The sequence below is a fragment of the Saimiri boliviensis genome, chromosome 4 (assembly GCF_048565385.1).
Source record: "Saimiri boliviensis isolate mSaiBol1 chromosome 4, mSaiBol1.pri, whole genome shotgun sequence".
Lineage (NCBI taxonomy): Eukaryota > Metazoa > Chordata > Mammalia > Primates > Cebidae > Saimiri > Saimiri boliviensis.
Window position 1 is genome coordinate 52,810,730 of NC_133452.1, and position 50,645 is coordinate 52,861,374.

Sequence of the window (50,645 nt, forward strand, 5' to 3'; positions counted from 1 at the left end):
TGAGGAAAGAACCTGGTATCCTCTACCTTCAGTGTATAGCTGGGAGCTTGATACCTAGTAACATTATAAACCCATTATTGATACTAAAATAGAGTGCTACTCAGCAGGCACTACAGGGAGCTTGTAGACTACTGTTTACCCCAGGAACTGCCCTATGAACTCACTCAGATTAAGTCTTACTGACCTTAAAGCCCACTTTTCACTTGCTAGGAGAAAAAAGTGAGCTCTAAGGTCATTAAGACTTGGAAGAAGCAAAATATCGGAACTGGGAGGAATGCAAAATGACTACGTCTCCCAGAATGCACTGCACAGAGACCGGCGTGGAGCGGCGCATGCTGGGATTCCTTTTCTTCCTTGGGACTAAGGAAGTGTATTTTGAATGAGGTATTGAGGGCCAAGGTGTTGGAAATTCCTAATTATTTCCTTGGTTAACTGAATCTCTGCGTATTGGGAGGGCCTGTCTTCAGTCTTCAGGCTGGGAGAGATATTGGACGCCGCGCACGCACTCCTCTGGCAGCTAGGACCAAAGGGGAAGCCCAGCGGAGCAGTGTGGCAGCTGCTGGCCTCCGGGCCGGTAAGAATTGATGGTCCCCTCCTTCATTCCCCAGGCCCAAAGCTTTGACCTATTTAGTGCCTGTTAGTTTCGTGTCCCTGGCTTGGCCCTTTGGCACGGAACGTTTGTTAGACTCGGCCTTGCGGCATTGTGGCCTCACCCACCACGTACCTATCCCGACACTGGGTGCCGTCTTGTCTCTCACTCGCTTCCTCCGAGGCATTTGGGTACCTATTGTGTCTTACCTGCTTCATCTGAGTCCACGTCCAGATGCATCATTCTGTGTCTGACCGTGTCCCAGCAACCGGAAAAGAAGAAACTCCGGGTGTGACATTAATCACACTGGGGGCTGGGTGGTGGGGGGTGGGGGATGGGAGAACTGCCTTCTAAAATCAGAGACTATATCCATTTGTCTGGAGAGAAATTAGAAAAATAAAGACCATGTAGAGAGGTATTTTAAAGGTAAATTTATTAAATGAAGGGAATAGTGTCATTTCTTTTCCTATTTTTTTTTTTTTAATTGTCTGGCTGAATGATGGTCTGTAGTAGGAAGGCGCTGCCGCCGAGGTGATTGCTTTTTTAAAATTGTTATTTCTTAACACTTTTATGTCAGTAGTCAGTAATACATTTATCCATAAAATCCAAAAGTAGTTACTGAACCTGGAGAGATGAGATGCCTTACCTAAAATGATGAATCTGAAATTATTACCCAGTTCTCTTGACTCTGGAATAAGGGCTTCTTTCTATTATACCACTTCTGCATTTATTCTTGGGGTTGAGAGTACAGGCTGTGGAGCATGACTGAATTAGCATATTGACTTCCACCTTTTTCTACCTGTGGTGACCTGAGTCAGGATTTTTTATGTGCAGAACGATAATAATAGTACTTAAATTAGTTTAATACGTGTAAAGCAGTTTAAGTGTTAACCTCTATTATTAAGACGTGCTTATTTACCCTCAATATAATCAGCTTCAGTGTTCAGTGTTTAAATGTATCAGTTGATAAATAGGTTTCTTTTTCATTTTTTTTCTTCACCTGATTTATCTTACCTGGACAATTTTTTAAACGTTATTTTTTCTCAACCTTGGGCCAGATACATTTTTTGAAATATTTTATTTTTAAAATTACTTGTTTTCGTTTTTTTGCCTTTATTATTATTATTATTATTATTTTATTTATTTATTTTTTTTGAGACGGAGTTTCGTTCTTGTTACCCAGGCTGCAGTGCAATGGCATGATCTCGGCTCACCGCAATCTCCGCCTCCTGGGCTCAGGCAATTCTCCTGCCTCAGCCTCCTGAGTAGCTGGGATTACAGGCATGCGCCACCATGCCCAGCTAATTTTTGTATTTTTAGTAGAGACGGGGTTTCACCATGTTGACCAGGATGGTCTCGATCTCTCGACCTCGTGATCCACCTGCCTTGGCCTCCCAAAGTGCTGGGATTACAGGCTTGAGCCACCGCGCCCGGCCTGCCTTTATTATTATTATTATTATTTTTTGAAACTATACACTTGAAATTTTGGTTGCCATTTATAAATAAGTTTGTGTATTTGAGGAACAGTAAGTATATTGAAAACTTCTTCATCAAAATAATCCAGCATTAAAGACCAAATAATTGTCTCAAATCATTTTGTGAAATGCATTTTTTTCTTCAAATCTTACTTTGAAACTTAAAATAATGTTCTTTTCTAGCTACTTGTCATACCATGCTTTCCTGTGATATTTGTGGAGAAACAGTAACCTCAGAACCAGACATGAAGGCTCACCTTCTAATTGTTCACATGGAAAATGAAATTATATGTCCGTTTTGCAAATTGTCAGGTGTGAATTATGATGAAATGTGTTTTCATATTGAAACAGCTCATTTTGAGCAGAATACACTTGAAAGAAACTTTGAGAGGATAAATACAGTACAGTATGGAACTTCAGATAACAAGAAAGACAACACTCTACAGTGTGGAACAGAAGTTCATTCAAGTGTTCATTCAGGTTGTGCATCTAATCCAAAAAATTCAGCTCAAAGCCTGATTAAAGATAGTACTTTAAAACATGAAGCCTTTTATTCAGAGAACTTAACTGAATCTAGAAAATTCCTGACAAGTAGGGAAAAACAGTCTGGTCTGACCGAAATAAAAGGATCTATTTATGGAACAACGTACAGTCCTCCCGAATGTCCTTTCTGTGGAAAAATAGAGGAGCATAGTGAAGATATGGAAACTCATGTGAAAACAAAGCATGCCAATCTTTTAGACATTCCATTGGAAGGTAAAGTTTTTATTTCATTGTAAATTATTATAAGTTTACAGCCTTAAATTAATATGTGGTATTCTAAAAGTTGGTTTGTAAGACAGATTACAGATGTGTTTTGAAATCCATTTTATATCTATAACATTTTTCATTTGCCCTTATTGAAATATAAAAGTATATTAATGAAAAGAATGTTGATGCAGATATAAAATGTTTCAGCTACATTGACAGTAGTTTTGGAACTTTCTGTGTAGTTTCTAGAGATACTCTTTTTATTGTCACTAGCCCAATAGCATCTCATCTGGACTATCCTGAACTCTGACTTTGCGTTGAGTTCTAGTTTGACTCCATTATTTTGTTATGAATAGTCTGTTAGAGACTATTATAGTCTGTTACAGAACAAACTTTGTGTGATATCAGTTCTTTTACATTTGTTGAGGTCTGTTTTATGACTCAAGCCATGATCTATCTTGGTCATGTTCCATGTGTACTTTGAAAAAAAAAGTGTATTCTGCTTCGTTGGGTGGAATGTTCTATGTATGTAATTAGATCCTGTTGATCATGCTCAGATTATTTATATCCTTGCTCATTTTCTATGGTAGTACTTCTAGTAGTTCTACCAATTTTTGAGAAAGGGTTGTTGAAATCCCTGATTGTAATTATAAATGTATCTGTTTTTCCTTTCAGCTTTGTCAGGTTTTGTTTCATGTATTTTGAGGCTCTGTTGTTGGTGTATACACATTTAGGATCTTATGTCTTTTTCTTATTGTTGAACTTTAATAATTGTCGGGCCAGGTGTCGTGGCTCATGCCTGTAATCCCAGCAAGTTGGGAGGCCAAGGTGGGTAGATCCTTTGAGCCCTGGAGTTCAAGACCATCCTGGGCAACATGGCAAAAGCCCGTCTCTTAAAAAAAAAAAAAAAATGCAGTTGTAGTGGCATGCATCAGTAGTCTCAGCTATTTGGGAGGCTGAAGTAGGAGGATCACCTGAGCCTGGGAAGTGGAGGCTGTAGTGAGTACACCACTGCACTTCAGACTGGGTGACTGAGTAAAACCCTGTCTCAAAAAAAAAAAAAAAAAGTGTGCTGTATTTTGGATACAAGTCCTTTTGTGGATGTGTATTTTGCAAATATTTTCTCCTAGGCTGTGGCTTGTCTTTTCATTCTTTCATCAGTGTCTTTCATGTAGTGGAAGTTTTTAATTTTAACAAAGTGCAACTTGACAATTTCTTCTTTCATGGATTATACTTTTGGTGTTGTGTCTAAAAACTCTGCCAACTTCTAGAAGTTTTATAGTTTTGCATTTTACATTTAGATCTATGATCCATTTGAATTAATTTTTGTAAAAGATATAAAGTCAGTATCTACATTCTTTTTAATGCATTTCTCTGACTATGAAATCAGTATCTTTTTCATATAGTTATTTTAATTTCCTCTGTTATGAAGTACATGTTACATGTTTTGTATGCTTGAGTTACATGGATTTTTTTCAACTGTATGTTGTCAGATTTTTTATTTAGTTTTTTTCAGCTGCTTTTAAAATATATTCTCAATACTAATCCTTCAGCTGTATTTCATAAGATGTTGCTTATCCTTGAATTTTGTGCAGTATTTGAATTTTATTTTTGTTTTCCATGTATTGTCTAAAAAAGTATTCTTTACTCTGAGTTCAAAAAGGTATTCTCCTATATTCTAAAAATTTTGATATTTTATATTTTCACTGTTTAAATTTTTTTCTACTGTGTGTGTGTGTGTGTGTGTGTGTGTGTGTATACATGTGTACATGTATATATTTTGTAAACTTGGGTTCTAATTTTTAGTTTTTCCCTGTACAGAAACCAGGTTTATCTTTGATTTATAGTATGGTTTCTGTCTTTTATTACATTTTCATATCTGTGTGGGCCAGTTTCTGGTCCCTTACATCTGCTTTATTTATCTATGTGGCTTTTGTTCCCTTATTACACCACCATTTTAATAACAATTTTGTAAAATGTCATCAACATCAGATAGGACAGTTTTTCCCTCCTTCTCATTTTCGTTATCAAATTAGACTTACTGATTCTTTTGGGGGAGGTTAGAACCATATTGTCAAGTTTCGTGAAAACTCTGTTGTAATTTTGTTTTAAATTAGATCAGAGTACATCTCCACATTAATTCAGGTCATCTTTTGTATCCCTTAATAAAATTTTGTATTGTTTTTTTCATTGCACATTTGTGTTAGCTTTATTTCTATGTCGGTTATAGTTTCTGTTGCTTCTGTAAATTAGATTTTTTCCCTTCTAAGAAACTTTTGCAGTTCTATAGAAACACTAGAAACATCAATTTTTATAGATAGTTAAGGTATCTAGTCTTATTAAACTATTACTTATTTTATTTTATTTATTTTATATTTTTTGAGACAAAGTCTCACTGTGTCACCCAAGCTGGAGTTCAGTGGCATGATTGTGGCTCACAGCAGCCTGGACCTCCTGGGCTCAAGTGGTTCTCCTGCCTCAGCCTCCCAGGGAGCTGGGACTATAGGCCTGTGCCACCATGCCGGCTAATTTTTTTTTAATATTTAGTAGGAAAGAGGTCTGGCCCTGCCTGTTACATGGACTGATCTTGAACTCCTGTGCTCAAGCAGTCTTTCTTCCCCAGCCTCCCAAAGTGTCAGGATTGTAGGTGTGAGCCACTGTGTCTGGCATAACTGTTACTAATTTTAATAGTTCCGTATTAATTTCTTTGAGTATTCTAAGTAGGTCATTTTATTATTTGCTAATAATGAAAATTTATGGATTTATGGACTGCTGCAAGGAAAAAAACAAGTGTGTTGATGAAAAATGCCTGACAATCCTTTGCTGAAACATTGTTTCTTGTAAGTTTCTCAGGACCATTAAACTGGTGAATTATGGTAGTCTTACATGTCTGAATATTTAGTTTAGTTTAAAAAAGACCTGTTGTCATTAGAAGTACAGAAGTGGAATCGGTAGATAGCTGGATTTAACCAATGTTCAGTTATAGTAAATGGAACAGGTGAATTTGCAGGTAGTTTTAGGAAATGATTATTATATAGAGAAGATGCATGGAATCTAGGCAGGAAAGTAAAGAAAAACATGAGGGTGGTAATGAATGACAAAAAAAGTAGTGTCTGTATATTCTATATAGGAGGTTTTAGTTCAAACACTTTTTGAAGTGGTGGAATTAAAAAAAGATGTGGAAGGATAGGTGGTCAGAGGTGATATTTTAATCTGAGATTTCAGAGGTGCTTCACGTATTATTAATGACAAATTAAGGGTATAATTTTGTCATTCAGTGGGTAAATTAGGGTGAAGGAAAAGATTGTTAGAAATGAAGACATAGAACTCTCCCTATGGATACTGAAGTTGCTAAGAATGATCCTAGCATAAGGGCTAGGAAAAGAAGATTTTGATCCAGGTGCTAAAATTTTTAGTAAATGAAAGGAGTATCTAAGACTTCAGAAAATACTAGGCATTAAGAAAGGTAGGTGATGCCATATTGTGGTGACATGAATTATTAGAAAGATAGGGGTTAAAACAGGTTTGACGATGATGAAAGAGAGCAAAGGTGATGCCTCTTCTACTTCCAGGGCCCTGAATTGTGAAAGATAAATTGCCTCTGTGTTAGGGGGCTATAGGAAAAATGATGTGTCATAAAGCAACCAGATTTTAGTTAAGTCAGGAAGGTGAAGTGAATATTCAGAGAAAGACTGTGTATAGAGAAGCTGACTGATGACAGACAATATTTCTGGAGGGTGTCTTGGTAGGTATTAGGAGAATAGGAGGGGTAATAGCTTGGGTCAGATTAGTGGATAGCTTGGGTTAGATTAGTGAATGTCCTTCGGATATTTAAAGATGGTTAAGACACTGCTACTGAATAATTAGATTAGATTCATTGATGCAACAGTGTTAGTGGTTATGTCAGCTCTAGATGACTCCATTAGATGACGATGGCTAACCTCTGAGGCTTAGTTTAGATTCTGGTGGTAAAAAACGTATATAGGGATATGAGGTGTAGTGTGGTCTCATGTTGAGGAAGGTTGGTAGTTACTTCAGGCTAGAAGGGATAGAGGGATTGGCTTGCAGTAGAGTGATGATCAATGAGATAAGCAAAGGCCTCCTTGGCCTTGGCTCTGGCTGTAAGTCATTTTATGGTACAGAACTGGCTGAAGGACTTGTCTTATATCCCCCAGCATTATTTATGGATAATGTATACTATTATTTCTTGTGCTGCTTTTAGAAATATTTTCTGAGAACTTCTTAATACTTCATTTTTTCTTGAGCTTTGCCATTGAATTTTTTTTTCAGTATTTTCATTTTTTTCCTCTCTGTTTTTGTTCCATAACTTTCTATCCTGGTTTCAAAGATTCAGTTTCCTCCTTTATTTCAGTGAGCATTTTGAACGTACTTATTTTACAGTTTATTATGGATTACTGTAGCTCCATTTCTTCACAGGTAACTTTTTCAGTTTGCAGCTTTCTGGACTGTTTTTCTTGGCATTGCAGCTTCCAATGTGCTTAGCAATTCAGATTTAATATTCATCTGTTATGGGAGTTTTTTATGATCCCTTCCCTGTGATACAGTTTGATGGTTCACCCTGGCTGTTCACAGTCTCTGCTTTCAGACCAGGCCTTACACATATGGATTGCTCCGTGCTTTTGCTCTGTGTGTATGCACAATTCTGGGTCCTTCTTCTATGTCCCTTATCCACTGCTTCTTGGTCTTATGGAGGTACCACTTCTGTTCTTGGCAAGCTAGACCGGTTGCCTGCGTGCTATGTGATGGATGCAGCTCTTTAATCTGCTGCTCCTGGGTAGACAGTACGACCCCAATTACCAGCTTTATGCTGGATGTTTAAGTTCAGCACCTTACCACTCAGTTTGGTGGGTGCTGAAAATTTAACCCTAAAAGCCCATATCCAGACTGGTCCCAACTTACCACTTTGGTTTTCCTTTCTGTTTCTCTTGTTTTGAGTACAGATCTGAATATTTATTATTACTATTTCCTTTTCTTCGGAGTGCTGTGAGAGGTTTGTGCTGTGCTCAGCCTTCTATCTTGACCCTAGAAGTAGAAAAATAGCTTTTAAATCCACTACAAAGAGCTTTTACTTATATAAGGTTAGTAGGTGGTAGACAGTCTTTGACATGGGGTGAAAAGTCTAAAAGTTATAAAAATAAAACCAACTTGGCTGGGCATGGTGGCTCATGCCTATAATCCCAGCACTTTGGGATGGTGAGATGGGAGGATCACTTGAGTCCAAGAATTTGAGACCAGCCTGGACAACATAGTGAGACCCCATCTCTAAAAAAAAAATTAGCTGGGCATGGTGGTGCATGCCTTTAGCCCCAGATACTTGGGAGGCTGAGATGGGAGAATTGCTGTAGTGAGCAATGATGGTGCCAGCCTGGGCAACAGAGTAAGACCCTGTCTCAATAAAAGAAAGGAAAAAATTAAAATTAAAAAATAAAACAGCTTAATTATGTCTCTAATACAGACTGTCATCAGCCACTCTATGATTGTCCTATGTGTGGGCTCATATGTACAAATTACCATATTCTTCAGGAACATGTTGACTTGCATTTAGAAGAAAACAGCTTTGAACAAGGTATGTTTATATGTTTAAAGATAAAAATGTCATTTAATTTCTACTTTCTAGGATACATATCTAATTTCTAGATTTGTGATATGGAAAAATATTTAAAAATACATCTTTTCCTTTAAAAGTGTTTTATTTACAAGTTGAGGCCATTCTTTAGCAGCTAGAAGTCACTGAATATTGTATTTGGTCAGCAAAAATTGCTAAACTAGAAAACTGCTATATGGCACATAAAATTTTACAAATGAATGTGAACTGTATAACCAAAACATCTTTAAATGCATCTTGAGCTGCTTGCTCCAGCTTCAAAATGACTTACTGGTTTTATTGTGATTCTATAGAAGTTTTCCTTTCTCCCCTGTTTTTTAATAGTGGCATTGAGTAATCATTATGGTGTCTTAGAAGTGGAAAAATCCTATATGAGTCTTAGAAGTCTACTGAATGAAAGTAAAAAGTAGATTCCGAGAGAAACCAATTGTGTTTTACCCTATTTCAGTTTTTTAAGGTACATGGCTAGCTTCTGTTAAGGCAGAGCGCTTTAGTGTCCAATATCAATTATCCTAGTACCAGTATCAGTGTTCATGGACAATGTTACTGCTCATTCGGCCTAACCCAAAGATGAGATTATTGGAGCAAAGATGGAAAAGTTCCCTGCTCTGGTGGTTTCTGAATGCCTGGTAATTCTTACTCTTAATTATGATAGGCTTTGTATGAGCACATGCATTATACTATAAACCTGCAGTGGGTAAGAGAAAAAGATAATGGTCTAAGTAAATTACTGCCTCAGGGGACACTAAACATTGATTATGACTTGTATATCCACAAGAATAGAAGGGTGACCAAATAGGAAGATGTAGCAGCAGTTGAGAACTTTTAAAGGAAAGGAAGAATATTCAGTGATAAAATTAAACCATCAGGTCCTGGGGTTAAGGAGACAAGACAGTGATCAGAAGTCACTGACACATGGATCTGGGAGACCCTGAGTAGAGAAGATGCAGGAGGAAATGTTGCAAACTTTTACCATTTTGGGGCCAAACTGTAATTAACTTATTTTCAAACACCTGTATTTTGTAAATGTGTATTTTTGTGTTCTTTATTAGTTTTTCTCCCCTACCATTTCTTTGAAACATTAATCTGCCTTAGTTATGTTGATGAGCATCAATGAAGGGTCTTACTTCACCTTTTAAAATTCTGGTTTCATCAGTAAATAATAATACCTACTTAATAAGACTGTTATAAAGATCAAATGATATAATTAATGAAAAGTGCTTATCACAGCTTAAAACACTCAGTGAAGCTAGGCGTGGTGGCTGTCGCCTGAAATCTCAGTACTTGGGAGGCTGAGGCGGGTGGAACACCTGAGGTCAGGAGTTTGAGACCAGCCTGACCAACATGGCGAAACCTTGTCTCTACTAAAAATAAAAAATTAGCTGGGTGTGGTGGCGGGCACCTGTAATCCTGGCTACTTGGGAGGCTGAGGCAGGAGAAAAAGGTAGGTGGAGGTGGCAGTGAGCCAAGATTGTGCCATTGCACTCCAACCTGGGCAATAAAAGTGAAACTCTGTCTCAAAAAAAAAAAAAAAAAAGTACTCAGTGAATATTAGTTGTCATTTAGATGGAGTTTATTTCTTACCAAAGCAGTTCTAAGTTTTAATAGATTTGTACTCAGTTACATAGCATCTCAGTAATGAATAAATGGCAAAGAATAGCATTTACTATCTTTTAAAAACATATATTAGATAATAAATAATATTTGATTGCAAGTTATTTTATTCTGAACATTAAAAATACCTAGCAGGCATGGATAGAGTCCAGTGTTCTGGTGATCTGCAGTTGGCTCAGCAGCTTCAGCAAGAAGAAGACAGAAAGAGATCTGAAGAATCAAGACAAGAAATAGAAGAATTTCAGAAGCTGCAGGTACAAAGATTAATAACAATTTTAATATTTTGATTTGGTAGACTTATTTTTCAAATATCCTTTCAGGACTCCAGTGTATTATTTTGGTCTTTCTTAAAAAAAAAAATTATTTATATATGTTCATAACAGCCACCATTTATAAATACTTATTCTGGTCAGGCAGAGGGGTAATCACATCACATGTAGTATCTCAAAATCTTTACAACAAATTCATGAAGAAGTTATTTAGACCCCCCTCCCCCTCCCATTTTTTTCAGATGAAAAAATGGAGATGGAGAATGGCTAAGTAACTTGCTCAGTGTCAGGCAGCTAATTAGTAATAAAGCTTGCATTTAAACCTGTGTAACTTGATGAGACAAATTAGGAAACTGAGACTCAGAATTTAAGTGTTTGTATAGAGACTTAGAAGTGAAATTTACACTTAGAATTAATATCGCCTGAGTCCTAAATTATTTTACAGATTGCAATTTCAGGCATTTAGAAAGAACCATTTTAAAGGGAAATGCTTTTTTTGTTTTTAATCATATTTGAGGTTTCATTTATCTAAGGTGGGTGGTATTACCTGTTGGACTAAACTGGCAGCATCTGTTATATTTTTAATGCATTTAAATTTTTAATGTCTGTTTCTCCTTTTTTCAATCCTAATTTATAGACCATAGTGTTAATTTGTGCAAATAATGCTCATAGATTTTGTTGTTGTTGTTGTTGTTTGTTTTTTTGAGACGAAGTTTCGCTCTTGTTGCCCAGGCTGGAATGCAATGGTACAATCTCCGCTCACTGCAACCTCCGCCTCCTGGGTTCAAGTGATTCTGCTGCCTCAGCTTCCCGAGTAGCTGGGATTACAGGTGTGCACCACCATGCCTGGCTCATTTTTTTGAATTATGTAGAGACAGCGTTTTACCATGTTGGCCAGGCTGGTCTCAAACTACTGACCTCAGGTGATCTTCCCAGCTTGGCCTCGCAAAGTGCTGGGATAACAGGCATGAGCCACCACGCCCGGCCTATTGCTCATAGTTTTTAAATACTCTTTTTCTAGTGATAATAGGTTAGTACATAAACAAAAAAGGCTTGCAATTGAATAGGTTGGAAAGTGTTCAGGTAAACAGGTTTGTATATTTTGGTACTTCTCAAAGCTTTTAATATACTAATGTGCATGTACATATCACAATTTTCCCAGACTTATTTGACCTCTTGTCTTTTTTTCTCAGATATCTCACATGAGTCTTGTTTCTTAGAATGTACTTTAGAAGACCTAATGTAGGATTTTGTTTCTCACTGGTGACTTACAATAATTGCAAAATAGGAAAGAAAATTGGCTTTTCTTAAGACTTTTATGCCTTTTGTAATTTATAACATGATCAATATAAAAAGTTTCCAATATTTAAGGAGGTTATGTCACTTTGCAAGTTAGTCATTGGTCTCAGAAAACTATTCTGTAGAAAAGTTGCTACAAAAACTTTTTCATAGAAAACTTCCATGGAAAACTTTTCCATAGTTTTATACATACTATTTGAGATCTCAGTCCAGTGTACAAAACATAGTTCATTTACTTTGTGAAATGACTGACTAAATGAATTATGGATTAAGTAGGCCTTTGAGGACTAGCCCGGGAACCAAATAATAAGGACTGACAAATTTCCTTGAAAAAATCAGCAATGCATTCAGAACTCTTCTGCCTTTCCTAATACCTGTGGTAAAAAGATGGGATCCTCTGCTTTCCCTACTACAGAAAAGCAAGTATCTTGCTCCAGAGATTGATTATAAAGAAGTGGTTGCTTATCAATAATTTTGTGTGTGTGTGTGTGTGTGTGTGTTAGTTTTTATAAAATTCTTTTAAGTTAACTTGTATAAAGTCTATAAACCAGAATGTTTCAACATGTTTCCAAATAAATAAAATCAAAGTAAATTTCCATCTTCATAGAGGTACAGGGATGTAAAAATTAAGTCATTTATTTTTATGTTCAATAGAGACAATATGGTTTAGATAATTCTGGAGGATACAAACAACAACAACTACGAAATATGGAGATAGAAGTAAATAGGGGAAGAATGCCTCCATCTGAATTTCATAGAAGAAAAGCTGATATGATGGAATCATTAGCTATTGGTATTGATGATGGAAAAACAAAAACTTCAGGTGAGTACGTAAACATCAGAGTCATAGTTTTAATATTGCTTATACCACTGAAGTAATAATCAGAATCATGTTAATTTTGCTTAATTTTCATAATTCATGGTTTATATAGTTATAGGTGAGACTGTGTGCAAATTTAAAAAAAAAGTATTGTTTTAAAACTTGTGAATTATTTTTACAGTAAATAGTTCACTTAAAAATTTACTTTTATATTGTGTTACTTGACATTTAAAAAACTCCATTCCAGGGCCGGGCGCTGTGGCTCACGCCTGTAATCCCAACTCTTAGGGAGGCAGAGGCGGGAGGATAGCTTGAGCCCAGGAGTTCGAGACCTGCCTGGGCAATATAGCGAGACCCCGTTCTCCACAAAAAGGAAAAAGCTCCGTTCCAGACAGTGCTAAGAGAAATATAATGTGAGCCACATATTTAATTTTAAATTTTCTGGATCCACATTAACAAAAGTGGAAAGGAACAGATGAAGCTAATTTTAATAGTTTAAACCAATGTATCTGTGATATTATTGCAACATGTAATCAATATTAAAAACTATTACTGAGACATTTTACATTCTTTGTACATTCTTCAAAATCCATTGTGTATTTTCTACTTTACAGCACAACTCAGCTGGGCAGGCATATTTCAAATTCTCAGTGGCTACAAACGCAAGAGGCTATTATATTGTTTGTGCATTTTTAGACACTAAGAGCTCCATATACATTGTATCATTTAACTCAGACATCCTCTCCTTTACTGTTAAATATTCCAAATGAGGTCACTGTTGCTTAAAGAGGTTATAGTGACTTTGCCAAAGCAAGATTACACAGCTGGTTATTCCTAATCAAATCTGCCTTGCCCCACAATACGACTTTTTTTTGACAAGTCTTAAAATTTTTTTCTTTATATATTAGTATATTAACAGACTTTTTATGGAAATAGCTTTGTTACTGCCACCCAGATTTTTTGAATCTTAATGTTTTACCGTATTTACTTAAAGGTTTTTAAAGCTTCAACACCTTTCATAGGGATTCAAAGCCTTTTATGTACCCCTTCTCTGATTCTAATTCATTCTACCCACAAGGGAACTATTATCCTGAGTTTGGTATTTATCAATCTCATACATGTTTTAGTACTCTTACCGTGTATGTACATTTCCATAAAATATTTTGCATGTGTTTATATATAAATGGGATACAACATGTATGCTGTAAATTGTTTTGCTCAAATGTATTGGTTCTTGCTGTTCTACTTCATTCTTTTAGCTGCTGTATAGTATTTCCTTGTATGACTTACAGATAACTTGTTTTCATGTTGGTAAACATTTAGATTGTTTCCAGTTTTATACTCTTACAATTTATGAACATGTGTCCTTCAGGAATTTCTCTAGTATTACATCCAGAACTGGAATGCTACGTTAAAGGACATGCAGATCTTCAACTTTGTTAAGGTTATTGTAGAATTGTTTTCCAAAGTACTTGTAATCTACATTCACACCAGTATATTTCACACATTGTATGGTGAACACTTTTAAATTTTTGCTATTCGATGGGTTATGAGATGATACATGTTTTAATTTGCATTTCCTGGATTACTCCTGAGTTATTTTCCTCTTGAATGAGGAAAAATGTTCTCTTTTTTTTTTCCTATTGTTTATTGGGTTGTTTGTCTTTCTTACTGATTTGTGGGAGTCCAGTAAGTATTCAAGATACTATTCCTTCATTAGTTATATGAGATGCAAATATCTTTTTCAGGCCTATGGTTTGTATTTAAATTTTATATATAGTGCCTTTAATTAGAAGTTTTGTATTTGAATATAATGAAAGTTCTTAATGTTTCTATTTATTATTTGTGTCTTAAGTAACTCCTCCATCTTTAAGATCACAAATATATACCTTTATGTTTTCTTCAAATCTTTATATTTTGCATTTCATATTTTTATTTTTAATCTACCCAGAATTTATTTGTATGTGTATGTTGGGGGAGGGAGGAGAGAGAAGATAGGAATCTGATTATTTTCTCCTTATTTATAACAGTCCTTATAGTAAGTGCTTATTATGCTTATTTCACGACCATTTATTGAATCTGTATTTTCTCCACCTATTGTAATACTGTGTATTAAAGATTTTTATATATCCATGAGCCAGTTTCAGAAGGCTGCCTTTATACTTCTTCAGGGGTCTCCATGTAAAAAAGTTCTTGCTACGGCATAGGGCATCCTCCAGATATGTGATATGATTCGTTAGGATACAGAAAGAAAATATTAAATATATCTGTAAAAAAGTACACTGCCCTGTAATATAGAAGTGATTGATTTAGTGGCAGAGATTTTTTTTTTAACTATGCAAGTGTTAATTGAAGCAGCTGTCATTTAAAGAGTCTTCACTTACATACTGCAATCTTGTTATAATTTTAACAATAGAATATAATCTAACTGAAGATAAACTGTGGAAAATATCTAAAGAGATTTAGGTGCTAAGGAATAAAAAGTACTTTGTTTGAAGGAAATTTCCCCCTACAGCAGTTGTATGATGTTGCTAAGACAGTGTGGCATTCCATCTGATATGTAATATATATACTAAAATGTACTAGAATGTTTATTACTTTCCTTTCTATTTTTTCTGTCCCTCACCCCACCTCATTCTTAAAGGACTGTTGCAAATCTTGATCTCTTCATTCAAGCCTATGATATTGAAGTCTATATTTAGCTTTCTTTCTCTGATTTCCTAGGGTACCCGTTGATTCCATGCTATAACATTTAGTACTCAGTTATATACTATTTTAATGTTTTTTTTCTTGAATTCAAATATTTATAAGTTCCTTGAAAGTGGTTATGGTGATCAGTATTTCTCCTTTTCATGGTACAGGGCACAGCTACAACTATTGGTTCATTTAATTGTTTTTATTTATTGATCTTTTATTGTCCCTCTTAAAGACAAAAATTCATTTTCTTATAGGAAACCCTTCATTCAAGCAAAAGGAATTTATTGTCTTTAGTGCTACCTGCTATGAGAAAGTATGGGGCATATAAATAAGATCTCCCTATCTATAAGCTTCACAGAGTCTGTAGAGTATAATAAATATAAACAAAGAACTGTAGTATTCTACTGTGACTGAATGTGGCTAGTACCTTGGGGACACAAAAAATAAATGCAGTAAGTGTTCAGAAAAAGGGTTAGAATCAGAAAAAGAGTCTATGAAGACAGTAGCATGTGAAGGATCTATAATTTTAAAATGTAAGGAGAGTATACTAAAAGCAGGAAAGGGACGGACTCAGATGTCCCTTGTCCTAACACCTTGTTTTTCCATATTATAGCACTTGTTATAGTTGGGGTCCATGACGTTTCAAAGGATAGTACCATATTTATCTTTTTGTCCTTAGCACTTAGATAGTGCCAGGTGTATAAAAAGTACTTAGTTGGCCAGGTGCATTGGCTCACACCTGTAATCCCAACACTTGGGAGGCCGAGGTGGGCAGATCACGAGGTCAGGAGTTCAAGACCAACCTAGCCAATACAGTGAAACCCTGTCTCTAGTAAAAATACAAAAAGTAGCTGGGGGTGGTGGTGTGTGACTGTAGTTCCAGCTACTTGGGAGGCTGAGGCAGGAGAATCGCTTGAACCTGGAGGTGGAGGTTGCAGTGAGCCAGGGTTGCACCACTGCACTCCAGCCTGGGTGACAGAGTGAGACTCTTGTTGCGAAAAAGAAAAAAAAAGTACTTAGTAAATACAGAATTTGAAAATTTAATTTAAAAAACTGAATATAAACTCCATGGATCAAATTATGTTTAATGTGTTCAGTTAAGCCACAGCCAAAATTATGGCAAGAAGAGTGGTGTGAAATAAAGGGAGGTCAGTGGATAGCTTTCTTTGGACTTCATATCACATAGATTAGAACTATTCTAATAAGTTTTATAAGGCTGTTAATAAGATTCCTAAACCAATTGTTCTGCCTTAAGGAAAGTATGGTTTACTTCCTTCTGTTGTCTCAAACAAATTCATCTCCCCAAATGGCAAAATGGAATATGCTACTAAAGGGTTGAAATTTAGGGTATTGGAGTTTGGGATATGTTTATTGTTCATGAATAGTAAGTCAAGAGTTTTTAAATGAAAACATATGTGTATTCTCATGCTTTGATAATTGATTCTGCAAAATAAAATTTTAAATTACAAACAATTTAAAACTATTGGTAATAGGGAGCTATTAATATTTTTTAATTGGGAACAAATTGATTAAGACTGAGTGGTCTCCAGCATTCTATACAATAAAATGGACAGACAAGAAGAACATTCATTCAACAGTTGTACTTTATGTACGGGTCCCTGCAGATGCAGAAGTGAAAGATGCAAAAAATTTCAATTGAATCTAATAAAATATGCTAGTGTTAGGAAACTTGGATTGTAGTAACAAGCAAGGACACAAACTAAGGTTATAGCAATAAGGAGGTGAAGAAGATGGAATTGACAGGATTTAAATATGGAGGGTGAAGGAGAGGTTGATATTAAAAATGTATGAGATAGCCATATAAAGTTGATAACAACTGCTTCTAAATCTCTTTTCTACTTTAGGAATTATTGAAGCACTTCATAGGTATTATCAGAATACTGCCACGGATGTGAGGCAGGTGTGGCTTTCTTCAGTGGTGGATCACTTTCATTCATCTTTAGGCGACAAAGGTTGGGGTTGTGGTTACAGAAATTTCCAAATGCTACTTTCATCATTATTACAAAATGATGCTTATAATGATTGCTTAAAAGGTATGTGAAATCTAGTACTCTGAACGTCTCATCTGATAAAATACGTATGATATTGAATGATATAGCACACATAATTAATCACTTTAACGATTAGTGGATATTTACATCGGAAACCTGAATTCTGATTAGAGGAAGAGAAAATGATAGATGTCAGGAATAACTGTCTTAAAAACTGTAAAGTTTCCCTAGTACATGATACACTGCTAAATTATATTATTCAGTACTTTATTAACAGTCATGTAACATGTTTGCTTTTATAATTTTAGGTATGTCGATTCCTTGCATTCCAAAAATTCAATCCATGATTGAAGATGCATGGAAGGAAGGTTTTGATCCTCAGGGGGCCTCTCAACTTAATAACAGGTTACAGGGAACAAAGGCCTGGATTGGAGCATGTGAAATATATATACTCCTGACCTCCCTAAGGATAAAGTATGTACCTTAAAACCTAATTAAATGTTATTATCATATCTGGGAGTTTTGTTTTTTAAAATTTTATTTTTTATCAAAGAGATAGTTTTAAAATAAACTTAAGTAGCACTGAATTAAGTAGCAGTGAAAACCAGCAACCTATTCCCAATCGTATGCTCTTTTCTACCCTCAATTCCTGTCTCTGAGGGGCAGCTATCACTTCCATTGTTTTTAAATGGTGTGCTTTCATAGCTGTTTCTTGCTCTATGAGTTTTAGATATTGTCTGTATTAATATCTTCTATCTGTTTACCTTCAATCCTTCTAATATGATTAAATCTCAGTTTTTATTAAAATCAGAGTTTACATCGTTTTATAAAGTCAGACTTTATTACACGATTGTGTAAATATCGCTCATTGCTGATTTTGTTTGCTAAAATCATTTAAAATTTTTTCTGTAGTTAGTAATTGTGTTTCTTTTTCTTTTACTATAATACTTGACTGCATCATGGCCTCAGGTTTTTGCACTCTACCTATCATGTAATCTGAGGCTCTCCTTACTCTCAAACACATCCTTCTTGGAGCATTCTGTCTTCTTTGCTTCCATCTGGACTTTTTGCCTTCTAGATTTACAGCTATTATTGTGTAGCATTTCTTCACTGTATTTTTGTGTTAGGACCTGTATTTTTATTTGATTTCATGTCTCTCTCTTTTTAGATTATTACTCCCTTTTGCTCAAGCATTTCTTTCATTTGTTTCTAGGTACCCCAAGAAAGGGTACTATACTACAATAATACTAGGTACCCCAAGAAAGGGTACCTAGTATTATTACTTAATGATAGTTTGAATGGCTATATTATTCTTAATTCTAAAATCATTTTCACATCAAATTAAGTTTCCAGCCTACCCTGACATCTAGCAATGAATATTACTATTGAGATGGTAAGATGTGATCTGATTCTCATTTTTAAAATGTGTAACCTATTTATTTTCTGTGGAAGTTTTTCCAATCTTCTCTTAGCCCATCATAATTTCACAATATTATGAATTTCACCATGGGGTGTAGGCTTTGATTCATTGTGTTGGGCATTTGTTTTTCTCTTTTTTTTTTTTTTTTTTTTTTTGAGACGGAGTTTCGCTCTTGTTACCCAGGCTGGAGTGCAATGGCGCGATCTCGGCTCACCGCAACCTCCGCCTCCTGGGTTCAGGCAATTCTCCTGCCTCAGCCTCCGGAGTAGCTGGGATTACAGGCACGCGCCACCATGCTCAGCTAATTTTTTGCACCATTAGTAGAGACGGGGTTTCACCATGTTGACCAGGATGGTCTCGATCTCTTGACCTCGTGATCCACCCGCCTCGGCCTCCCAAAGTGCTGGGATTACAGGCTTGAGCCACCGCGCCCGGCCTGTTTTTCTCTTTGAATCTGGAATTGTGAATTGTCTAAGATCTTAGTTAGTTCCATCTAGGATAGTAGTTAAGAACTTGAACTTTGAGTGAAACTGTCTAACTTGATTCTAGCTTTCCTACTTACTAGCTGAATGAATGAACTTGTCTGTACCTAGTTCTACCATGGATAAAAGAAGGTATTAAGTAGACAATTAAATGGGATAATAAAGTGCTTAGAACTGTAACTGGCACACAGCATGACTTTGGAGGTTAACTATTATTGTTTGATAATTAAAATCTCTTTGTTTTCTTTGTGGAACTATTGATAGTTTGCCACTGAACTTCTCCTTTTTTATATTTATATTTATTTTTTTTTTGAGACAGTTTTTGCTGTGTTGTCCAGGCTGGAGTGCAATGGCACAATCCTGGCTCACCGCAACCTCCGACTTCCTGGATTCAGGCGATTCTCCTGCCTCAGCCTCCTGAGTAGCTGGGATTACAGGTGCCCGCCACCAAGCCCAGATAATTTTTGTATTTTTAGTGGAGATGAGGTTTCACCATGTTGACCAGACTGGTATGGAACCTCAGGTGATCCACCCACCTCGGCCTCCCAAAGTACTGGGATTACAGGCTTGAGCCACCACCACCCCCAGCCTGAACTTCTTTACCTTCTAAGTTTATCATGTCCCTTTTTAAAAATCTGCTTTTTATTTTATTTTCCAGATTTACTCAACTTTATCTCCCAACTACTCTATTGAAATTTTTATTTTAACCATTATTTAATTTTAAGGAATAATTTCATAGCATCATTTTCTTTATGGTTGCAAAATTTTTTCCAATGTTTTCTTTCTGTTGCCTGCATTTTTCTATTTGTTCCATATTAATTTATTTTCATGTCTGTTTATTTTAGTCTTTTCTATTTTGAAGGCTTTCTTTCAACTTTTGGAAATCCTTAGTTGTCCATTCAGAGAGTGAAGAATGAAACATTAAAAAGCTGATTAGAAGTGCTATAGGATTGCACAGAGCTTGCAAATAGCAGACCTAATTAAAAGTCTTAGGTGGAAGGTGGAAGGTGGAAGGTTACTACTTGGTTGGGGAACTCTCAAATATCATTATATAGAGAAATCTTTTCTCAGAAGTTATCCAGAGAAGAGTTTTTTACTCTCCTGCCTAGAGTTCTTGCAATAGTGGAGGGGAGAATTGAGGTATAATTTGCCTTTGAAGCAAACTTTGAATTAATCTCATATTTTTAGCTGCTCTCAAACCTCGTGCTTCTAAGCTTTCAGCCTCTCTCTGATTTTGAAACATATGGTCTCCATTTTCTTTTAGTTACTTTTACATGTTCTCTGTGCTCCTTTCCATTTTCTGAAAATGTGAGCTCTCTTCCTGTCTGTTCCCATTCTCTTTGTCCTTGGGTGTTTAAATCATCATTTCCTTCAGTATTATGTCATTGGGCTAAGAAGAAATAGACATAGATGCCTGTGATTATGTTTAATGGAATGTCTGCCTTTATGAAGCTTTATGACTTTCTATTTCCCTTTATGTTTGTTTCTAAGTTATTTAAACAGTATATCACATTGTTTTTACCACATTAATTGATTAGATTCAGAGGTAAAAGTATTTCTTTCGTTTATAAAGAAAAACTAATACTGCATGTGTACATAATAACTTTCTTGAATTATTTAAATTTAAAGAACTATTTTAATGCCCTCTAAATTTACTTCTGCTTTTCTCCTTTTTCTTTTTGCCAATCTATTCACACTTTCAGATTGTATATACTCTATCATGTTCTGAGTTTTAAAGTAATTTTTTCTTCTTTTTTTTTTATTTTTTGAGACAGAATCTGTCTCCAGTCTGTCACCCAGACTGGAGTGCAATGGTGTGATCTTGGCTTGCAACCCCTGCCTCCAAGGCATAAGTGATTCTCATGTCTCAGCCTCCTGAGTAGCTGGGATTACAGGCACATGCCACCACTCATGGCTAATTTTTTATTTATTTTTTTTTTGTATTTTTAATAGAGATGGGATTTCACCATGTTGTCCAGGCTGGTCTGATGCTCCTAGGCTCAACCAGTCCACCTGTCTTAGCCTCTCAAAGTGCTAGGATCACAGGTGGGAGCCACTGCACCCAGCCATAATTCTTGTTCAGCTTCTTTCCTGGTACTTTAAATAATTTAGTAAGCTTTTTAATTAATATATTCTGAATGTGTTTAGTAGTTATTTACATGTCTTTCTGTTGCTCTGTATATGAATTATACTCTGTAAGGTACTGTTTAATTAGTATTCTAAATATAAATATACAAACTGCTAACCCAAAACATTCTTTTTACTTCTAAACAGTATCCAGAAATGTATTTGAACACTTAAAACCCAGTAACCCGCTGTAAGTTACTAGCATTAAATTGCTGAGGCTGAGGTTAGCAATTTGGATGTTTTAGAGATTTTGTTGCCAAGAGAAACAAGGACAGAGTATCTGTGCTGTAGTGTAAAGTGATACTAAAGCTATAATAAAATGCTTTTAGTTGTACCTGACCTTTTAAAAACAGTAGTTGAGTAGTATAAAAAGTGTTTCTGGTTAAAAAAATTGTTTATTTAAGTGTGACTCCTTCTTGAAGGAAAAATGCCATGGTGGTCTGGTGTCAAATAGGAGATATATGTATAGATGTGGGCACACACATATTTTTCTATGATCTTTACAGGTATTTTCTGTTATAGAGATTTGAGACACTGACAGGAAAAGTATTTAAGATTTATTTGATATATACAAATGGCTATTGAGGAATTAAAATCAGAAATCAGCTTCTAACTGATCATCAGGGTTAGAAACTAGAATAAAAGCTATGTCCCAGATTATATGTAGAGGACTTTTAAAAAATGAGGTATGGTCACTATTTACTATTCATAGAAATTTTATATATCAGAAAATGTTTATAATCTTAAGGTTAGTCAGCAGACTTATTATGAAGTTATTTAAATAGTTAACTAGTTAGAGGAATAGTGAAATGGTTAAATAGGGGGAGAATTGTTAAATAGTTATCCCCCCCAAAAAATGATAATTTTTTTAGATAAGCAATAAAAATTTATATTTATTTTTCTTTCTTCCTTTACAGGGAAGTAATGGCTAGAAAAAGTTGGTTCTAAACTAAGAATTTGTTTTATTTGATAACTCTATTGATGAAAATATTTTTAAATGGCCTTTAATTATGTATTCTGTCAATTTTTAATAGGTGTCATATTGTTGATTTTCACAAGTCAACTGGTCCTTTGGGTACACACCCTTGCTTATTTGAATGGATATTAAACTATTATTCTTCGGAGGGTGAAGGGAGTCCAAAGGTAGTGTGTACATCTAAACCTCCCATTTATCTTCAGCATCAAGGTTGGTATTAATATAATTCATACTTGACAATGTTGTTTATAAGATAACAAATTGTTGGCCGGGCATGGTGGCTCACACCTGTCATCCCAGCACTTTGGAGAGCCAAAGCAGGTGGATCACGAGGTCAAGAGATCAAGACCATTCTGACCTACATGGTGAAACCCCATCTGTACTAAAAATACAAAAATTAGCTGGGCATGGTGGCACATGCCTATAGTCCCAGCTACTCAGGAAGCAAGGCAGGAGAATCACTTGAACCCTGGAGGCAGAAGTTGCTGTGAGCCAAGATTGTGCCACTGCACTCCAGCCTGGAACAGAGCTAGACTCGATCTCAAAAACAAACAAACAAACAAACAAAACCAAATTGTTGCTTTTAGACAGGTTAAGGGTGTTTTGTTTTTTGTTTTTTGTTTTTTGTTTTTGAGACAGAATCTCATTGTGTTGCTAAGGCTGGAGTGCAGTGGCACAATCTTGGCTCCGTGTAACCTCCGCCTTCCAGGTTCAAGCGATTCTCCTGGCTCCTGAGTAGCTGGGACTATAGGGGCATGCCATCCCACCCGCTAACTTTTGTATGTTTAGTCGAAACAGGATTTTACTGTGTTGGCCAGGCTGGTCTGATAACACCAATGAGTAGTATGACATTAATCTGATTTTCAGAGCTACTTTGACAGTACAATACTGTCTTGGGTAATTAAGATTGATATTCCTGACATCTTCAGGACCATTTGCACTTGCTATTTTCTGTGTTTGGTCCACTTGTCCTTCATTGTTCCTTTCTTGCCTTCTTGGGTCTTTATCTACATGTCACTTAAGTGAGGCCTTCCCTGACCTTACCTTATTTAAAAGTGGACCCTCAAGGCCAGGCATGGTGGCTCATGCCTATAATCCTAGCACTTTCAGAGGCGGAAGCAGGATTGCTTGAGCCCAGGAGCTTGAGACCAGCTTGAGTGACATAGTGGGACACTGCCTCTACAAAAACATAAGAAAATTAGCCAGGTGTGGTGGCAGACACCTGTAGTCCCAGATACTCAGGAGACTGAGGTGGGAAGGTCACTTGAGCCCTGAAGTTGGGGGCTATAGTGAGCCATGATTCTGCCACTGCACTCCAGCCTAGGCAGTGGAGTGAGGCTGTCTCAAAAAAAGTACAACTCATCCCAGCATCCCACTACTGGCATTATCTTCGCTTATTTACCTTGTTTATAGAGTATGTCTTCTATTAGGATGTAAGTTCCAAGAAGATAGGCACGTTTGTCTGTTTTGTTTGCTGTTATAATTCTTCCTACCTGGAATGGTACCTGGCACATAGATTCTTGGTAAATTATGAATGGATGGTTTGGATTGACAGGAATAAACAGAATAATGTTAGGAATTTCATTGTTTAGGAATACAAATTATAAGAGATTAAGCTCCCCCCACTGATATTCTAGTATTTATAGGTTTATTTTTGTTTACCTTTTGGAATCATGAGTTTTGTTCTAGAACAGTTTTTGTTCTTTCGTTTGACATAATTTGAATAAGAAGGATCAAGGGATTGGGAAAGGAAAAGTAAAACATATGGCAGAATAAAAGCAGAGTTTTTTGTAATGAAGCCTTTAGAAAACTAAAGTTAAATGAAGAAAACTGAAGTAGAACTAAACTCTTATGTCTTACGAGAACTCAGATGCATATGTGTCAGAGAGTCTGTATTATATTCTAAACACACATATGCTCACAGTATATATACAGAGACTATTTTTATAGCTGTAAATATATATGACATATGTAACTTTTTTAAAAAAATCTTTTGGTAGGTCACAGTCGAACTGTTATTGGAATTGAAGAGAAAAAAAACCGAACATTATGTTTACTAATATTTGATCCTGGATGTCCTTCTCGAGAAATGCAGAAATTATTAAAGCAAGACATAGAGGCTAGCAGTCTCAAACAACTTCGGAAATCTCTGGGAAATTTAAAACATAAGCAATACCAGATAGTAGCAGTAGAGGGTGCTCTTTCTCCAGAGGAGAAAGTTGTAAGTATCTAAATATATGTGAAGTCTGAATGACATGAACTTAAAAGTTTAAAACTTTTAGTTTAAAACGTGTGTTATCACTTTTCTCTCTCTCTCTCTCTCTCTCTTTTTTTTTTTTTTTTTTTGGAGACAGGGTCTCACTGTGTTGACCAAGCCTGAGTGCAGTGGCATGCAATCTTGACTCACTACAGCCTTGACCTCCCAGGCTCAAGTGATCCTCCTGCCTCAGCCTCCTGAGTAGGTGGGACTATAGGTGCATGCCACCACACCCGACTAATTTTTGTATTTTTTGTAGAGACGGGGTTTTGCCATGGTGCCCAGGCTGGTCTCGAACTCCTAGGCTCAAGCACTTTGCCCACTTCGGCCTCCCAGAGTGTTGGGATTAGACATGAACCACTGTGCCTAGCCCACTTTGTATTCCTTAGCACCTTATTCTGTTTCATTAAGTTGGAAAAACCATTTGGTCTTATATTTTCTTAATTTCTGGAATGAACATATTTATATTTGAAATGAAACTTTAATGACTCTATACTTAGAGTTTCATAAAAATGTTTAATTTGATAATATTTAATTTTTGATGTCAGGTAAGTGATGAATAATGATAACCCATATAGTAAGAAAACCTAACTTAATCCAAGGAGATCTAACTCATATTGGTCTTATAATTATGGTTTATTAAAATGTGATTCTTGGGATTCCTAAGGCTCTATTTTATGCAATTGGGCTTATTGGATATTCAGAGTTGTAAAATTTAACTTCATTAGAATTTCACTTGTCTTTATTCCTTGCAGTTAAGTGATGAGTACAATATTATAGAAAAATTCCTAGGAACTGAAAAACTTGGTATGAACTGAAGCAGTATGATAGCACATCAAGTCTAGAAAATGCATAAGCCCTAAATTAAGGGAAAAAAAAGCTCTAAAATTACTTCACATTGATTTATTTCCCTTTAAAGAGAAAACAGACAGAAGAGAGACAAACATTTAGGGAGAATAATAGGATCATGGTGGAAAGGACTATAAGTTTTTGAAATAATAGAGCTAATCTTTTCAGCCTCATAACATGGGATATAAAGGCAAGGATTTTTTAAAGAGGTTCTTTAATTTACTTATGATACAATGACTGTAATGATTTAAGTATAAAAGTTGCATTCTTTTTTTAACCCTATTATTAATTTCTCCAGATAAAGTTAGAAGTTTATTTTAATTACTTTAAAATACCAAGATGGTTGCTCACCAATGTACACATTGAGAACATTTTGTACATTAATTTTTTAACCCTATCATTAATTTTTCCGGATAAAGTTAGAGGTTTGTTTCAATTATTTTAAAATACCGACACTTGCTCACCAGTGTACACATTTGAGAGCATAGGTGTGGTTAAATATTACTATGGTGTATTGCTGAACATTTTAGTTAGCTGTTATCTTTCTGGTTTTGGAAATGGAGTCATTTGTGGGGGTAGAATACTAAAAACATGTTTTCTGCACTATGCATTTGATGTTCTAGTTTTCTGCACTATGCATTTGATGTTCTAGTTTTCTGAGTCATGGACAGTAGCCTTGATTTAACTATAAGAATCATAACTTGGCCAACAGTGTATAAATAACACTGCCAGGTAGAAAAGGAATAATAATAAATATAATAAGATTTTAATTATAATAGATTGAAATAAATAACACTTACCTAATGCTTATTCTGTGCTATGCACTATCCTAAGCACATTACATATGTTAACTAATTTAAGCCATACAACAGCCCTGTACAGTAGACCCTGTTACTAATCCCATCTTACAAAAGAGGATGCTGAGGAAGAGAGAAGTTATATTCTTAAGCTAACACAGAGTGAGGATGCTAATTCAGGCAGTTTGCATCTGGAGCCCTGCCCTATATTGCCTCTACTGTAAGGACACAAAACCTCATAGTCGTGTTTGCTGAGTTTTGTTTTTGTTGTTTTGTTGTTGTTGTTGTTGTTGTTGTTGTTTTTTGAAATGGAGTCTTGCTCTGTTGCCAGGCTGGAGTGCAGTGGTGCGATCTCGGCTCGCTGCAACTTCTGCCTCCCGGGTTCAAGCAATTTTCCTGCCTCAACCTACCGAGTAGCTGGGACTACAGGTGTGCACCAGCCCAGCTAATTTTGTGTTTTTAGTAGAGACTGAGTTTCACCATGTTGGCTAGGATGGTCTCTCCCTCCTGACATCATGATCTTCCCACCTCGGCCTCCCAAAGTGCTGGGATTATAGGCATGAGCCACTGTGCCTGGCTGTTTGCTAAGCTTTTGTATGAACAATTTCACATTTCTTTTTAAAAAGATACTACATTTCAAAAAGTGAAAAATGTTTAATTCTACTAGTTTAATATAACATTTTAAAAGTATATGTTCCTTATAGTTATTCTGTCCTTTTTTTTTTTGAGATAGAGTCTCGTGCGTCACCCTAGGCTGGAGTGCAGTGGTGCCATCTTGGCTCACTGCAACCTCCGCCTCCTGAGTTTAAGCGATTCTCCTGCCTTAGCCTCTCGAATAACTGGGACTACAGGCCCACGCCACCACGCCTAGCTGATTTTTTTGTATTTTTACAAGAGACAGGGTTTTGCCATGTTGGCCAGGGTGGTCTTGAACTCCAGACCTCAGGTGATCTGCCCGACTTGGCCTCCCAAAGTGCTTGGATTACAGATGTGAGCCACTGTGCCCTGGCTTATTCTGTCCTTTTAAACAGTAATTTATACTGTAGGAATTCAGCAAATATTAATGTACCAATTCTTTTGTAGATCATCAGGTGGAAGGCTGCAGCTTTAAAGGACAAAATAGTGATTTTACTTTTATGTCATATTAGTTTTTATAACTCATTTTTTAAAAGTCTATTTCTGGCCGGGTGCAGTGGCTCCTGCCTGTAATCCCAGCACTTTGGGAGGCTGAGGCGGGCGGATCATGAGGTCAAGAGATTGAGACCATTGTGGCCAACATGGTGAAACCCCATCTCTACTAAAAATACAAAAATTAGCTGGGTTTGGTGGTGTGCGCTTGTAGTCCCAGCTACTCGGGAGGCTGAGGCAGGAGAATTGCTTGAAACCTGGGAGGCAAAAGTTACGGTGAGCCGAGATTGTGCCACTCACTCCAGCCTGGTGTCTGGTGACAGAGTGAGACTGTCTCAAAACAAAAACAAAAAAAATTGATGGTTTATAGTATCCTAAAATACACATATTTATAACTGCAATTTATGTGTTATTCTTCATTAGTTCTGATCTTTTAATAATCATGGAACTATTATTCAAAGAGAGTGATTGGTTTTCCAAACTTTTTTATCTTGGCCACTGTCTTATAATAAACATTTCTGCCATAGATATATTTTGAGTATCTACTAATTCCAGACCCTGTTTTAGATGTTGGAACACTTATTTAGATGAAGAGATTTATCTTAGACAAATGTTTATGCCTAATTTCATAAGTTTGAGATTGCAATTTTTCTTTAGAAATTTTCATTATTATCTTGAAAAAAATTCTAAATTTTCTTTTTTATATTTGAATAACACATATTCTAATTAATTGACTTATAGCTTAAGATTCTTTTAAAATTTCTTTTCAAGGCCAGGAGACAAGCTTCTCAAGTTTTTACAGCCGAGAAGATTCCTTGAAGAATTAAGCATTTCAGTGATTGAGAACAATACTTGTTTTCTAAATGTTGATATTGAACTACTTAACACAATTATGAATCTGTGAATTCTCTAAGTACTTAATATATAATTTAATTTGTAAAATGCCTGTGTTAATTAAATATATCTATCATACTTCCTTGTTTGGTAATTATTTCAATAAAATGTATTGGTTTTGCATTGTGGATTTTGGTTTTCTTATCAATGTTTCAGAAACCATTTTTATAGCTGTAAGCTGAAATGCATTGGGTCTTTACTTTTGTTAGGTACTCTTAGTATTTTACATATATTACTTTGTTTAATCTTCAGAATAGTTCTGTGAGATAAGTACTATTATTAGCCCCAGAGGAAGCAAGCTAAAACCCTGAAAGGTTAGTAATTTGCCCAAGAAAATAATCTTCATCCAGGGTATGAACCTAGGGTATCTCACTTCCAACCAAGCTCCTACCACTAAACTATTTGACTGTCTTTTATTAGAGAATATATATAATAAAATTTCTTCCTCACTTCTTAGAAATAATATTTAATAGGCATAGTTCTATAAACAAGGATTTGCTTTTATTAAGTGTTTACACTCTACAGTTGTGATTTAGCATCTTGTGTTGAATGTGTTCTGTAGAGAAGAAACTTTACACTTCTTGTTGGATGTGCCATGTATGGTTGCAACCAAGAATCCTGGCCAATGTGATTCATCAAAAAATTACCAGAACCTCACAGTCCATGGGTAGAACTTAGCTGGAACCAAGCCAACTGTGGAAATTAGAATATGGTCTAATTTATAGAAGGAACAATCTGGTTAGGAGCCCATAACTTTCCAGAGAGGTTACATCTGATTGGCATGAGACTAATGGGACAGAGGCAGTTCCTCAAAACGAAATCAGGTTAGGTAAGGAAGTGGATATGAAGCAACAAATAAGAACATGTCGTCTACGTCATGAAAAAATGAGTAACAACCAACATGAATGAAGTTTTACGTATTTTAGGTATACCAACAAAGACAGAGTTGCACTTCAAGAATGAAATAGTATTGCCAATTGAATTCTGGAAACCATCTTTCCTAATGTTCTGCCCTTCAGACTGATAACCAGTTTGTTTTGTTTTGTTTTGGGTTTTGTTTTTGAGACACTCTCTTGCTCTGTCCCCCAGTCTGGAGTGCAGTGGCACAATCATAGCTCACTTGACTTCCTAGTTTCAAGTGATCCTCACACCTCAGCCCCCCAGAGAGGATGGAACTACAGGCACAGTTTCCTACTTTATATCCCCATGCAGTTATCCTGTTTCCTTCCTTCTTTCCCTTTTTTCTTCCTTTCTTCCTTCTTCCCTCACTCACTCCCTTTCTTTTCTTTCTCTTTTCTTTCTTCTTTCTTGCTTTTTCTTTTCTTTTTTTCTTTCTTTTGAGATGGAGTCTCATTCTGTTGCCCAGGCTGGCGTGCAATGGTGCAATCTCTGGTCACTACAGCTTTCAGCCTTCCGAGAAGCTGGGATTACAGGCATGCGCCCTGACGCCCGGGTAATGTTTGTATTTTCAGTAGAGACAGGGTTTCTCCATGTTGGCCAGACTAGTCTCTTAACTCCTTACCTCAGGTGATCCACCCACCTCAGCCCCCCAAAGTGCTGGGATTACAGGTGTGAGCCACCCTGCCCGGCCAGTTATCCTGTTTCCATGCCACTTTTTTCTTTTACTTAGATAATGTGATAACCTCCTAACTGGCCTCCTTGTCTCAAGTTTGGATTCTCTCATCCATCTACACTGAAGCCAAGATGTTCTCAAACACAAATGTTTGTATGCCTTTCTAGTGTAATTATTTTTACTGTTTAGGGGTAAAAGTCAGACTTTCTACACACTCTAGCCCCTCTTTACCTCTGCATGCTTATTTCTCACCACTTCTTGTAGTTGAAATTTCATTCCTTTCAGCCAAAAATGTTGCCAGGATGCAGCCAGGGCCGCCAAGAACCTTCTCCCATAGCACTCCATCTGGTGGTGGCTCTTAGAAGTGCTTCCTGTCTTGCTGAAGTCTGCATTCAGTGCCCCTTGGGTTTGACAACAGTTACTCCAAGTGCAGATCGGTGATCTGCAAACTGAAGGTCTGTGACAAGGTAAGTATAGACGCTGAGAACTGATGTGTTATTGTATTTTTTTAAAACAACAGTAATGACTTGGAATTACTTTTTTAACTTACCAAAATTACTATAGAATTTGAGAAGCACTCTTCTGTGTTACCTGTAATATTTGTATCACAATACTTGCTAAATTGCAATCTATTTTACTTTTCTATTTACTTTTCTATAGCTCCCTCTTCAGTGAAAGCTCTATGATTTCAAGAGCAGTGCCTAGTGTTTAGTCATAGCCACAGTTGTATCTGGTACATAGAGGACTTAAAAATGCTCTTTTAGTGTGGGAAAATAATGTTTTAGAGAAGTAGTGGTAGAAAATATAAGTCAAGCCGGGCGCGGTGGCTCAAGCCTGTAATCCCAGCACTTTGGGAGGCCGAGGCGGGTGGATCACAAGGTCGAGAGATCGAGACCAACCTGGTCAACATGGTGAAACCCCGTCTCTACTAAAAATACAAAAAATTAGCTGGGCATGGTGGCACGTGCCTATAATCCCAGCTACTCAGGAGGCTGAGGCAGGAGAATTGCCTGAACCCAGGAGGCGGAGGTTGCAGTGAGCCGAGATCGCGCCATTGCACTCCAGCCTGGGTAACAAGAGTGAAACTCCGTCTCAAAAAAAAAAAAAAAAAAAAAAAAAGAAAATATAAGTCAAGTCTGTGGCTATCTCCAGCAACCATATCTGTACAAAACAAATCATTTGTCCCCAATCAGTTTAAATCAATTTCTGTAGGATGAAGGAGGAGTCTGAGAATGCTTTTTGAGGTATAACAAAGGGGTTAAAAATGTGAGTGTTCCTACAGTTTTTGAGGTGACAAATTTATGATGCTATCTCCAGAAGGAAAAATGAATATATATACTATACAGTGTTTGCACACAATATCACAGGCCTCACCATAGGTAATTACAAAGGTTTAAGAACACATGCTCTAGATCAGTTCTTACAAAGGTTAAGAATATATACTATAGTGACTATCAGTATTTTTTGTCTTTGTATCACTTGACACTCATGAGAGTATTGATGTTTCCAAGAATTTCCTGTGAGTTATATCTTCCAGTGTTTGTCATATTAGAAATTAAACCCGAAACTTTATTCATATATTTTGAGATGGAGTCTTGCTCTGTCACCGGGCTGGAGTGTAGTGGCGCGATCTCGGCTCACTGCAACCTCTGACTCCTGGGTTCAAGCGATTCCCCTCAGCTTCCGAAGTAGCTGGGACTACAGGTTCGTGCCACCATGCCCGGCTAGTTTTTTGTATTTTAGTAGAGACGGGGTTTCACCGTCTTGGCCAGGATGGTCTCAGTCTGACCTCATGATCCATCTGCCTCGGCCTCCCAAAGTGCTGGGATTACAGGTGTGAGCCACTGTGCCTGGCCTTAATTTTTTTACCTCACCTGGACCATGTGAAACCTGAGACCTTTTAAAAATAAGAATGTACAAGCACATATTCCATTATCCATAACCCCCAGAACAATGATGTGATCACGTTATTTAGCCTCTGGAAAATCCCGTATCTTTCATTAAACATACTAATATTTCTACCTATGAAATTTCAAGCCTTATATTTTAAAGATTGACATTTTGGAGATGAAAATTTCTTACATAGGTATGTATACACATACACATATACATACACACACACACACAAATGTGTAAAATTAGTCCCACATAAGGGGTGTGTGTGTATCAGTGTCACGCAAAACCAGGCTAATTTTATGTTTATTAGTCATAATCATCTTCCTCATCTTCATCTTCCTCAGTTTCTTCATTCTCAGCTGCGAGTAGAACTGCTTCCTGTGCGGCCCTGAAAGCCTGCTCCTCCTCCACACCAGGGTCATCCATTTCTGTAATTTCTGGTCCACTGGGGTATTCTTTATAAACTGGTGGTGGAACTGGGGGCGTATAATTGTCTGGACTATACTTATGACCCCAGCCTATGTAGAAATTTTCAAACTTTCTGTAAGTTAAAAAAAAAAAAAAGATCATTATGTAATTTCTCAGAAAAATTGACTCTTCTATAATAACAAAGTGATTTGAATATCATGGTCCTATCATTAAAAAAAGCAATACATGTAAAATGCTAGAAGTGAAATATTCCTCAATGATTCTTCTACCACAGGGAATTATTTTGATGCAAACTGTTTTTAAAAATCACGGGGCCAGACACTGTTAAAATGTACCCTACACCTAGACCACAAGCAAAAGCCTTTGTTCCTTCAATTATTTTCAGGAAAAAAAAAAAAAGTTACTACCTTCCACAAAGTTAGAAAGATTTAAAAATAGCTAACCCTGCAAACTCCTGGCTGGGCAAGGAGTTGGGTTTGTGGTTAGAAACCTATGCGGTTTTTTTTAGGCATGACCATAGGCAATCACAAAGAGTTTGTTTACCTGGCACACCAGTCTTGGAGTACAACCAGTACATTGCTGTCTTATGGGTAGTTGCAGTCATGCTCTTCAAAGTTTGCATTACTAGACCAGGTTCTTTCATTCCTAGGTCTCTTTATCTGAAGCCTTCAGCAGAGGCCTTTCCAGCCCTTCCTCTCTCTGCCCTCTGAACTCAGCACTTTTTCACTTTCAGCCCTCTCATCCTCCTCTTGGTCTCCAGGTCTGTAAAACTCCAGGAGCCATTTGAGGATTCCCTTGTCAATGAGATGACCCCAGGACTCCACATATATGATAGCCACATCTGTGCCAATCCACCTGGCCCTCCACTAGTGGGCCATTCCATGGGGGAAAATGGAACAGGGGGATGTCAATGCTTTCTCTTGTTTGTACTGTCACAGTAAATGATTAAAGGCTTAATTCTCATTTTTAGCTTGTTGCTTTAATGCTACTCTAACACCTGGCAGATCAGCTTTCTCTCCAGATAAGCTACGTTTCTGACACTGGGTTATTAGGAAAGAAATGGAAACATAAGACAAATAGAAGTATATGTTCTAGGTGAGGGATAAAATTATTTTTAGTATACTCTTGATCTTAATTCCTTTGAAAGCAGTAGCCTAAATAAAGCATATTTTAATTATCTTTTATAAAGATTTCCAACAAAAATGATCTGAGATTTATACTAATTTAAACACGACTTAGAATTACCTCCATTAATCCACTAAGTGAATGAATAAGTCATTACCCAAATCATAAATGAAAAACCATATTTTATTTCAACAAATTGGATAATTAAAATGAAAGGGCAGAAGTCTGAATTACTCTATAATGCCCTGAATTTGATATGCTATTGTGTAACACATGTTATTTTAATAAATTTTATGCCACACACACATGCCCAAGATGAGTTAAAATGATAGTAGCTTAACATTTTAGTGATTATTTATAATTTCCAGAGCTTAAATAATCACAGAAATGGCTTTGTAAGTGGTTGGATACTTACTTGCCATTGGAGAAGGCATATGCTCCAGGCCAGAGGTTGGATTGAAGGACTGCAATAGCATATTGTGGAATGAGATTTGATGATAGCCGTGTTGTCCAAGCGGGTATATTCTGAATCTCTGGATCCCAAAGAGAAATGCAAAAGCTTAATTCCTAACTACACAAGAACCTACTCTGTAAGCTATTTTTATAAATCCACACATACATGCACACACACAGATACACACATATTGGATATAGAAAGAAAAAACATCAGCTTAACAAAATCAGGATAGTACTTCACGAATGTTTTGGAATAATGAAATTTGAACATATAGTTCCATTTTTGCAACCAAGACAAGAAGTTTTATTAAGGGAGAGGAGACTTATGTAGCAGAGTGAGTAACATTTGATGGCCTGATGAAAAGTACATCATTATTATGAATGAGATCAAGGGTTTCAAGCACAAATATTCCAAAACTGAAGGGAAAGAAACAAGAGTATAGGAACGAGAGTAGAGTTTTTAAAAACCAGGACCAAGAATATTCAACTGTACCATTTGCTTATGGTTTGCAGAATGCAAGACAAGAATAATAGAGGAGAAAGAGCTACAGCCAACTTATGTTTCTTCTCTGCACCATTCCTTCAACCTCTGTCAGAGAACACTGATATGGCCAGCTACAGCCTTTGCTCTCTATCATCCCAGAACAAGAATGGGAAGAGGATGCGACCTTGGCTCTTGTCCACTTTTTACAGCTTTCCAGCTCTCATTTTTACTATATAATGCACATAATATGTTATACTGTTTGTGTGTCTGTGTGTGATAATAGTTATGTAAAATAACCTAAATCCTCAGAGATTGGTGTCAAAAGAGGAGGCCCCACTTCCTGTTCTATATAGTCAGGCTCTTCTTTTTCTTCATCTTCTTCCTCTTCTTCTTCCTCATTTTTTTGTATGGAGTTGAACCAGTTACAGCGACCCTGGGAATCAGTGATGTGAGATTTAGTAGGCTAAAGAGGATCTTAAAATCTCATAATATTCATTTGAATTCAAGTGATTATCAGGATGAGGTTTCACTCTGTGGGAATTTATTATTCATTCATTCATTCATTCATTCATTCATTCATTCTACATGCATTTTCCAAGGGCTATTTTGATCTAGGTTGTTTCAAGGAAAAGAATGCTATTTATTCTAAGAATTTGCCAAATTCTTGAAGTCACGGAATGTGTATTTTAAAATTATCACTTATATTTCAAAATTAGCAGAACCTTAGTGAAAAAGGTAAGAGTGTATTTTATTGGTTTGTGGTAAATGATTTATGTGAGAGAGCTAAAGCTACTATGATGACTATTATTACCAATAACATTTAAATGTGATAATAAGATTTTTTATGGAGGTTTAGGGTTTATAATTTCTCATTTTGTTAACTCTAATGTAGAAAAAGCTAAGAGTATCTCTTATCTAGGTCAAAGTACAATGAGGATTTTCTACCTGCAGATGAGGTAGTATAGCACAGGGGTTAAGTGGATGCATTGGGTCCATTCTGTGCAGACTCACATCTGATTCTGTTCCTTATTAGCTCTATTCCTTTTGTCACATTTTCTCAACTCTCTGTTTCAATTTCCTTATCTGCAAATCAAGGATAATAATACTACTTCATAGGGTTGTTATGAAGATTAAATATACACACACACAAATGTACACACCCCTAGAACAACAGGTGTTACATAACTGCCGTATAGCACTGTTTCCTTGTTTTATGTTTTTGTTATAATCCCTTATGTTCTTGGCATAAAAGCTACATGTGTTATAGAGATAAAATTAAAGAACGGTTTTCAAAATTAATGTACCATCCATATTAAACATATAAAAAACTAAGTAATTTCAGAACACACAAATCCAAATCTGTATGTCATCTGTCAAACACTCCAAAAAAGAATGTGCTTTATTTTCTATTTGAAAATAAAGTCTCTTTGGAGATCCCTGGAACCCTCAATTACATAGACAGTTATACAGACTCTGGTAGTTATAGATTACTCTGTGTTTTGGGCTGTGGTTTTTTTTTTCTTTCTTTTTTTGAGATGGAGTCTCGCTATGTCACCAGGCTGGAGTGCAGCGGCGCAATCTCAGCTCACTGCAACCTCTGTCTCCGGGGCTCAAGCGATTCTCTTGTCTCAGCCTCCCAAGTAGCTGGAATTACAGGTGTCTGCCACCACACCTAGCTAATTTTTGTATTTTTAGCAGAGACGGGGTTTCACCATGTTGGCCAGGATAGTCTTGATCTCCTGACTTCATGATCTACCCGCCTCTGCCTCCCAAAGTGCTGGGATTACAAGCGTGAGCCACTGTGCCCAGCTGGCTGTATTTTTAATGATCTCATATCTGCCTATTAAATAGAACCTAAAGGCCTTTACTTTATATGCCTTTGTGCATTCTAGTGACAATTTAGTGAATAATTCCTAATTGCCTGATAGACTGAGAATTGCAAAGTACCTACCTGAGAGAGAATATGCTGTACATGATGAACCCAATTAGATAAGGTTTCTACTAGATCAATCACTTGTATGCCTTCAAAATCAGGGTTTTCCTCAAAGCTATTTCGGCCGCCTTCTACCTCTTCCTCCTCCTCTCCTTCCTCTTCGCCAAACTGATAGAATCCTAGAGGACTGACATGGGTTCCTGCTGAAATTCGGGCAATTTGCGCTCGTAAATAATTACTCTCATTTCCTGGGAAAGGTGGGTAGCTTATGATGGGAGCATCCAATCGCCCAGTGAAAAATTTCTTGATTTTTCTTGCAATAACAATTTGTTCAGGTGTAACTGGTGGTAACTTTACCCATGGTCTTCCTGGTTCATTACAAACAAAATAGACATATTTGTTGGCACCTGTTCTACTTTCTTCTTTTGGTATAGCCTGTGGGACCTTGTAAAGGGACTTTGGTAATTCATCTTCCTCATCTTCACCAGCTTCACTTTCTCCATTGTCCCTCTCTTCAGCTACATCTTCCTCTTCCACTTCCTCTTCATCTTCCCCCTCACGAAATTCCACTTCGGCTACAATATAATTCATTTCCAGACCCAAGATCTTTCCCCAGAAGCGGCATCTTTGGATTGGCTGGGTGTCAGTAAGCTGCTTGAAGGCAAGAAATATGCGGTATGTCTCATCTGTGCCCAAACCAACTCCAGCTTGTTCAAAATAAAAAGCTGATTCCATTACATTTGGAAGAGCATTTTCCACCTGGGGAAACAAATGCTGTGGTTAAAATTTATCAATAAGACAAATCCTCACCTCCCTTGTCTTTTTTATATATCTTGATATTCTACTTTCTCCACCATTTCCTTGACATTTCTCTCAAGATTTAGATCAAATTGGCTGAGCGCAGTAGTCATGCCTGTAATCCAGCACTTTGGGAGGCTGAGGTGAGTGGATCACCTGAGGTCAGGAGTTCAAGACCAGCCTGGCCAACATGGTAAGACTCTGTCTTTACTAAAAATACAAAAATTAGCCAGGCATGCTGGTGTGTGCCTGAGTCCCAGCTACTTGGGAGGCTGAAGCAGGAGGATCACTTGAACCCGGGAGGCAGAGGTTGCAGTGAGCCAAGATCATACCACTGCATTCCAGCCTAGGCAACAGATCAAGACTACATCACATACACACACACAAAACAAACAAAAGAGAGATTTAAATCAAACTATGATAATTCTTGAATTTCTATTCTTATCTCATTATTTATAAATATAGCTTCTCTTGTATCTTATACTCATTAATATGTAATAGCTACCTTGTTTATATGTATATGTTAGGTAGAGAAAGTTTAGTAATTACTATGAATAATAAAAATTCAAAATTCCTGTTTTATAAAAAATATTTAAGTGACTCCCTTACTATCCTAAAATAAGATGTAGAATAACTATGTACACACATATTTAGAACAAAATCTGGTTTTATATATGTCTATATTACTATATATTTTAAAATAATAAACATTTATTAAGCACATGGTTTTATATATATAGGATCACTAAAAATTAACATAATATCCTGTATAATGTAATGTATGGAATAAATAAAAGAAACATACAATATAGTGCTCATGTCTATACTGGAAGACATAGTATAGTCAGATACTTCCTCCTACTTATAATAAATTATTTTGAATTTATAATAATGAGAAAAATAAAAAATTCCACAAAAGAAATCCAGAGAAATGAATAAGCAGTCTCAAATGGACCGTAGAAAAACATTTGTGAAAATGTAGGAAAGAACTTTAACTGTAGGTCAGGATAACTTGCAAGGCAAACCTTGATCCTCAAGATGAAGAAATTGAGAGCTCTGCTACTCTTACAAATGATATGCTCTTATTTATAATTGTAATGTCAAAATTTTTAAAATCCTCATCTCTTTGATGTAGGATCGTAAAACTCTTTCCTTGGCATTGCTGTACCACTCACTCTTGATCCTACTTGGGCCTCTAGAACTATTTTATCTTAAGTCTCTTGATTGGTTCCTTATTTCTTGAGCTCCAAATGTTGTGATGTTTTTAAAATATCCTTTTCAGTTATCGCATCACTCAATACTTTATGCTTGGATGAGTTCTCCATATCACTTCAAGTGATAGGTGGCTGTTTAAAATTTCTCTAACTCTCACTTTTCTCCCATATTCTACACATATTTCTGGCCACCTATGAGAAATTTCACTTGAGTACTCTACAGATACCTCAGTTTAATATTTAATTCACATTTCTCTCAAAGTTTTCTCTTTTTTCTATATACTCATTCTTCACCAGTGACATCTCAGTTTCTCACACCAGAAAGTTCAGTCATCCTTGCTTCCTCTGACTCCCTTGACCTTTCATATTTAAATAGTTAGATTCCTACTGATTCTAGCACATAAACATGTGTTAGCATTATTTTCTTCTCTTACATTCATTTATACTCTATTAGCCACCATCCTCACTACTTGTGCTACACCAGAAAGCTTCCAATGCTCTCCTCTTTGCCCCATTCTATCTTTCTTTTTTGGATATTTTTCTTTTCTATTTTTTTTTTTTTTTTCCGAGATGGAGTTTTGCTCTTGTTACCCACGCTGGAGTGCAATGGCGCGATCTCGGCTCACCACAACCTCTGCCTCCTGGGTTCAGGCAATTCTCCTGCCTCAGCCTCCCGAGTAGCTGGGATTACAGGCACACGCCGCCATGCCCAGCTAATTTTTTGTATTTTTAGTAGAGATGGGGTTTCACCATGTTGACCAGTATGGTCTCGATCTCTTGACCTCGTGATCCACCCGTCTCGGCCTCCCAAAGTGCTGGGATTATAGGCGTGAGCCACCGTGCCTGGCCTCTCTATTTTTTTTCAAAAGATGGGGTTTTTAGGGGTGCATCCCTCACGAATGGGAGGGATTCCTGAAGTAATGGGTTCACACAAGATCTGGTTGTTAAAAAGTCTGAGATTTTCCCCATCTCTCCTGTTCCCTCTCTTATTTGACACGCCTACTCCCTCTTCGCCTTCTGCCGTTGAGTGTCAGCTTCCTGAGACCCTCACTAGAAGCAGATGCCAGCTCTATGCTTCTTGTACAGTCTGTAGAACTGTGAGTCAAAATAAACCTCTTTTCTTTATAAGTCAAAGAAAAAAAAAAAAGATGGGGTTTTACCATGTTGGCCAGGCTGGTCTCGAACTTCTGATTGCAGATGATCCACCCACCTCAGCCTCCCAAAATGCTGGGATTACAGGCGTGAGCCACCGCACCCGGCTCTTTTTTTTTGGTTATTTTTCATGTTATGATCAGAGTTATCTTTCCAAACCAAAAGTTAGACTATGCTATTCTCCTCTATTAAAAAACTTCACACTGTTTACAAGAAAGAAATTATTTATCAATGTACAAAGTACAGTCTGGCTTTAAGCACTATGCTTCATTTCCATCATTCACTCCCTCAATCCACACTCCACTTTTCCAAAAATTTAATTTCTAAGAGACTTCACCTAGTGAACTCCTGCTTATCCTTCACAGCCCAAATGAAATATTGCCTCCACTAAAATGCCTTGCCCAGTTACCAATAGCAGAGTTAGTTGTTCCATTGTCATTTATCATGTTGTCAAAACAATGTAATAATAATTGCTACTATTAAATTCCTATTATAGGCCAAATCCTTTACATATACTACCTCTACTCCTCAGGTTTTTGCCATTTGATTATCCTTAAGGCTTGAAAAGTTTCGCCTCTTGCTCAAAATCACACAACTAGTAAGCTAGTTGAACTAGGATTCTAATTCAGATCTGGCTACCTCCAAAGACCATGTTTACTCCATCATATGAGGCTATCTCTTTATTGCACTAGTCCAGGCATCCCCAAACTACATACGGCCTGTGAGCCACATGCAGCTCCCTGAGGCCATTTATCCGGCCCCCTGCTGCACTTCAGGAAGGCGCACCTCTTTCATTGGTGGTCAGTGAGAGGAGCACAGTATATGGTGGCCCCCCAACGGTCTGAGGGACAGTGAACTGGCCCCCTGTGTAAAAAGTTTGGGGATGCCTGCACTAGTCAAATGGCTTTCCAGTCTTTTTTTGCCTTTCTCTAAACTGTAAGCAACTTAAAGTCAGAAAAGTCTTTTTCACATGTATATCTCAGTACTTGGTATACAGTAGTCACAATGTGTATGAATAAATGGGTAATGAATAAATGAATGCTGAAGACTAAGCAAATGAATTCTGGTGTGGTCAAAGGCAGGAATAAAAACATGAACACTCTAAACATGTAAGTCAGAGACAGACTGGTCATATAACTCATATTTCAATGCTTCAGAGACCTCTCTACCTCTTCCTGCATCTTTCTACTTTCTGAGGTGGAGCTTTTAATCTTCACCTGATGACTCAGCTGTTCCAGGCTCTAAAGCCAATCTTATCCCTTACTAGGAAGACTTACGGAATCTAATTAAAGGGCCCAGGTCCCAGGATCAAAACAGCTTATTTGTATTCTTACCCCATATCCTAGTTTTGGGGTGTAAAGCCCTGCCTTGTAATGCTGTGCCTATAAAGAGCACCCATTCTTACCCTGGAGTCTGAACTTTCTTTGACTAACTCCTGCAGGGGAATGCCTGCCTATTTGCCTCATCTCCATATGCTGTTTGCTCCCAGACTCCTCATCACTGGATATGGCAACATAACCAACTGCCACCTTGTTGAAACTGTCTGATGTCAACTCCTCGATCACCTGTTCCTTCCGTATGAGTACTGTGGATCTCACTGCATCAATTGGGTCTCTCCTCATAGGCTGCTTAGCCTAGAGAGAGCATCTACTGTCTCTCTTATCTTTTCCCTGTCAGAAAGCTGTTTTGAAAATACCTTACTTCAAACATCAAATTTGAAAGTATATAGACACATCTTAAATCTAGTGGTAACAGAACATAAGTTCAGCAGATGTGTATAAATTACAAGTATATGAGTACTTAGGAAACAGAATAGTCAATACTATTTTGAAATATTTAGAGTTAAAATTTCCGTGAGGTACAAGATTCTATTCTCTAATTACAGCTTTTTTCCCCTCTGTCACCAACTTTTTCTCTAAATGTTTTCAACATTTTGTCTATGAAGATTAAAAGTATTTTACTCCTCTCCTCTTGTATGATGTCCCACTGACATAATACACATAATATCAAGTCATAATATGAGGAGCTTGTCTTAGAAGAAAATACAAAAGACATTAGAAGTACTTCTAAATTTTCTAATAAAGGGGAAAATATGCAGCTTGATTTAAAATCTGATTTTTTTAATCTAACATTTATTCATGATTCAAAAAATGTTTCATAAAAAATAACTATCATCCAGACCTTTACCAGGCACCTTGGAGAATATAAAATGTGAAGAAATGTTTTTCTCTAATCTTAAGAAGCTTAGCATACAAACATATAACAATCTGTTAGAGCTTGTAAAATACTAAAAGATGTATGAAAATACAAGACATCCCTAATCAAGGAAATGAGTAGTATGAAATGTGGTTGTTTAAAAGTCTTGAAGATATATTTTTTTAAATAAGATATGAATACTATGTAAGAAGCTATAAGGGCCAAGTGCAGTGGCTTATGTTTGGAAATCCCAACACTTTGGGAGGCCAAGGCAGGTGGATCACTTGAGGTCAGGAGTTTGAGACTAGCCTGGCCAATATGGCAAAACCTCATCTCTACTAAAACTACAAAAATTAGCTGGGCATGGTGGTGCCTGCCTGAAGTCTCAACTACTCAGGAGGCTGAGACAGGAGAATCGCTTGACCCTGAGAGGCAGAGGCTGCAGCAAGCCAAGATCACACCATCACACTCCAGCCTGGGTGTCTGTCTCAAAAAAAAAAAAAAAAAAAAAAGCTATAAATTACAGTTGGCATAAATTTGTATAGATTTAAAGCCACAGCCATTTGTCCCAAATAGAGTCCTAACATTTAATTATTAAAATTTACAGTAGTGACTTACTATTTCATCTTCTAATTCTTGGTCAACTCCTTCCAAATGTACCTGGAGAAAAAGAGCCTTTTGCTTTTCTGCTATTTCATATGTTGGAAGCATCTCATTCTCATTTTGGAGTGCATCAAATTTTTTACTAAAATGTGCCATCTTCACATCTTGGCTAATATTTTCAATGATGTCAACAGCATTTTCAGGACGCTCATCTAATATCTTGGTTAACATATTAGAAAGATGATCATATCTATCAAAACAGAGAAAATTCCAGATAATATACATGTCAAGAGCATTTGAAGAAGCATTTTATGCAGACTCAGTTAGTTTGTTTTTAGGGAACTTCAATAGCTTGAAGTCTTCAGAGATTTCAGAGATTAAACACTTAGGTAATTTCTACTATGCCAGAAATAACCTATCCTGGAGTTTTTCTTAGGAAGTAATTCCAGTATGATAAGGATGTTTAAGATATTAAAGAAAAACATTTTAGAGCACAATACATATTCCCTATCTGGTACATTTTCACATTTTATTTCTGAAATTACAATCTTTTGTTTATATATTTTAAAGTGATTAACATTATTTTTCACCCTTATACAGTAACTTCTTTTCCATTCCCCTTCCCCTGCCTTCACCAAATCCAATTTGATTTCTAATCCTGTTGATTCTGTCTTTAAGATCTGTTTTCTTCCTTTCCATTCTATTTTTAAAGACAGTTGTCTACTTCAGTGTTTCTCAGATCATCTTGCATTTCATATTGTAACATCCACTTACACACAACAAAAAAGTGCTATTAAATATTACTTACCTATATTGAAATGGGACACACTCTAATGTTTTGTTCTATTCTATTGGAAACACTGCCCTAGCTTTTTATTTCACAAGTGAATTAATGAAATTGCCTCTATCCTCTCAGTAATTCATTACATTTTACATATAATTGCTAGTGTTTAATTTTTCAGGTACCAAAATTACAAAGTGAATTTACTATTTAAGAGGCCAAAATGCCCGTCAGAGTGCTCCTGTGTCCTGTCAAAATGCTCTTTTCTTAAGGAGAAACTCCTCTGTTCAATGTGGAAATTTGCATAAATTGCTTCTCTGGTGGATACACATCGTTATCTCTCCAATTTTGTTTCTAATTATTAGTTCAATTAGACTTCCTAATAAAAATTACTTTCACACATTTACTAAGTTCTACCTGGGAGCTTTTGCTTGCTGCGAAGCATATATATAATTTCTCTCAAAAAAATAATTTAAAACTCCTTTCATTCTTAGGGACTTAGCATTCAAATCATTTCCCAAAATAATCCTTCCTCAGTTCAAAGGTGTTTTTTCTGAGAACACTGATATGCTGCTCTGAAATTTTATACATCATATATTTCATATTCAGCAACTGCATTAGGTTCTTCACAGCCAAGATTAGTTAGTGCTTCATATATCCCCTCTCTTATTATGGTGAAACAAATAAATAGATGTTCAATAATTGCCTACTTTCAATTAATTGACCTAAGCTGTATTTTTTTGTTTTCACTTTTTCATTTAATGTCTATATTTATCTAACAACCTCAGAAATGGCAAAACAAATATGTTGATGATACGGGAAATCAACGTAAAGGGCAGTTAAAATATTATACAGTATTTGAAGAATATATAATTCCTTCCTCAAATAATTCTTTTAAATGAACAGAAATGTTTTGACTAGGAGTTTCTTTAAAACTTATCAAACATCCTTAATATTCATGCACTGTTGAAACTCATGGAGAAGGCCGGGCGCAGTGGCTCATGCCTTTAATCCCAGCACTTTGGGAGGCTGAGGTTGGCGGACCACCTGAGGTCAGGAGTGAGACCAGCCTGGCCAACATGGTGAAACTCCGTCTCTAAAAAAAAAAAAAATTAACCAGGTGTGGTGGCAGGGACCTGTAAAATCCCAGCTACTTGAGAATCACTTGAACCCAGGAGGCAGAGGTTGCAGTGAGCAGAGATAGTGCCACTGCACTTTAGCATGGGTGACAAAGCGAGACTCGATCTCAAAAAGAAAAGAAAAGGAAAACTCATGGAGAAGACTCCAGACTAAAAACACTACTGGTTATCAGGCAGTAGCTGGGTTAATAATGAAAGGGTTTGATTTGCTTCAAAAGTGGCCGTGGATGGTATCAAATCAGGGACTCTAAGTACAAATTTTCATTTTATTTTTCAGGTTTCAATATAACATATATACGTGTTTTCTTCAAGTACACACCTGAAAATGCCTTTGTTTGAAATTATGAAATATGTTTATTAGGTTTTAATTTATAATTATAGTTTTTTCTATTAGGGATGATTAATAATTTATTTTTTAGAGTGGAAGAAAAGGAGGAGGCAATTCTTTCCTATAACCTTTTAGTTCAATGATGAACAACCATTTTCAGATTCCATATTTCAGTCAAAGATTGTTTTAACTGCCATGAAAAACAGCTTTTTTGGCTGTCAAATCAGGTCTGCATATAAGAAATGGAGTTAAAATCATCCTTTACTAAGGAATTTTAAACTTCAGGCACTAAAGTACTTAGAGGATAACAGTGAATATTAGGAAGATATTCGCTTATTACCTCAGAGACATCATTTGGAAATAAAATTATATTTAGATATTTAAGTAATATTAATTGTAAAATAATTCAATAAAAAATTTATCATGCTTTTGCATTCAGTTTTAAATTGTTAGTGAACTCACAAGTATTTGTAATATGTTCCTTTGCAATTTTAACAGTTTGTAAATTCATGCTTCTTATCTAACACAGGGCATTATGACAAGAAGTTTATACCAGAAATTCAAGTAGAGTCTACTACTGGGTAGCAAATTACATTCTTGAAACTTAGAAAAATTGTAGTTTAAAATATTAACTAATAATATTTCAAACTGCTCTCAGATTTCATGAGATTTCTCACATCATTTTTTTATTCATTAGACTTTAAAATTATATTTCACATATCTTAAAGCCTTATAGTAGCTGCAAATATTTGCCACATTGTATATTCAGTAGGCATTTAATTAATATTTACTGATTAATCAGGAAGCACCCCAATAGATTATGGTGAGGACTTGGGAATTACAATTTATATAAACTGGTTTTCATCCACAGTTTCTGACTCATAAGTCCCATACCTCTTTTCATTTCTCCCCAACATAGGCCTTAGAAACTAAAACTATACTCAAATCATTTTTCCATGCCTGGCCATAATGAAATTCTCTGAGCTACTTTGTCTGATTGAAGGTCATAAGACCCCAATTTCAAAAGAGGTCCTGCCCCATATCAAGGAGGAAAGAATGTTCCACAGAGATGCCAAGAAAATCTGGATTGGCCTTGCTGAGTTTCCCCACTCGGTCTATTAGCATTAGATTATACCCCTGTAAGTCACATTTCTACACAGTCATCAATCATGCCTATCCAATAACATCTCCATAAAAAGCCCAAGAAAACAGGTTTCAGGGAGCATCTGGATAGCTGAACACATGGAGGTTGCTGGAGGGTGGCCTTCCCAGAGAGGGCACGGAAGCTTTGCACTCCTTCCCCAATATCCTGCTCTGTATACCTCTTCATATGTAACCTTTGTAATATCCTTTATAATAAACAGTAAATGTTAGTGTTTCCCTGAGTTCTGTGAGCCACTCCAGCAAATTAAACCCAAGGAGGGAGCTATGGGATCCCTAATTTATAGCTGGTCGGTGAGAAGCACAGGTTAATCAGCCTGGTGCTTATGATTGGCATTGGAAGTGTGGGGCAGTCTTGTGGAATTGAGCCCTCAACCTGTGTGATCTAATGCTATCTCAAGGTGGATATGTTGGAACTGAATTGGAGAACACCTAGTTGGTGCCCACTGCAGAAGTGATAGCTTCCTTGTGGATGGGAAAACAGAACCCCAAACATTTTATCACAGAAGTCTTCTGTATGGAGGCTAGGCGTGGTGGCTCACACCTGTAATCCCAGTTACTTGGGAGGCTGAGATAGGAGAATCCCTTGAACCTGGGAGGCAGAGGCTGCAGTGAGCCGAGATCATGCCACTACACTCCAGCCTGGGCGACAGAACAGACTCCATCTCAAAACAAAGACAAAATCACCACCACCAACAACAAAAATGTCTTCCATGTTGATTGTTGTAGATTAAGAGAATAGAAAAAGCATTAATTTATTCTTACTCAATTAATAGTTGCTAGTATTGTGGTAGGCACTAAGTATACAGTAGTATACAAAATTCAGAGTCCCTACTCTCCGGGGGCCTGCAGTCTAGTGGGAGAGTCAGATAATAAAATACAAGTCTATCTATCTATCTCTCTGTATACAAACTTATAAATGCCATTAAATGCTATGAAGGAAAAGAATAAGCTTTTTAGTAGTGTTCTGTGGAAGTTGAGTTCTGAAGAATGAGGAGCCAGCCAGGCAAAGACTTACAAAAGAAACCTTCTGGGCAGAGGGAACAGCCATGGGGCTGGATCTTAGTTCTGGAGGGAGAGGTAAGAGTCGGTAAGTGTTGTGAGCCACAGGAATCTTGAGCAAATTAGGTTCTCCATGACTTGGTCTCCTCATTTAAAAAAACAAATGAGTTGTATTAGATTATTTCCAAAATCCCTTCTAGCCCTAAAATTCTATTGACCCTATGATTAACTCTGGAAGCAAAAATCTATAGAAATCTATACTTGCCACAAGTTCTAAAATTAAAGCTATAATGGGATGGGCAGAACATACATAGACTATTGATCATCACATTTTAAGAGACTTGGATAAAATGGCATGTGGTCCAGGTGGCTTGTGTAGTGACCAGTTCTCCCAGTTTGCGAGGACTAAGGGGTTTCTTAGCAAAAAGAACTTTCAGTGCTCAGCCTAACTGAGATGGTGGTCAGCCTATCACTGGCTGGGTTGGGAACTCAAAAGCCATGCAAGCACTAGAATCTACAGATTAGAGACATGTGATTGCTTTCACTGGTAGACAATTATTTTTCACAAGCATTCTGAAGAGATGCTGGGACTTTATGGTCTTCATGGTCTCTTTCAAGCCTGAGACTCCATGATTCCTAAATTTTACTTTTTGTGTGCCTAGGGTCTTTAAAGAAGCTAGAAGAAAAAGAAAAGAAAAAAAAAAAGGTAAAAGGTTAAGAAAAAGAAGATATAAAAATCTCCACTAATGACTTGTTTTGAGTCATGTGATCCAAAGCGTTATGTCATTAACTCTTTTTACTACTACACTCTTTTCAAATATATTTTGATTCACCCACAGAAACACACTCTCACACAGAGATACTCACACACCCTCTTGCTTTGCCAAACTTTTCTCTTTTGTCTAAGACTTACAGATTTAAGCCCGACTTGCTGCTAGTCTTCAGCAGGTAAGCCTTAGCATTCTGAATGGTGGTCTCAAGCATGCTGGGGGCCACTTCAGAGCCACCTGTCGCAGGCTGGTGTACATCATAGTCACTGTTTGAGTCTTCCTCCTGAAAAACGTCAAATCTCAGCTCTTTCTGGTTAGCGTTGTTATAGCTCACGGCCCTTGGTCCACACAGGTGGGGTTTGGATTGTTGAGACTGTTGAAAGGTGTTTCCCTCTGATTGGCTTGTGTGATGAGGAGTTGATTCTCTTTTTTTAGATGATTGTTCCAAAGGATCAGGATAAGGTGTCCCAGCTTCAGAAATCACACTAGTGGTCCTGTCTGACTGAGGTGGTGCCGCGAGGTCTTGCATGGCCGGAGCCAGGGGAGAAGGAGTGGAAGAGGACTCCTGCGGAGATAGAGGAGCAGGCGATGATGTTTCTGGTCCTGCGGGACCACCCAGAGACGTCCTGGCTCCAGACTGGAGGCTCCAAGAACGGCTGCTTCTGGACTGGCGTCCAGTTTCTAGCCCCTGCTTAGCCTCCAAGGGCTCAAACGACGCAGCCTCAGAATACTGGGGAGAAGCTGCTGTCTTTACTTCCCAAGACCGCCTTGCTTCCCCTAGTTCTTGATTTTCTTTTTCTTGCTTCGGGGATGTTGGCTCTTCCATGGAAGGAGTTCGAGAAGCAATGTTCTGGATGAAGAAGGAGTGAAAATATGGAAGAAAGCAACTCAGTTCAGTTACTTTGCCGCGGTCTCTTAAGCGATTTCTTTGTGCTGGTTGCTCAGTAAGTTGCCGCGTCCTGTCTCCATAGCAACCCCAGGCCAGGTTCCTCTAAGAAAAACAAAGCACGCCTGTTGCCAGGATTCGAAGGCGGAGAGTAAGAGAGAGAGAGAGAGAAAGAGAGAGAGAGAGAGAGAGAGAGAGAGAGAGAGAGAGAGAGAGAGGAAAATCCTAGCCTTGTGATTCGGTATAACCCCTGCCCCTCGTTCTATCACAGCCAATCCGACCTAGACCAGTCTTGCTTGGAAAGCCGAGGACTCCTGGTCCCATGCCAAGAGGACAAAGTACAAAGAATGGCGACCTCATGCGATAGACCGTTAGGGGTCTGAGACTTTGATCCAAGTTGCGCTGTGAGGAGCGAGTCGTGCGTTAGTGGAGGGACAGTGCCTTCACGGAGTGTGCGCGCACGTGTGTGTCTCTGTGTGTGTGACAGAGAGAGAGAGAGAGAGATAGAGAGAGAGAGAGAGAGAGAGAGAGAGAGAGAGAGAGAGAGACACGGAAGGAAGGAAAGGAGGGAGAGAGAGAGGGAGGGAGGAAGGAATAAAAGGAGGGAGGGAGGGAGGGAAGGAGTGAGGAAGAGCCCGACCTTGGTAATCTTGGAGGTACAGGTAACAATCGGACCCCAGTGTGCTGACCAGGAGAGCCCAAGCCTCACATTTAGCGTGCATCAGCTACAACCAACCAACTCTAAGGACTTGGAGAATAGACAAAGCAGTCCTGAGTTTTGTTCTTCCTGCTTATAAGGAATTTCCTGATGATTAGGCAGAACATTATCCTTGAGGAGAAGGCAATGCAGAAAACTCATAAATAGGCAATTCATGGGTTAACTGTTTTCAAATAATTGAAATTCAGATGAACACTATATTGGCACAATGCAATTTTTATTTAATAATTTAAGTGTAAATTCATAATTTTACGATGATTTACAGTCAAGATTATGACCGTTCATTTATAGTAGGTATATATAGGCAGTCTCCAATATGAAGAAGGTACAGAAGTTGGAAAATATCTGAACTTAACTATAAACCATACATTAATTAAAGTCTTTAATGTTAATTGTTTTGTATTTCTTTCTCTTTTTTTCATACTTTAAGTTCTGGGGTACGTGTGCAGAACATGCAGTTTTGTCTTTCTTAAAATATACCAATAATACTTGGCATTTGACACTTTACATTGATGTAACTTCTATTTAGCAAGATGTTGCTCTAAATTCTAACTTCATGGAAAAACATAATACTCCACCATTCAGTGTGGTGAGGGAATTGCAGACTAAAATAATTTGATGAAAGCTGTGTGCACACACACAAAATGTTGAATGTAACTTCTGCTGGTACAGACTCTTTAAAGTCAGACATCTGGGATTTAGAATACTTGGATTTCTAAAAACAAAAGATTAAGATAAACCGGAACAATAAATTCTGTTTTTTGTGGGTTTCTTTGGTAATTAGTGCAAGAGTTGAAGAAGTTAGTGTGTTTTCCCCCTTCATTTCTCACTTGCAGCTGGCAAGCTGTGATGGAGGTTTTTTTTTGAAAGCCAAGCCAGAGGGCCGGGCATGGTGGCTCATGCCTGTAATCCCAGCACTTTGGGAGGCTGACGCAGGTGAATCACCTGAGGTAAGGAGTTCGAGACCAGCCTGGGCAACATGGCGAAACCCTGTCTCAACAAAAATACAAAAATTAGCCCGGCATTATGGCAGGTGCCTATAGTCCCAGTTACTCAGGAGGCTGAGGCATGAGAATCGCTTGAACCCGGGAGGCAGAGGTTGCAGTGAGCCAAGATCATGCCACTGCACTGCACTCCAGCCTGGGCAACAGAGCAAGATTGTCTTTAAAAAACAAAATAAAACAAAACAAAAAACAGACAAGCCAGAGAAAGGAACAACGTAAGTGTTTGTTATTATTCCTGCTTCATTTTCAGTCAGGAGTTTTATCTAGACTTTGACTCTAGTAATCCTAAATTTGCTTCTTACTGTTCTTAGGATAAAGACGAAAGCTCTTTAGTCTACTTATGTTCTCAGTTTTGTACGAAGCTTCATATTAATGCTGGTCTCATAAATGGGTTAATAAGTGTTTCTTCCTTCTCTGTTTTCTGGAACAGATTATGTAGAACTGGTGTCATTTCTTTAAATGTTGAGTAAAATGAGTTTGGAGACTTCTATGTCAGGAGGTTTTTAAACTGCAAATTTAAAATTTTAAATTGTTATAAGACTTTTCAGATAATCTCTTTCATCTTGGATGCATATTGGTAGTTTGCAATTTTAAAGGATTTTATGCATTTCTTCCAAGTTGTTGAACTTAACATTTGCAGAGTCCTTTGTAGTATTCCCTTCTTATCCTTTTAATGTTTATGAGGTCTGTAGTAATATCTTCTCTTCCATTCTGGATTTTGATAATTTGCCATCTTTTTTTTTTTTTTTTTTGTCTCATTGGAGTTTTAACATTCTTATTGGACACTTAAAATTAGCTTTGGGTTTTATTTATTTTCTCTATTGTTTTTGTTTTCAAGCTCATTTATTTCACTTCTCATTTGTTTGCTTCTCTTTATTTTGTATTTATTTTGCTCTTCTTTGGCTAGTGTCTTGAA

At 37.0% G+C, this 50,645-nt stretch overlaps 2 protein-coding genes across 7 annotated transcripts; one reads left to right on the forward strand and one right to left on the reverse strand.

Annotated features, from left to right (window-relative positions):
* Nucleotides 1-325: 325 nt before the first annotated feature.
* On the forward strand, nt 326-28,209 carry ZUP1 (zinc finger containing ubiquitin peptidase 1). Of its 5 annotated transcripts, none has more exons than XM_074397574.1 (11): nt 326-574; nt 2,248-2,820; nt 8,291-8,401; nt 10,187-10,308; nt 12,277-12,445; nt 17,005-17,193; nt 17,460-17,625; nt 22,215-22,366; nt 24,157-24,377; nt 26,391-26,488; nt 27,959-28,209. In XM_074397574.1, the coding sequence occupies exons 2-11, from the start codon at nt 2,262-2,264 to the stop codon at nt 28,089-28,091; spliced, it is 1,920 nt and encodes a 639-aa protein (XP_074253675.1). In that variant the 5' UTR covers nt 326-574; nt 2,248-2,261; the 3' UTR covers nt 28,092-28,209. The 5 variants fall into 5 exon arrangements, with proteins under 5 accessions (XP_074253675.1, XP_074253676.1, XP_003938683.2 ...); XM_074397575.1 differs by having other exon boundaries at nt 10,190-10,308; XM_003938634.4 differs by lacking the exon at nt 26,391-26,488 and having other exon boundaries at nt 10,190-10,308.
* Nucleotides 28,209-48,494, reverse strand: RSPH4A (radial spoke head component 4A). 2 transcript variants are annotated; one of them, XM_003938635.3, is made up of 6 exons: nt 47,265-48,494; nt 41,956-42,190; nt 35,996-36,736; nt 34,342-34,477; nt 33,520-33,637; nt 28,209-32,091 (listed from the first exon to the last, which is right to left on the reverse strand). In XM_003938635.3, the coding sequence occupies exons 1-6, from the start codon at nt 47,945-47,947 to the stop codon at nt 31,857-31,859; spliced, it is 2,148 nt and encodes a 715-aa protein (XP_003938684.1). In that variant the 5' UTR covers nt 47,948-48,494; the 3' UTR covers nt 28,209-31,856. The 2 variants fall into 2 exon arrangements, with proteins under 2 accessions (XP_003938684.1, XP_003938685.1); XM_003938636.3 differs by lacking the exon at nt 34,342-34,477 and having other exon boundaries at nt 31,984-32,091.
* Between the last annotated feature and the right edge of the window lie 2,151 nt (nt 48,495-50,645).

Coding starts and splice junctions, on each gene's coding strand:
- ZUP1 (XM_074397574.1), top strand. CDS start 2,262: ATGCTTTCCTGTGATATTTGTGGAGAAACAGTAACCTCAGAACCAGAC. Junction 8,402..10,186: donor AGAAAACAGCTTTGAACAAG/GTATGTTTATAT, acceptor AAAAATACCTAG/CAGGCATGGATAGAGTCCAG. Junction 10,309..12,276: donor AAGAATTTCAGAAGCTGCAG/GTACAAAGATTA, acceptor TATGTTCAATAG/AGACAATATGGTTTAGATAA.
- RSPH4A (XM_003938635.3), bottom strand. CDS start 47,947: ATGGAAGAGCCAACATCCCCGAAGCAAGAAAAAGAAAATCAAGAACTA. Junction 42,191..47,264: donor AGCAAGTCGGGCTTAAATCT/GTAAGTCTTAGA, acceptor CTGTTTTGATAG/ATATGATCATCTTTCTAATA. Junction 36,737..41,955: donor AAGAATTAGAAGATGAAATA/GTAAGTCACTAC, acceptor TTGTTTCCCCAG/GTGGAAAATGCTCTTCCAAA.